Source organism: Malus domestica, chromosome 15 (genome assembly GCF_042453785.1).
Source record: "Malus domestica chromosome 15, GDT2T_hap1".
Lineage (NCBI taxonomy): Eukaryota > Viridiplantae > Streptophyta > Magnoliopsida > Rosales > Rosaceae > Malus > Malus domestica.
Window position 1 is genome coordinate 4,237,464 of NC_091675.1, and position 70,617 is coordinate 4,308,080.

Consider the following 70,617-nt stretch of genomic DNA (forward strand, 5'->3'; position numbering starts at 1 on the left):
ATATTGTTGCTGCAGGACAATATTAGAAGCAGAGAAGGTCGAGTAGGTCTTCTCCAGGAGATCCTCTTCAGTCAAAGTTTCATTGCAAAACTTGAGAAGTGATCGGATTCGACAAACTTCAGAATTATATTCATTCACAGACTTAAAGTCTTGGAAGCGCAAGTGCTGCCAGTCGTGTCTTGCTTCAGGCAAGAATATGTCCTTTTGGTGATCGAAACGATCAGCCAAAGCGACCCATAATGCACGTGGATCCTCCTCAGCAAGGTACTCAGTTTGTAGAGCGTCATGGATATGTCTTCGGATGAAGATCATAGCAGTGGCTTTTTCAGCTTCGCCAACAGGTGCATCCGTTGCTTCTTCAATAGCAGGACGCAAGTTCTTGGCAGTGAGGTGGAGCTTCACATCTTGAACCCACTTGAGGTAGTTCCTTCCAGAAACCTCCAAAGCGGTGAAGTCGAGTTTGTTCAAATTCGACATGGTCCTATCACAAAATAGATGGACAAGATGTGGTTAGTGTAATGGAGAAAAAATCAATCCATTCACATAGGAGTAGAACATACAAGTTCTAATAGACATGTATTGGTTTAATTTTGCATGAAAAACTTCGGGTTTTCATGGGTGATATATTTAAGTGAAAACTTCGGGTTTTCAAACAAGGCATGTGTATAAGAAACTTCGGGTTTCAAAGTAATTATGAACTTCAGGTTCATATATTCCTGCAGGCAAACACAAATATATATGCAAACAAATATGCAAAGAATATATGCAGAAATATTGTATAATGATAAGTGAATTAATTAATTAATTAATTAATTTTTTTTTTTTTTTTTGTATTCAATTATATTATATGCATGTATAATTTTAATGAATCACATATTTACGTTGATGCATATGCAAATAATAGTTTCAATGCATGTACATATGTAGGATTCAATTCATGACAAATATCAAATTCACATAATTGTAGCAATTTTGATTATGAAGCATACACAATTTATGTAGAATCTAAAATACGTAAAACGTAAAGTTGGGTCATGCATCATGGTGAATGTTCATGCTATCAGGGCTTGCAAAATATCGAGTTAAAAGCCGTTGTTTGGAAAGAACCTGATTGCGTGATGATATGGATGAACTGGTTTGATGCAGAAAAAATTTCCAACGTCAGATTCCTAAGCGCAGCGGTAGGAGCGTGCTGATAACGTGTTGTGGTCTATTTTATCTGACAGATGGACTAGGGCCGGCGGCAGAGAGAGAGAGGAGAGAGATGTGTGTTTGTAGAATTGTAGGGGAATGTGTGTGTTGTTATCCCTCCTACATTGTGCCTTTATTTATAGTAGTAAAGGGAGAGAAGATATTCCTTCTTCTCCAAGTAATACAAGTTGTAATAGGAAATGATAACTAGAATCAAATCTTATCTAGGATTTACACAATCATACTTAAACTAGGAATGTTTACAACAAATTCTTAATTATTCATGCATTTTTCAAAGAAAAATATTCATACATTTTAAGTCTTTATACATTGGTGCAATGAATATTTTTGCTCATCACACGTGATGCTCACTATTATATTTTTTTCACTGTTAGATAAATTTAAATTTTGAGATATGTATAGTGGATAAACATAAATTTCAAAATTTAAACTTATCTAACTGTGGTGAGTATTATCACTCCTTGATGGTGATGAGCACTATTAGTGGTGAGCAAAAATGCACTTATTGACGCATTATAATATATCAACAACCATAATTTATTCATACAATGATAACATTTTTTTTTTGTTATTGACATCCAACAATCTATTTATACACTATAAACTTTCTATACTTAGAAAGAAAAAAATTTCTTACGAAGAGTGCACATCTACTTTTGGAGTACAAATAATAGTTCTCCTTTCTTTTATTTTAGTAATTCATTTGCAATTTCTTGGAGAAATCAATAAACAAACACTTTGAGATTGGTTTTAAATTTTAATACGGATCAAATCACATGATCACAATACCCACGCTTTCAATGAATCTGCAAAAAAGGCATGCTTTTTAGTTTTAGACGGTGAATTAGTGGATAATCATTGAGTTCCATGCAAGTTGGTTGCCCTCCCTACAAATACTTAATAGATAATTGTGATTAGTGGGGGCTTATACTAAGACAAATCTCATCGGTCCGTGTTTTAATCCCTCTTGTTTAGTGACTGTCGCCGGAATGGGAAACATGAGATAGGATTAATTCACTTAAAAATGCATATTGGAGCATCACCTTCCTTTTTTTAATCACATTTGTAGAACTTTTTAATCGCTAGAAGAGTTGGAGTCCTTAAACTATTAAGCTAGAGAAGGATTAATTAAAAGGAAAACTTACGAAAAGTTCAAAAAAAGTTTAGTTTTAATGAAAAATGATAAATAAAGATGCAGCGAATAGTATCAGGGAAATGTAAAAATGTGGTTTTTCGTTAAAAGTAAACAGTACCAGAAGTGTTTCGTTAAAACTCCCATAATTAAAATCTAAGGAAGACTAATGAAAATGGCTTGAAAACTTTGAGTTTTAACGATAAGGACAAAATAAAGGGTAAAGTGAATAGTACCATGATTGACTTTTTAATGTAAAAATGTAATTTTTCGTTAAAGTGAACATAGACTTTTCGTTAAAGTGAACATAGGTTTTTCGTTAAAATTTCCTAAAATCTAATCAAAGGATTATCTTATGGCCTTTAGCCAAACATATCGAACGGGCTTCTGAAAATTGGGCTTAACTAGCTGAAAGAACATTGTCGTTTCTGGTTTTAAGTGGCCAGACATGCAGTCCATATCCTGACGACAAGCCCAAACCAGAAGAAAATCCAACAAGTTTGCCAATAAAATGTCTAAATTAGGTCGGATTCCGAGATGAAAGAAACGATAGCTTTATTCGAAAACTTCAAATCCAAGTTACAAGAGTCTTGGATAAGGACATATTGGATCTTGGATGGTCTCAGGAAGATCTTCAAACCAAACTAAGTCAATTGTTAAATGAGAAAATTTAGCTAAGTTGTGAACAACACAACTACAAAGACGAGGCGTGTAACAAAACTGAACCACAGACATACTTGATTCAATGCTTCTTTTGTTTATGGACTTTATGGTAGAGCACGCACTTTAAAATTCTATACGTGCTAGTTAACACAAGGAAAGCCATGACTACCCATGTTTTAGTAAATGTTGGGAAGTCAATACATCAAAATAATTGTAATTCATGCTTACCTAAGTAATCATGATACGTTTTCCCTGATTTATCAAGAATTTAATTCTGAATTGTAATGTAAGGCTCACCTTTTTTTTGTTGGATTAAGTATGTAGTAGTAATTTGTAATCCTAAGAACGCAAAAAGATAAATTGCCATTTAACCCCAAACTATCACTTTAGTTGAAATTGATCCCATAAATTATTTTTTCAATATTACAGACTTCAAGGTTTAAAATTTAGCCGATTCACCCTTTGCCGCTAGACTTCATCTACATTTCTGTCACATTTTAAAGGCAAAATTTGTTTTTTCATCATTCAGGCTTACATGTCACACTATATCTGCCAATAAAAACAGGATACATGGACTAGATTAATTAAATCTTGTGAAATAAAAAGAATTATAAGTATTTTGACAAAAGAAATTTAGTAATTGACTAAAAAAATAAAAGAAATTTAGTAATTAAGTATATCTTTACATTTTTTTTAATACATCGATATTTTTACATTAAGAATAAATGGAATTCGGCTAAGCCACATAATGGACAACCTAATTTGGTATCGAATTGGCCATCAACGAGATTCGAACCTAATACCTTTAATTTCCAAATAAAAAAGAATATCATAAGACCGTAATACTGAATTACAAGTATATCTTTACTTTTTGAAAATTAATTTCAGATTTACCAAAATAATGAAATTTATAAAAAAAATAAAATGAAAACGAAACCCTAAAAACCTGTTTCCCACCCGCAGAAACCCCCCTCCCCTCCTCCTCCTCCCCGTCAAATCTTATTTTGGTAGCAAATGTCTTTGGTTCGAGGAGCCTCCCGACATTCTCATGGATGTTCTACTTTCTGATTGCACTGTCTAGACTTTCTGGTTCTACCAGCCCACTGTACTGATCTGTTACTCATCTTTTATTAATGAATTGATGCCGCAGCTTTCACACAAAAAAAAAAAAAAAGTTCATAGGTGGGTTTCCAAATTCCAATCTTAAAAGTAAGTACTGAAAGTTTGAAACTTTGAAAGCCAAGTCCCACCTAATCAGCAAGCAAGATATGATCCAATAGGCGTGCAGACATTCACATGTCTTGCAATCAAAGACTAAATTAAGGAAAAAGGAATCATATATTAACTTGTTTGGAGCGTCCATTCCAATTCAAGCATTCCAATCTGCAAGCCAAAGCAAAACACGAACAACAACACAGAACCAACAAAGATTAGATTTTTCTTAATTTTCTCGACATTTCGCACAAGTTGATCCAACTTTTGCCTTTAAGGATTGTCTTTGTCGGTCGAACTGTTTTCATCTGGATTAAACCTTAAATCCGGACAAATTATAAACAAATGATCCGTGCTTTTCGTAGACTTTACTTTTCTGCTGGAAAAATTTCAGTTTTTTCAGTTGGGATCGAGGGATTATATATATGAGGAGGCTCATAGCTTGGTGCTTCAGAAACCGAGTCTCCGACAGCAGCAATCATCAGAAGCAGAAGCATCCAGAGGTATGTTGTTTTTAGCTGCCGGAGGAAAATGCAGTATGCCGTAAACTGTTTTTTTTAATGATTAAGTCGAAATGGTGTTTTATTTGGTTTAGGGATCCAACGAAGCTATGGACAAGAAGAACCAACAAACCAACAACAATGCCGCCGACAATGTGGAGGTTTGGTTTCTACTTTGGCCAAATTACACTAATTGCCCTTTAGTTTTCTCGGGTTTTCACTTTGGTCCCTCTAGTTTATTTTCTTACATTTCGTCCTTTTAGCGATTTATTACTTCAGTTAGATCTGTTACACATCTTATTATAGTTTACTTTTACAAGAGAGTTGTTGGCAGCGAAACTCGAACCTAAGCATTGATCTAGGCTACAGTACTTGATAACGTTGATATACAATGACAGTGTTACAACGTTTTGATCATAAACTAAAAGTTTTCAGTATTGGTTAAATGCTTTTTTTTTTTAATTAAATGATTAATCATATCACATGAACTTACTTGCCGATGAAATGTTTATAATTTCGAAAAAGTTCAAGAAATGAGTAACTAAATTTGCACACTAAATTATGTGTCACTAATACAAAATGAGCACGTTTATCAATGTTTAAGTAATAATCTAATTATTAATTTCCATATCATTTAGTTTACAAAATTTGGTCTACAAATTTAGTTTTCCTAGCTTTACTCAACATAAAAATATATATATAAACACACACACACACACATATATATATATACAATTATACATATATTTATATATAAATAAATAAATGTATATATATATATATATATATATATATATATATATATATATATATTTATGCACACTACAACAATCTACCTCCTCCCTATTGCATTGCATTGAAACCCCAAAAACACGTTCATGCGCATTCATTTCAAACCCAAAACGTCTCAGTCTGAAAAGTTTCTAGTTTCTATATAAGCATTCTTACATTACACTGTCCGTGAGTATCTAAGGAGGAAATAAAAAAAGAAAATTAACGAAAAGTTAAAAAAAAATCTTCATTAAAGGTATAATGAATAATACCAAGGAAATATATAAATGTAATTTTTCATTTAAAAATGAACAGTACCGAAAGTGTTTTGTTAAAACTTCCGAATAAAAATTGGTCTTTTAACACCAATGCACCAATATTTTTTCAACCTGTTATTTCCTCGGCAGTTCTTGAGGCAAAATGTTGCTGATTCAAGTAGCAGTCGCGGTCCAAATATCGTACTGAACCACGATTTCTCTGGAGGGCTGCATTCTTGGCACCACAATCACTGTAATGGCTTCGTAGTGGATTCAGCGGGAAGTTATGCGGTTGTCACGAATCGCCAACAATGCTGGCAGGGCTTGGAGCAAGACATTACTGGGAGGATTTCCCCTGGCAACACTTATTCAGTTTCAGCTCGTGTGGGAGTCTCAGGGACTCTTCAAGGATCTGCTGATGTCCTGGCAACTTTGAAGCTGGAAAGTCGAGGTTCAGCGACTAGCTATATGAGAATTGGAAGGTAAATGGATGTGTCTGGTTTCTGTTAGTGCATTGTTGTTTTTGTTTATGGAAAAGGGATTTGTTTTAATGGTAGTAAGCACCTGTAGAAGTTCGGTGTCAAATGGGAAGTGGGAAAGCTTGGATGGAAAATTTTCGCTGTCGACAATGCCTGATCGGGTTGTGTTTTATTTGGAAGGGCCTCCTGCTGGAGTTGACCTTCATATCAAATCAGTTGTGATCTCTTGTTCTGAAGGCCAGGTACTTATGTTTCTAATCCCCTTTGTTGCTACGTCTGAAGTTCATATGGAACTGAGGTTTTACGCGGTAAAAAATTGCTTATTAAGGGTTGTAGTTCAGACTTCCGAGGCAAAGAAACAAGATATGATAAGTTGGTTTTCCTTTCTTTTAATAAGCATTTAGGATATGGCAGAAACGTAAAAGATTATTTAATTTCTTTTCTTATGCCTTCTGCTTTTTCTGGCAGTCTGAGAACCAAAATTTGGCCAATTCAAGTAGCAGTAATGCTACAAATATCATAATGAACCATGATTTCTCTGGAGGACTGCATTCTTGGCACCCGAATTGCTGCAATGGCTTTGTAGCTTCTGCTGATTCTGGTCACCCAGAAGTAAAAGCAGGCAATTATGCCGTTGTTACGAATCGTAAGGAAAGTTGGCAAGGTTTAGAGCAAGATATCACACGGAGAATTTCCCCAGGCTCCACATATTCGGTTTCAGCATGTGTTGGAGTCTGCGGATCTCTTCAGGGCTCCGCTGATGTCCTGGCAACTTTGAAGCTGGAATACAGAGGTTCAGCGACCAACCATTTGCAAGTTGGAAGGTAATGGTGCTTTTATTCCATCAAGTGTTTTTCTTTTCCCTTTATAGGGAAAGGAATCTGTTTTAACAGTAATAACTGCTTGCAGATGTTCTGTATCAAAGGGAAGGTGGGGAAATTTGGATGGGAAGTTTTCTCTGTCGACAATGCCTGATAGGGTTGTATTTTATTTGGAAGGGCCTTCGCCTGGAGTCGACCTTCTAATAAAATCAGTTTTGATCTGTTCCTTGAGTCCAAATGAATGGCAGGTACTTTTTCTTGCTCCCTATATATGGAATCATGTGTAGCAGTAACTAGTTCAAGAAGCTTTCAGCCACAGAAATCTAGTTTTATTTATCTATTGCTGATTGATTTCGGAATGTATATTTTGAAGAGTGGAAGCACTGGGAATTTCAATGATGGAGAAGAGAATATAATCCTCAACCCAAACTTTGAGGATGCTTTGAATAATTGGTCTGGAAGAGGCTGCAAAATTGTTTTGCATGACTCAATGGGAGATGGGAAAATCGTTCCTCAATCTGGAAAGGTTTTTGCAGCTGCAACAGAACGCACACAGAGCTGGAATGGCATCCAGCAGGACATCACTGGAAGAGTGCAGCGAAAGCTAGCTTATGAGGCGACTGCTGTTGTTAGGATATTTGGCAACAATGTCACTACTGCTGTTGTCCGGGCTACCTTATGGGTCCAGTCACCAAACCAGCGCGAACAGTATATCGGCATTGCAAAGTTATTATCTTTCTCCCTGTCTCTTTCCAATGAAATTGTGATTTTTTGTTTCTTCGTTGCTAAGTTACTATCAGATGAGAAATCATTTCCCTTCCTATTATGTTGCCTTAATCTTAATGGACTTTGGTGTGCTATAAAGTGTGCAGGCAACAGACAAGGACTGGACACAGTTGCGGGGGAAGTTCCTTTTAAATGGCTCCCCGTCAAAAGTAGTAGTTTATCTTGAAGGTCCACTAGCGGGAACAGATATTCTTGTCAATAGTTTTGTTGTCAAGCATGCTGAGAAAGTTCCTCCTTCACCTCCACCGGTTATTGAGGTTGGTTGAATGGGTGATTCATTTTCTCTAATACTCTCTGAGCATGTTTTCTTCGAGCTCAATTCGTAGACATACACGCTAAAATATAGGCTTTTGTTTCTGCAGTTTTCAGCATTTGGAGTAAATATAATTGAGAACAGCAATTTAAGTAACGGCACAAACGGGTGGTTTCCGCTTGGTAATTGTACTTTGAGTGTCACAACTGGTTCACCACATATTCTCCCTCCAATGGCAAGAGAAAGCCTTGGACCTCATGAACCTTTAAGCGGTCGCTACATTCTAGTAACCAAGCGCACACAAACTTGGATGGGTCCTGCTCAGATGATTGGTGACAAATTGAAACTCTTTTTGACGTACCAAGTATCTGCTTGGGTTAGGATTGGTGCTGGAGCAACTGGTCCACAGAACGTCAATGTTGCACTCAGCGTGGACAACCAGTGGGTCAATGGAGCTCAAGCTGAGGTGAGTGACACAAGATGGCATGAAATCGGTGGTTCCTTCAGAGTTGAGAAGCAGCCATCGAAAGTAATGGTTTATATCCAAGGTCCTGCTGCAGGTGTAGACTTAATGGTTGCCGGTCTTCAGATATTCCCTGTTGACAGACCGGCGAGATTTAGACATCTGAAGAGGCAGACTGATAAGGTAAATGGTGTGTAGTCCCATTTGTTTCATAAGCATCATTCCTCACCAAGCATTGCTTCAATAAGAGCCTAAAGTATAGACGACTCAGAATGAGCTTTTCTCTAATTTGTTCTGATTGAAGTCTTCCTTTACTGCAATGCAGGTTCGTAAGTGCGATATTGTCCTGAAATTTTCAGGGTTGGACTCGAGCAGCATGCTCGGCACCTTTGTGAAAGTTAAACAAACGCAAAATAGTTTTCCAATTGGGACATGTATAAGCAGAACAAACATTGACAACGAAGATTACGTTGATTTCTTTATTAAAAACTTCAACTGGGCAGTGTTTGGAAATGAATTGAAGTGGTATTGGACTGAACCACAAAAAGGAAACTTCAACTACAAGGATGCTGATGAGATGGTGGACTTGTGCAAGAGTCACAACATAGAAATGCGAGGGCACTGTATTTTCTGGGAAGTCATTGACACAGTGCAGCAATGGATCCGCTCGTTGAGCCAGAGTGACTTGTCAACAGCTGTTCAGAATCGACTAACAGATCTTCTCACGCGCTACAAAGGGAAGTTCAGGCACTACGATGTCAACAATGAGATGCTGCACGGCTCATTCTATCAGGACAAATTGGGAAAAGATATCAGAGCCAACATGTTCAAGAATGCAAACCAGTTGGATCCATCTGCCACTCTATTTGTGAATGATTATCACGTCGAGGATGGATGCGATACTAGATCATCACCAGAAAAATACACTGATCAAATCCTTGATTTGCAGCAACAAGGTGCACCTGTTGGTGGCATTGGCATCCAAGGACATATTGATAGTCCAGTGGGTCCAATTGTTTGTACAGCTCTTGACAAATTAGGCATTCTCGGCCTTCCAATCTGGTTCACGGAGCTTGATGTGTCATCCAGTAACGAATATGTTAGAGCAGATGATTTGGAAGTGATGCTTCGCGAAGCATTTGCCAATCCAACAGTTGAAGGTGTAATGCTCTGGGGATTCTGGGAGCTGTTTATGAGTCGGGAAAATTCGCATTTAGTGAATGCAGAAGGGGATATCAACGAAGCAGGAAAACGTTTCTTGGAGCTCAAGCAAGAGTGGCTGTCTCATGCTCACGGCCACATTGACCAGCAGGGAGAGTTCGGGTTTAGGGGCTTCCCAGGAACATACAGTGTTGAAGTTTTTACTGCCTCGAAGAAGCCTGCAAAAACATTTGTCGTTGACAAGGGCGAGTCCCCAGTGGAGGTCTCCATTGCTCTCTAAAATTGCTGCTTATTCAATAAATGGTGTGATTATTTTCGTTATGTTCATATCTTTATGCATTGTCAAATGAAAAAGTGTTGCTTGTTATGTAAATTGTAAAGGGTTGTGATTCTGAGTGAAAAGAAATGAGATATCGTATTGTTGGTTGTCAATCTTGTGATGCTGTATCCCTTGATTCTTCCGATGGGCCTTTAAACTTTGGATATTGGCTGGGCCAATCTTTGGGTTCAACAAAAACCTATCATGCCCACGAAAGAACTTATAAATGAATAAAATCCAATAGACAATAGCAAGACAAAAGTGACAATTTTTGACATAACACGATTCGATAATACAACTTAAAAACCAAACCAAATAGAGTAGTGCTTTTCATACATTTATTTTTACTTTTAAAACACTCATTTCAATTTTTGATCGTTGGATCGAATGAATTGAAAAAATATTTATATGTACAAAAATTAACAAGGATGTATAAGAAGTAAAATGAAGTGTGTTAATAGTAAATACTATTTCCTGTTTGCTCACATGTTTCTATACAGTAACTTTACTTTTGGGTACAAAATATATAGTAAATAAAATCGAGAACAATAGCAAGATAAAAGTGACAATTTTGGACATAACACACACGACTCTGTAAATTCAGAGTAATATTATTCACACATCTCTTATTGCTTCTCATACTCTTTCAATTTTTATTGAATAAGATCATTGGATAAAAATAATAAGGATGTGGGGACCCTTTTCTATTTACTCGTATATTTCCATACAGTAACGTTACTTTTGGGTTAAAAATAAGTAGTAAAGTGTCGTTTCACTAGAATGAACCTCTGATTGGCTATTCCATATATTGAGAGAGAAAATGGGGCATTAGATCAACATCAAACGGAGCACATTAAACCTACTAAATCTGTAGAAATAGATAGAAAAATCCCCCACCGGGAGGAGCAGTTATAAATCGTGTGGTCTATATCCTAACAATCATTTGGGAGACTCAAATTATAATTTCTTCATCGGAAGGGCCCAAACCCTAAACATCTTTATCAAAGGAATGTCCCACCACGCCCATCACATCGACCTGATAGACTCCCACCATCTACTACTACTTCTAGTATCTACTACCTATATGACTATGACTAGCCATGTATATTTATGCGAAAAATGTCATCAGATTTTCTTAAAAATGAAACTCTTTATATTATCTAATCTTAAATTGTGAGGTTACACCGTAGTAGAACGTTTATAAAAAATTTCACTTTGAAAGATTTTCCTTAGCATTATCCCTTCCTCTGTTTATGTATATGAGATATAGTCTGGACACCTTATTTTAGATACAAGTTTTGAATCAGTAGATTCATGTTTTTGGATTATAATTGGTAAATCACATAATGTAACGGTTTATGGTTGGATACCTTCTTTAATAATTTAAACAATGAATCCGACCATACATACTTCAATACATCATTTATAGATTATTCTTATAAAAATTAGATAAATTTGAAACTATTAAAACATTCATTTGTAGTGAAAAAAAATAGACGAATAAGATTCTATAAAAAAAACACTAAAACATAATTCAATTGTCATATGATCCCGTATTTTAGTAGATATGATCTTTGAGGTAAGACATAAAAGATAAATAATTTGATCATTACGTGAAATTCATAAAAAATATATATATTAAAATATGTGTCAAAAGCTTATGCTCCATACCCTAACTCATATGTATATACATTTGAAAAGCGATATAGTTTTGAGTCGTTTTTTTTTCCTCTCTTCCTCTTACTATATATGGTTATCGAAATAAATGGGACCCCAACACAGTCTCGTCCCTGTCTCTAAATACCTGGTTCCTGTGAACCCCACTTCCCACATGGGTTCATAGTATCATGTTCTGCTACATGGGTACATGGAGAATGGAGGTCACGGTTGGTGTTTAGAATTAGACTGCATAACTGGTTATATTAGTACGTTGAAGTAAGAAAAGAAACAAACACCAACGTTCAAATTCTATTCAAGTTGAAGGAATGAGATTGATGAAACTTATCTCTTTCAATTTCACATAATGGTAGAGTTATATGTAAAGAATAAGTTTCTTTTATAACTAATGCACCTTTTACTGTTAATTTGGAGAAAAATTAGAAGTTAGCCTTCATTGTTTCTTTCAACATGCATTGAAACTAGTCTAATAAAATTCATGTTTCTACGCACCGAACGATACTTAGGTGAAATGAAACCATCAATTATTCAAAGACATGTAACTCTTATTTATTAATATGTGTTAGAATTATAACGAATCAACAATCAATTTATGTCAAGCATGCATTAGCAATTGATGCTAGCAAATCTATTAGCATTATACAATAAATACAATATATTTACTTATTTAAAACGCACTGGAATGAGTTTTAGTAGAAACATTTTGATTCCTAATTTCCATGAGTATACGAATATAGAAGAAAAAAAAATCTATTTAGCTTCTACATTACCATCGATAATCTAATGCATGTAAAACTACAAAATTAGATGCATGCATTAACTACTACTTAGCCTCATTTCATTTGCTTTTTTTTCCTTTCTCATTTTCCCTAACTTATGCAATCGATAACTTCCCTCACTCTCAATATGTAAACATTCATTAATTCAAATCAACATCCTCTATAAATTTGTATACACACTTTGTCACAGCATAAATGTTGATCATTTTGTGACCAAAAAATGCATAACTATTCACTTTTGAATTTGAAATCAAAAGTAAAAAAAATAAATAAATGTGGTTTTTAATGTATTAAACTCTCTACCTTTAATATCGAATTCAAATTTAATGATAAATGAAAATGTATCTTTGGCAATCGGTGACTAAAAAAATCAACACTATTTTTACAAAAAAAATAGAGTAAATTGTAGCTATGGTCCCTGAACTTTACTCAAATTGGAGCAATGGTCCTTCAACTAAAAATCCATTACCATTGGTCCTTCAACTCATTAAAACATGCAGCTATGGTCCCTCAACTAAAAATCCATTACATTTGGTCCCTTAACTTTAATTCAATTGGAGAAATGGTCCCTTAACTTTATCCCAATTGTAGCTATGGTCCTTCAAACATAACTCGTTTTGACAAAAAATTTTAAGTAGTTGACGAAAATGACCATAATTACACACTTTGATGAGTTGAGGGACCCTAATTAAATAAATGGTTATTCCAACATAACATATTTTGACAAAATTTTGAAGAAATTAATGAAAAGGACTATAGCTACATATTTTGATAAGTTGAGGGACCAATGGTAATGGATTTTTAGTTGAGGGACTATTGCTCCAATTTGAGTAAAGTTCAGGGACCATTGCTACAATTTACTCAAAAAAATATATATATTGACACACTTTTATTTAATTTTAACCCTTATAATTTATTCAATTCGATAAGAGAACGAGCTAAAATGATCCGAAATCACCTCCTTTGGCCGAATGGAAGCTATAGTGTTTGAGATATATGGGTGTCAGCATCACAAGAGTTTACGTTTGATATGATGGGGGTATTGGGTGGGTCGCAGACGTATCAGAAAGTTTTAAAGAAAAGTTCATCTTTTAAATAAAATTTAAACAGAAAATTGATCAAAGAAAAAAAGAAAGAATAAATGGTGGAGTGAGAGGGACAGAAGTGGGGACTGGGTCGACTGGCAGCAGCTGCGAAGAGGAGTTAGTGCATTGGGAAACAGCTCCCGCGCTGTTTTCGCGCGCCCTCTCCCAAATGACACCGCCTGTGGAACACCACCCACCCTCTCTGGATTTAGCTCTTGTCTGTCCTTATCCAACACCTCTCCGTCCTTCCCCACCCCACTCACAGAATACTCACAGTCTCACAGATTTCATCAAAATTTTAATTATATTTTTACACAGTTTTTTTACTGTCTGTTAGCCTGCCGTTGTGTTAAGTCTCTAATGAGTGATGGTGACCTAGACGGCTGGACCCTTCCCCCCAACCCTTGATATTTTTGAGCTGGATCCTACTGATAAGCATACAAGCTAATAATGCAGAAATGTAATGTAAATCAAGAAAAGAGTTTCAAAGAAAGAAAGAGAGATGGAATCAAGAAAGAGGAAGCTGTATATTTCAGATTAATGAAGAAGAAGATACAATGGTTCACTTTATACAAACATAGCTCTTAACAGACTTAGGTATTCTAACCATCTTCATAACAACCAATGCTATCTGTTTATACCAGACTAACAGACAATCCTAACGTCTACTGACACTTGTCTCAATCTCAGACATCTACCACCTACCCCATGTTTCTCTGCGCTCTTGCCTTGCACGGGGACTTCATTTTAACCTTGAAAAGAATTAATGGCGAACGATCAATTAAATTTCGAAGGTATAATAAAATAGAAGCTTAATTAAATTGGAGATACCTAGGCTTACGTAAGAGAATATATTATCTAGGACTGTTTGTTTAGGCATTTACTAATTAAGATTGTGCACGGTCAGGTAAAATTTAAACATAATTTCTTTTTTTTTTACTAGAAGTGTCTAAAGATGATGGGACATAGATAATGTTTTGAGAATTTTGATTTATAAATACTAGGTTTAAGCTTGCTTTTATTTTATTAATTAGGCTTTGTGTTAATAGTTCTTTAACTATGTAACCATCTACTTAAAAAATGAATAGTGTTGTTTGTACATTTATTTTTATTTTCTACACACTCTTATTAATTTTAGTCAATAATTTTGTCTAATTTATTCGATTCAACGGTTAAAATTTAAAAAAAAATTATAAACAATAAAAATAAATGTATAAATAGTATTATTTAAAAAAATTATGTAACCGTTTTAGTAATATAAATATATATTACTAAATTAAATAAAGGACAGCAAACTTAGGAAAGACCAGCCAGGCCTTGCATATAGTTTCACCGAGGCGTCAAACAACACTATTTAAAGACTCTTTACACATAATTTTCCAGGAAATTAATATTAGGGTTTTTGGGAGTAATGTTATTCATACCATTTTTTATACCATATTTCTATTCCACTTTAAGTGACATCCGATGTGGACAACTATATCATTTGAAAAATTTGCAAAACCCAATAAAAGGAAAGAGAAAAACTCTTGTATACCACAATCATTATTTAATTAACTATCTTTTTTAATTATTAGTTTACTAAATAATAAACTAAATTTAAAAATCTGATTAATTCAAATGATGTAGTTTTTCACATCAAATGGTATAAAAATATTATACAAAAACATGATTTTTTTTTGTTAAAAAAATTAAATGGTATGAATAGCATCATTGGCTTTTTTTGTGGTTAATTTTCCACGATCCAACCATATCATTTATACAGTACGACGTGGCAGACATGCAAGAAGATTTACTGATAATCATGAACAGATTACAGATGGGTCACCATTGATTGTAATTTAATTATTACTAAGTCCTGCTTACGCGTATTTAAATTTAAGTAATGAAATTAAAGTAAGCTTTTGACTCAGATTCTCTCCTGGTTGTTGGAGTGCGCATAACAATTATGATCTACATTCAAAGCGCAAAAGGAAAGCAGATTCTGTCCTGTGTTCAACTTTTGCTAACTTGGGTAATATTTTATGGTATACATGTGGATAACTATTTGGAAATATATGAGAAAAGTCCACACCATGCACTAAAATTGTTTTGAGGTTACTAGTATTATCATACAGCTGAAAATTTAAACTTGCCGAGAAATATTGAAGTTTTATCTGCATTGTTTGATTACTTTAACACATCTTTGTAAATGACCATAAAATTGCTAATCTTGAAATTTTGATTTGTTTTAATTCTAAAATAGTTTTTATTTTCTTTTCCCTTTCATCTAGTTTGCTTTTCTCTTTGATCAAATGCTCACCCTTAATTAACCTATAACTTAATTCAGGGGCATATACGCCTCAATGGCAAAAATCATATTTATGTATTTTGGTATGAGTTCGACCCCCATCAACTCCTATTAGTCCTAACAATTAACTATATAATCAACTAATGCTACCGTTCTACTAAAAACACTTAATCCAAGAGGTTTTTTTCTTGTTTGTTCAAAATAGAAGATAGGTTGGATGTTTCTTTAAGTCGTCATAACATTGAAGCAAATTAGAGAGTGGAAGGGATTTATCTATTCTGGAACTACCTGCTAACTCGAACCAGTCTTAAAAAAAAAAATTATTTGTTGATGATATTAGTTGAAAAACAAAGGATGTATTGGCATATCAGATCTCGTATAGCATTTTGGATTTTTATCTCCAACATAGGGTATAAGGAATTGCGACAAGTTATTTTATGAATTCAATTTCATCGCTAACGTTTATGCTAAATATTGTTTATATATTCTCATAAAGAAAAGAAATAATTTTCACAGTTTTTTAATTATTATTTTTAACTTTATCCAATACAAATAGTCAAAAACTAAAAAAGGAAAAAATATAGAGCGTGACAATCATTTTTCTTTCTTTTTTTTTACCATAAGATAGTATCACAGTACAAAAATTAAACGTTAAAATCATGAACAAAATCAGAGACTTAATTAAAAGACTCCTTTGCAAATTCATACCGTGCATGGCCACAAAACGAAGAAGATACCTTTCTTTATTCTACTTTTATGTTTACGCTAGTTAAATTACTGTTCACATCAAATCCGACTTTTAAGGATTTAATTAGACATCTAATACCTGAATTATTCCTATTAGTCAATACTTAGTGCTCATCGCTGTACGATTGAAACATCCATCTTTAGTCTTTACCCTATAGATTAAAGAGAGACCTTTTTCTTGATTTAACTTTGCTGGCGACCCTTCAACCTCTTTTCACTTTCGTAATTAGACACAAAAGTGGAATATCTTACCTAGCTAATAATGCAATGATATTTGTCTATAACATCTGCTTTTGTTAATATACAATAATCCTTCCACGTGAAGCTTGGTAATCTGGAATTACAGCCAAACATTCTCTCATTGGATACTTTTGATTAAGTTTGATTGGTTGGTTAAGGAAGTGTTAAGATATAATATCTAGATATTGTATATAATTTGGGATGTATTCGCAGACCTTTGTCCCACTTATAAAACTAATTTATATTTCCCATGAACTTTCTTTCTGCGTCATTCATACCCTTCAAATTTGGTATGTAGGTGTTGTTGAAAAAGATTGACTAGTAGTTAGAGTTTTGCTATACTTGTGGGTGATGGCGAAAATATTTTCATTTATATGCCACATTTGTATTATATTTCTAATTAAAGTATGACCCTCAACACATGCGGTAATATTTCTGAAAAATTCACATACTTTATTTCTCTTTAAGTATGTCTCTATTAATTTCTAACCATTAATTTTTTTTTATTGATTGATATATTTTATTATATTAGATCTTAGATTAGTGACTAACATGATTCGAATCCACACCGTCATGCATGGACTCAACATCATCCCACAATTGTGGTAAATGATCCCTTGCACCTTTAAATTTTCTTTAATTCAACACATATTTTACGAAAATAATTAAGTAAATTATCAGTATTACTTGTATTGAATGCTACCAATCTTCTTAGTCATGCTTTATCCTTTTATTTTCTCAACTCTCCTTTTCATTCTGTAATATTGTGCGCAGAATCCAAGATTCTAATATCAGAGATCCCAATGTAAAAGTTTCAAAATTGGAGGTGATAGTCTTGATGGAGAGAGGTGGTGGAGGTTGGAGTTAAGTTAGGGTCACTACCAAGATTTTAAATACCGATATCACTGGTTGTCCATTGATATGATGAAAATTTGGTTTAAAAGTCAATGAGTGAAACTTTGAGAAATGTTGAATCACTCAATTATACATGTATAAGTGAAATGCATGTTACTATAAGTTTTGTTACTGTTTTTTTAGGAATAAGCTTTGTAATTCGTACAAAAGAAAATTGCTAGGTATTATATTAGGAGTTGTATTTTTTGTTCAGTACTTTATTTTGTACGGTAATTCTCCTTGACCATTATTAAGAATTGTGAATTTTGTTTTTGTTTTTTTTATACTTAATTTTTTTCATCTCACTTTCATACTTAAATTTTAATTTTTTTTTCCACTTTAATACTTTTGTTACTTTATTTGTCAAGTTTTCCGTTAAATGATAATATGACATTGTTGGCCACGTGAAATAACAAATTAAATGAATATAAATTAATAATTTAATGAAAAATTAAATATAAAGTAAAAATAAAATTCTTTTCTTGACAAGTGAAGACAATACCACTATATCACAGTATGACTTGAAAAAAACAATACTACTAGTCATTCTTCAACAATATAAAGTAAAGTTAAAAGTCGATAAGGTCCAAACGAGAATCCTCATATAGTTGAAGGTTATTAATTTTTCTTCTATAATACTTGATATTCCGTGAAATGAACGAAGGAAATATTTTTTTATTTACTAAATGACATCTTTAAAAGATGACTCAAAAACAAATACTTCTAATCATCTTTCAACATTATAAGGAAAAAAAAAAAAGTCCATAAGGTCCAAATGAAAATCCTTGTATGGTTGAAGGTTATCAAATATTGTTCAATAATATGAATACGGTCATAATCAAATTGAGAAAATATTTTTTTATATACTTGTCAACTTCATAAATATAAAGTCGACCCACTCAGACCTACTATAACTCTTAGAATAAAACTTAAATTTTAGGTTCTAAATTTACCACAACTTGCTCAAACTCTTGGGACAAATATGGTTTTTAACCCAAAACTCATTTATGGGGCAAATTTAGGTTAGGATTCCCCTTGGGTTAGTGGACTAGCCCACTATATAGGTGTATTTATCTTTAATTTTATATTTATAAATGTATTGAATCAAATTGTAAAAAAAAAAAGATCTAATGGTCCAAATTTAAATCCAACGGTTAAAATAATTAAAAAAAATTATTTCACGTGTTTTTTATTTTTTATAGTGTTTCACGAGTTTCATGATGTCAGTTTAGTGATTTTTCAATATTTATCAAAATCTAAATATTTTTATGTTAAAATATTTATAAAATTAAATTTGGATAGTCTACATAATTTTAATTTTTTATAAAAAAAATTACTTTAAATAAAATTATTTTAAATAAATTTTTTAATAATTTCGGACAAAAAATATAATCCAAGAATGTTGGAACAGAAAAACGATTTCTGAATAAAAACTTAGATTTATTGAATTAAACATTTTAAATTCTAAGGAAAACTAATGAAAATGGCTTGAAAACTTTGAGTTTTAATGATAAGAACAAAATAAATGGTAAAGTGAATAGTACTATGATTGACTTTTTAGTGTAAAAATATGATTTTTCGTTATAGTAAACAGTACCGGATGCTTTTCGTTAAAATTCCCTAAATTCTAACTCAAATAAAATGTTGGAGATACTCTAATATCTAATATACACAATTGCAAAACTTACGCAAAGGTTAGAAATCGATTTTGAAGTTAATAAATGTTTTTTAATCCCAGGCATCTGTACTACTAACTTATGAGTGAGTTGACAGGAACAGCTCATTCATATGATGATGAGAAGATAGTGATGTGACTGGAAAAAGGTTAGCACCAATAATAGACAGGTGAACTGTGGAGCCAATCTAATCGAAGCCAACTCAACCCGCCCATGGTGTATGTATCGGTGTTGGGATGAGAATTTGCCACGGCATATCTGATTATACAACATTAATACTAAAAATCAAAGAAGATAAGTACCATTAGCAAGTTTAGTTGCATGTTCCACCTGAATTTTATACCAAGTTTAGTAGAATATTCATTTCCGCACTTCTTTTCAATCTTGTCAATCTGCTGTTTATATATTTTAATTATTATTTTAAATCAAATTAATAGTAAGGAGAAAATGGAAAGAAAAAGAAGTGCAAAAAATCTCTTCTTACGTGAAAGAAAAGAGGTTGAAAGTTTCACAACGATGTATGAGAGATAAATTAGAACTCTGTTGCTTCTAGTGAAATAATTATGTCTTTTGAACTAAAGAAAATGTTCTTTACATAATGTTTTTTACTTGTGTGCATCTTTAGTTTAATTTTTTTTTCTCTTGATTTTTTAGTATATTCAAATCAAAAGTTGAAAAATCAAACGTGAGCAAAACAAATAGTGTTTTAAATTAGCTATAAAAGAAACAAAACAAATCGAATTTTCTCTTGAATGAATCATTTATAGACATATCTCTCCGTATCATTTTTTTCTCTGTATTTTTTTGGTCAAAGAAGTACTAATCTTGGCGAGAGAGGGAGTGATAAAAATATATTATAATATCTGCAGAAATAGTAGTGAGTGCATGGGGAATAGGCGAAGAGAGCAGTGCGAGTGAGTGACAAGTGAAGATGGTGCTGCAGCTCATGACAGCGTGGTGGTACTGCAGGTACAACCACCCTGGTGCCTCTCCTTCTTGGACACGTCCAATCTTAATTTTCTCTCACCCAAACGCCACTCAGAATTGAGAGAGAGAAGAACAGGGTTAATAACCTAAAAAGCATGGCAACGAGAGGACATGTTTAAAATTTTGCCATATTTCTGGCCCCCACGGCTTTTGCAGTACCAGTTACTAGTAGCGCGAGACTCCCGGGGGAATTTGCTATGTAAAAGGCCTAGTTCTGTTCTACACTGGCCCACTGATCACTGGCCCCCCTCCCTCCCCTCTCTCTCTCTATCTCTAGGTGCGTGCGGGTGGAGAAGGTGGTCGTCGCCGCCAGCTATATCTCGATACCACACCCACCGCCCATTTGTTCTTCTGTAAAATTTGATATTGCTTGTGTCACGGTTTATTGGCTTTCCCTCTGCGTCATTGACTCATTGTACACACTCACACACGTGTTTTCCTGCAATGCCCAATTGCTCATATAATTATATTCCATTAGCTAGCTAGTCTCATCATTTTCCTTTGATTTACAGAACAATATATATACATATTTGACCAATAAAAAAGAACAATATATGTCTACATACCAAGTTACAGACAATATGCTGAGATAGGGTTAGGTTCCTTTTACTACTATTTACAGTTGAAATGTCGTAGTCCTCCTGTCCTACTGCTTATTATTTATATATAAATATAATGTTATTTTTTTGTTTAAGCTAACAATAGTTTTCTAAATTAAGTTATTTACGATATATTGAGAACCATAAGAACAATATAATTGAAATATGACCTACAAGTATCAAATCTACAACATATTGAATTTTAAAATAGTTATCGGACTTGAGACAAATTATATAAATATATTAACTCCTAAAAGCACATTTTAGAGACTCGCTATATTATCTTTCTCAAGGAATATAATACAACAATTACAAAAATTTCACTCCAAAGTATTGGCTATACCTCAAATTAATATACTTTGTGAATAATTACTAATTAATTTTAGTCAAAAGGAAAAAACATAACAAAATATTTTGCTAAGAACATTCGAGCATACCATGCTTTCCTCTTTCTAATTATACATGCGTACTGACCTACAGAACTTTTCTTTTATTGACCTATTATGTACGTATGAGAGGGAAGTTATTATATACAAATCTAATTATACAGTATTAAATTGCAAAACTTCCTTCTAGTGACCTACTTCGTATGTACGAGAGTGAGGATATTATGTACAAATTATAACTGGACTTTATAGTGAGTTTCATTATTTAATCTCCAATGTAATTTCTTTACTACCCTAAACCTTACTTATTCTCGGAAGTTAGGGAGAACTTTGAAAATTTATCTCTTTTATGCTTGATAGTTGTGGGACATTATGTCAATCAAGTGTCTTCTCATTACAAATTCTTCTAGGCATTTGATGTGAGTTTAATTACTGAGATTTGTCTTTAGATCCTATCGTTTGAGAGAGAAAATGAAAGGAATGCACGGTAAACAGAGTCCGCATACTCATATTTCAATTGTTTTTTAAATGTGTTCTAGGTAAAAAAAATGTAAAATTATGTTAATTAGGAGACTATGAACCATTAAAAACTCAACATTAATATAACAAGGAGAATGCTAACCACTTTCCTTTCTTACTTTTATTTTCTTTCCTTTTTTCGGTTGTTTATGTAATGTGCATTTCACTTACAACTAAATCTAGACAATTAATATGTTTAAAATTTGTTACTTCTCTTTCAACTTATACCCCTAATTATTATTTCAAATGTTAACCACACCATTAGTACTTTTCATTTTCTTCATTAGTAGGTATTAAACATTTCAAATTTTAAGGCCTCCTCTTTCATTAAGAAAAAAATACGAATTTTTGTTTTCAGGCTGCCGTAGGGGTTGTGCTGCATAAACAACTTTGACAGAAAGCCCTATCATTGAAAGACTTAATTAATTACTTGTGCTTCTGTCGACGGTGGCTGACATCAACATGGTTAAAAGATGAACATGAATCTGTTTCGAGGTGAATTCAATAAGGTCCTTCAGATAGGATCTTGTAGATAAATTTGCTGACATATATTGATTCACCCTTCTGGTATGTGAAAGCAATACAATACCGAGCTAGAAAGATAAATTCCAGTCCAGTACAATTTCTTCGAAAATAATATTCCTAATTTCGTGTATATTATCAAATTAATAATGATCTAATCTTTATTTAGTTTTACAAATCAATAATTATCTAATCTTTTACAGTAAAAAACTACATGATAATGAGAAAATCATCATTTCAAGTGATGTTTATCCATTGATTTCGCCTTGCACTAGTGTGCTTTGGTTAAGAGACAAAAAACGAGGAACTGTATAAGATATGTTGTCCATGACTTTATTTTTTGGACCTGAAGAATGATTAATAATTGCAAGTGCAAGTTATAATTGGGGTATGGATGAGGTGTTTTTCTCAATAGAATATTGTATTCCTTCCAAACGAAGTTGAATTTTGTTTTTGTTCTCTTTCTATTGGTAAAGCACTTACCTTTGTTGGGTCATTCACTATCACTTCACCTGACTATATAAGAAAACTCATCTTCAAAATGATTTAAGAAAGAAGAAGAAGAAGAAGAAGAAATAATGATTGTTAGAGGTTTAAGTATCCAAAGTAAAACTATTAAATGGTAAAGAAAGAATAGGCGTCAGTCAGTATTAAACATGGTAAGGTAAGATAAGTTACATTTGGAATGCCGGATTTAATCCCAACAAGTTATAATAAGTTCATAAAATAAAATAAAAATGTCAGGCTCGTTTGAAAGTGTTTTTAAAATAACTGAAAACATTTTTGATAAAATGTTTTTAGAATCAATCGTTAGTAGAAATAGATGTGAATATTGAAAAAGCACTTCAAATGCTTTCTACAAGAAGCACGTGTTTCTTGCAGGAAACACCTCAAGTGCTTTTGAAATCCAAAAAAATTATTTTAAAGCATTTTCGGTCATTTTAAAAACACTTCCAAATGAGTCCATCATCTCCAAAAGACCATAAATGTTGCTCTTCAAATAAATAAAATTTTAAGCATAAACTAAATATAAGCAGAAAACACTACATATACTAAATTTTTTCATTTATGTTATGCATGCAATCTAGCGGTTTGTGTTAAGGGTATGTGGAAAAACCTTTCTTTCAACTGAAAGTTTGTTTACTTCGATGACAGCTTAAAGGCCAAAATTTGTTTCCAATTTTACAATCCAACCGACTCTACAAATTTTATGATTTATTGTTTATCATTATTACAATTGTTTTGATTTTCTTTTCTATATCTATTTGGGAGCATGTTTTGATGACATGGATCTATATTTAGTTGAAAAGTGTATGGAGTTTGTTTGAGATGCACTTAGGGTTCTATAAAAATTGCTCATTTTCTCGAAAGTGTAAATGAAAAATTATTTTCGCACATAACATTTTTTTTTTTTGCACGTTCTAGTTTATTTATATTTTTATTATTCTGTTATTTGCTTAATCTAATGACTTCCTATGCGAAATAGGAGAAAAACAAATAAGAAAAGGGAAGGAACATATAAAATTGAATTAAATAGAAAAATTATAATTATAAAATAATGAAAAAAAGGAAAAAATTCCGTGAAACAAAGGTTAAAATCAAGATTAGGAGGGACAGAGAGATTGATGGAAGAAAAATCTTCAATCTAGTGAGTTACCTGCTCGCTAGGTCTCCCATATAGTCATTGCTTTCGAGCATTTTCAAATATTTCTTTACTTTCTTTCAACAAAGCAAAGTCAGTCTCTTTCACCCTCGCATAACACAGAACCGCGAGTAGCCGGTTCCGGCCACGCCATCTCCTCCCAGTTCCTCAAAGTAATCAATTGTGATATATATTTTTCTGTAACGAAATTATAACATGCTTAATTCCTTGTTTAGCTTCACTTCCTGGCCTCCATAATCCCATGGATTGCCAATAATATTAGTTCGGATCCCATTGGTTTGCATAAAACCCAGGTCGCGTTTTGTGTTCCCGGTACTCATAAATTATTCCTTTCTGTATTGACTAGCTAATAGCTAGGGTTTCGGTCTACTACTGGGGTTTTAGTTGATTTATAAATTAGAAACCCTTGGGGTTTGCTGAGAGAGAAAAAAAAATGGAAGACTACAACAATCAAATGGATCATGAGAGTTCGGGTGGTAGGGGAAACTTCCTCTACGCCTCACCAAACCTTGGAGGAAATTATGGGAGAGCTGCAAGTGATCATCAGATGGGGATCAACACCTTTCATCTTCAGTCAAGCGGCGGTGGAGGCGGCGGCGGCAGTGGTGATCAGTGTAATTTTCAGTCTCCAGGAACACACCCAATTAATGTGAAGACCGAAGCCACCACATCACAACATGGCCACCAAAAATTTCAGTACAACAACAACAATAATAGTCATCTTGTTTCTTCATCAAGAGGGCACCAACCAGTTGTTCATCAGCTACAGAATAATTTTGATCTTCTAAACGACGATCACAGCCTGAGCTCCAACGAAGTTGAAGCCATCAAAGCCAAGATCATCGCCCACCCTCAGTACTCTAACCTCTTGGAAGCTTACATGGATTGCCAAAGGGTAATTGTTTTATTAATTAACACATTTTTCTCTTTCTTAGACCGGGAAGATTAAATAAATGAATATTTTTTTATACAAACATATTTTGTACTAAATTTATCAAATTATGAGATTTTTTGTTTTTAAACTTGAGTGAGAAGGATGGTACAATGCTTTAACAAACTCAGCTAAGCTCATCTCTTCGATTTATGAATCATTCGTGTTATGGATGTAGGTGGGAGCTCCGTCTGATGTTGTGGCTCGGCTCTCAGTTGCTAGGCAAGAGTTTGAGGCACGACAGCGGTCTTCAGGGACTTCAAGAGAGACTTCAAAAGACCCAGAACTGGATCAGTTCATGGTGATCCATATCTTCCATTTTAATTTTTTTTCTTAGTTACTATTCTTTTTAATGGGGATTAATATATTATATGTGCATTGCTTGATGTTTTCTTTTTTATTATTATAAACAATAAAATCTGGGTGGATCACTTACTAAATTAACAGGAAGCTTACTACGATATGCTGGTGAAATATCGTGAAGAACTAACAAGGCCAATACAAGAAGCCATGGATTTCATGAGGAGGATTGAAACTCAGCTTAACATGCTTGGAAATAATAATAATGCTCCTCCTCTTCGAATCTTCTCACCCTCTGGTAAGTGTTACTTACTTTCCCTACAAACGTAAGTGAATTTTGGACTCATATATCCATGTGCTAAGATTTTTCTTATGTTATACTAGACGTTTTCGAATTCTGTACTTAACGTACATCTATCCATCTTTCCATTACCGCTAACCTAAATCCATATACTGTATTTAAATATTATTGTACAAGTAGAGCATGGGGAAGGAGCTTGGAGTTAGAATTCATAAAATGGGAGATATGTGGATTTTTTGGTCTTGAACTGCTGCAAAACTGCTAGTCCAACTGTTTTGTCTCACCTTGAGGAGAGTACCCAAAACTTGTCAGTATCTCTTTCATTTTCTAGGCGTACGTCAAATCCGGTTATTTTTTTGAGGGAGACTAATTTGACCCATCAAATAGTGCCTTCCAATGTCCAAGAACAAAGAGGAAGCTAGAGGAAGAAGAAACCACACCCACAATTTTTTGATTCATGAGTCGCTTCAATAACTGTCGATGAACATACACATTTTAATCACGAGCTTAATAGTGTGATAATGACTTAATTTCTTTGCTTAGTTTATAGATTTGTTTAAAAATATATTCACATTGGAAAGGAAATGACTATTAATTAAGACAAAGACTTAGTGTAAATACCCTATTCTATATGTAAACAGTGATGAGAAGAGAGATCAAACATTTGATTTGGTTAATAATTCGCATTCTTTTTAGGGTTTCCACTTTCCAACCCAAAACCAAGACCTCCCATTTGTTTCATAAATCTGATTTTCTATATATAACATGATTGTCTTCATTCCCTAGTTCCTCACTAGATTTGGTAAAAAAGGTAATTTAACAACAAATCCGTATACACTAAAACCTTATACAAACCAAATAAAGGATAAAAACCTTGCAGAAGCAATAGTAAAAGAACATAGGATGCTATTTAAATCAGCTAGCTACACCATCTGGACGGTACGGACATGGCAGAATTCATTTGAAATAGAATACCACCATTTATTAAGTTCCATGTTGGCTATATACCTACATGCCCCAGATTTGACTTATCTTCAGTTCATGCACATGATCCTTCTTTAACTCTTTTATTTTTTATTTATGTTTTATGTGTGCATGAATCTATCATTGTTGTATTCCTTTATGGTGGTAGATCAGCTTTAGCTAACCTTGACAGTTTGTAAGAGATATTTTCTCACACCACGTGGTAAGTGTTTATTGAGCGAGTGATTTACCTTTTGCACATAAGATAAGCATTTATTGACGGGGTAACGCTAATGTGGTCGTTTCTTAGTTGCGCATAGAATCTCTATGTTTATCACACTCTACAGTCCACATATATTGAAGTGTTCATATATCTTAACCTTGACAGTAACTTATATTGACTGGTTATTTGATTTACTTTATGGAATCTGCATGATCTGTAATAGTTAACAAAGTTTGCTTCTAACAATGTCTGCATAATGCACTCGATCAGTAACAAAATGTATAATAAATCTATCACGAGATCTTGTAGCCAAAGTTGGTCTCTCCCTTTAAAAGTTCATCTTTTATAAGGTCTTTTTGGGTAATTAACTATATAAGAGCACACCACATGCACTTTCTGGGATAGAATTCCGGGATCTCCATTCCTGTTTTCACACACGTGTATATATATATATATATATATATATATTTCTTGAAAGGTTTTCGTTGTTCGTTGTTCTTAGCGTGTTCTCAGGCGAGGGAATTGCTCCTCTCTAACAAAATCTAAATAGGCTAGAATGCTTCTATGGATAGAGTTTGCACGTCTGCGCATAGAATCATTTTTTTTGCCTTTTCATTTTGTTCTTAAATATATATATATATATATATATATGTGTGTGTGTGTGTGTGTGTGTGTGTGTGTGTGGATATGTGTGTGTGTGTGTATTAAGGGAAATGATTTTCACATGCGGCTCTGTCCTTCTGCGCACCCCAACGTCCTTGGTTTCTCAGTTTTTATACTTAAGAGTCACATGCATGTTAATATATGCAGAGGACAAGTGTGAAGGAATTGGTTCATCTGAAGAGGAGCAGGAGAATAGTGGTGGAGAAACAGAAGTGCCTGAGATTGATCCAAGAGCTGAAGACAGAGAGCTCAAGAATCACCTGCTGAGAAAGTATAGTGGTTACTTAAGTAGCCTGAAGCAAGAGCTTTCCAAGAAAAAGAAGAAAGGGAAATTGCCCAAAGATGCCAGGCAGAAGCTCCTTAGTTGGTGGGAGCTACATTACAAGTGGCCATATCCTTCGGTATGTTTTCGATTCATTGAGATTTTGAAATCCGTATTAAGAATGGGTACATGTCATTATGTTCGTCGATCATAGAGGAATTTTCTCGTGTCAAATATTATGTTGTGTTATATTAACTGGATTTCATATCATTGATTAGATGATGCATTAATGACATGTATGGCCCGGGTTTACAATCTAATAAAATGATCATATTACTAAACAGGAATCGGAGAAGGTGGCATTGGCGGAGTCTACGGGTTTGGATCAGAAACAAATAAACAATTGGTTCATAAATCAAAGGAAGAGGCACTGGAAGCCTTCCGAGGACATGCAGTTTATGGTGATGGATGGCCTACACCCACAGAATGCAGCCCTCTATATGGATGGACACTACATAGGTGACGGTCACTACCGTCTCGGTCCATGACCTAAACAACTCCGTGACATTGTGTCCTCTTCTGCTCACGCAAGGCTCACAGTTAAAAGTTGGCTTAATTAGTTTTATATGTATGATCTGAAGATAAAAGCAAACTGCTTATCGTAGTTCGTAATTTTTATGGCTAAGTACGTACGTACTTAATTGGGTAATGTTCTATATTCCACAATCCAAGCTGATGATTTATACGTATATGGATTTTTTTTCTTTTATTTTTATTGCGTGCTGTGTTGCTGCGATTTTACCTAGTGGTCTCTTTGGTATATTTCAGTAATGTGATGCTAGCAGTAAGCTGGATGGTTTCCATTGTTTCCATTATTTTGCGTGATATAAGACGTTCTAGAGTTGATGTTTGCTTCATTGTGCGCCAAAAAGGAGTGAAATATCAGTAGTTTAGAGCATCGTTAGTCTTTTATTTTAATGCATCCATACTGCCATGTTACAAGGCTTCTACTGTAGAAACTGAAAATAGGGATACCTTCACCAGGGACATGGATCCCCTTCGGATCCATTGGTCCTAATCCACCAAATTTCGTAATTCGAGCTATTGAAATTTGATCAAACGGTTACAAATAAGTGCTAACTTTAAAAGTTATAATAATTTTAACCGGTTGAAATTTCAATGGTCCAGATTACAAGATTTGGTGGATTATGACCAATGGATCCGGAGAGGATCCATGGCCCCTCCACCAGTAATCCAAGCTATAATCAATATTCAATTAAATTTTTTAATTTTATAATAGATTACAATTGGGAGCAGTATCTGCATAAATGGGGGTAAGGTTAGCCGACATTCACCTCTTCCAGACCCTGCGTAAAGCGGGAGCCTTGTGCACTGGGTACGACCTTTTTTTTAATTTTTTTTTATAATAGATTACAAACAACTAAACTTAATTGTAGTTGATATTTCATGTTCAAAAGTTAGGATTCCACCATTAAGTTAATTGGCCATATGGAGAATAGTTCGATCTCTTATAAGTCGTCGCAAAGTGTATTCTTTCACCAGTGTAGGACTCTTTTACCTTCACATCGACACATACCCCTCACATGTGAATAATTTTCAAGACAAACACATGGGCAACGAATTGAGGGACGTGTAGCCGTTGACATTCACACGTGAGCTAACTTGCTTTGATATCATAAAAAAGAAGTTGAAGTTCCACTATAAAACAAATTGATAATATGAAAAGTACTTCAATCGCTTATAAATCCTTGTAAGATTTATCATTTAACCACCAATATATGACTCTTATACCTTATTATCCTCACCGCCTTGACCCCTAGGAGAATAAATGTGGCTCCGCCGTTGATTAGAGCTTTTCTCAATAAAAGAAGACATAAACTAAGCTGAATAATCAGTTAGCCCATGGTGGAAGAGCGGCATAACTTATTTCTTATAAAATCACCTTTCAGACAGCCTCTAAAATTCATTAGCAAAACGCCAATGAAGTTTTGGTTGGTTCAGTTCCAATCTGAGATCAAGTTTTAAAATAATTCTCGAAGAATTTTTTTGGATAGATTAATATAGGTTAATGATAAATTAAGGACCCGCACAATTTTTTTAAGAAAAGCTAATGAAAAGTTCAAAAAAACTTTAATTTTAATAAAAAATAACAAATGATGGTGTAATGAATAGTACTAGAAAAAGGTAAAAATATCATTTTTCGTTAAAGGTAAACACTACCGGAAGTGTTTCGTTCAAACTCTTTTTTTATTTTTTATTATTATCTTCAATGGCAGCAGGCATATTCAATTTTTTTTTTTGAGTTTTTAACGAAAAACTTGCGGTACTGTTTACTTTAACAAAAAATCACATTTTTACACTAAAAAGTCAAACTTAGTACTATTCACTTTACCCTTTATTTTATTCTTATCGTTAAAACTCAAAGTTTTCAAATTGTTTTGATTAGTTTTTTTTATTTTTTTTTGAGTGAGGGGTTGCCGATCGAGAGACAAAACAAGAAAGGTTTAATACGTTACATTATGGTTGGTGGACTGACCTATGGATATAGGGTTAGGACTCGGAAATACATATTTTTTTGGCCTAATCGGATAAATGGTCCCCGTGGTCATAGGATATTCGGATGATAGCCCCTGTGGTAAAAAAATTTGGATTTAAACCCCTGTGGTCACAGTCTGTTAGGATTTAAACCCTTGTGGTCTAAGTCTGTTAGGATTTATGCCCTTCTGTCATTCCTCCATTAGGTTTAGGTTGGCAAAATCGGATAAATGGTCCCCGTGGTCATAAGGTATTCGGAAGATAGTCCATGTAGTAAAAAAAAAATCGGATTTAAACCCCTATGGTCTAAGTTTGTTAGAATTTATGTCCGAAACTAGAGGTTCTGTCATTTCTGCGCTAAGCTTCCAGGTGGAGCAGAATTTCTCTGAGGAGACGCGACAGAACGAGGTGGAACTAATAAATCACATAATTCATTAAAATCCAAGATCTAATAAATCAAATAATTCAAAATGCCTTTATAAAATTAAAGAGTTTTTAACTCCCGAATATCCAACCGATTAATTAATTCTTTATAACATATTCTATTTTTCTTTGACAAATAAGACAGTAATCGTTGGCGTTTTCCCAGAATTTTACGTAAACCTCTTTGAGATAAATAGTTTTTTTGTGTAATTGTAAATGTGAAGTAAGTCTTCGTATCCTATTGGTGAAACTAACTATTTGAAATTCAACAGATCCTCTGTTTTCATCTTTTTCTTCTTGTGAAATAACTGAGATGAATGAATTTTTTTACCATAAACTGTAATCTTTTCTCCCCCCTTCTTTTATTGTAAGATATTTTTTATTGATAGATACTCAAAGAAACTCTACTCCACTTGTAAGCTTAACAAATGAATGACATAACCTCTAATTTCAGGCATAAATCATAATAGACTTAGACCATAAGGGTTTAAATCCAAATTTTTTCTACCGCATGGGCTATCTTCCGAATTCTTTATGACCACGTGGACCATTTATCCGATTTGGCCAACCTAAACCTAATGGAGGAATGACAGAAGGGCATAAATCCTAACAGACTGTGACCACATGGGTTTAAATCTGATTTTTTTTACCACAGGGGCTATCATCCGAATACCTTATGACCATAGAGACTATTTATCCGATTAGACCTTTTTTTTTTACACTTAATTGATACTTGATTTGTAAAATTTACTTTGCAATAAATTTATTGATCCGAGTCGTCTATATTTTAGACTTTAGTACATCATTCTTGGATCATCCTTGTAAAAAAATTAGACAAATTCAAAACCATTAAGACATTTATTTGTAATGAAAGAAATGGACGAATATACTTTGAATTTAATCCAACTGTTATATGGTTTCAAATTTAGTTGATTTTTGGTAGACAGTTCGATTGTTGAAATACATTACAGAGTGACCCATAAAAATATATTGTCAAAATGTATGTGAAAAACATATGTCCCTAAATCTTAATCCATATATAATATATGGATAGTACTATTCACACACCCATGTTTACCTCACACACACCTTTGTTAATTTTTAGTTACATTGATCATCTTTAATTCAATCACGATCGAAAATTAATAAAATATTTGTGAAGTAAGAATAATTGTATGAAAGGCTTTAAGAAGTCATGGGATTGGATGGTGACGTGCTCTTGGCATCCAGCTACAGGAAGAGAAAACAGAAAATCATATCATGAATAATAAGGTTGGGTAAATTCCAATAGGAAATAGTTAAAAGAATCTTATCTTTTCACCGTTAGGTCATCTCCAACAGAAGAAAGACCAGATGTCTCGTTTTAGTCATTTAGCCCTCCAAGAATTTTTTTTTTATGAACAGTGCATGACTATATTTCTTACCATCTCCAACCGAGAGGTCAGAGGGTCATAGGCCAAACATAGCCCTGTGACAAAAAACCATCTACAACCGTAGGCCAAAGGGTTATAGTATGGAATGTGAAGAATTGAAATAAAATAAAGTAAGATAGTATGGAATGGTGAAAAATATGTGAAAAATAATGTAGAAAAAAATTAGAAATTAAAAATAAAAATAAAAAAACGTCCAAAAAATAAAAAGTGGGATGAGACAAAAAAAGTCCTAAACCCTAAACCCTAAGGGTGCGTTTGTTTGGCCTCATGAAATGGGACTGGACTGGATTTGACTACAGTCCCATGTTTGGTAGGTGCTGAGACTAAGTTAAGTAGGACTAAAGAGGACTCGTTCCGACTAGAGAGCTCGCTAGAGGGTCTTAGTGAGACCCCCCAAAATGAAGCGGACTGCTAAGACGTTCGCTCTTCGCGTCGTCTGCTCCATGACCTTGCCGTCAAATCCTCACAATCCTTCCCTGCATGGATCTTCCTCTCTCTCCCTTGCTATATCTTTGCACTGACATCCCCGCATGGACCTTGCCGTCAAATCCTGACAGTCCTGCTAGATGCCAAGCCGATCTGCATGACCCAACCTCGATGTCGAGCCGATCTGCAAGACCCAACCCAGATCATGTCCTTTCCCACTCTTTCCTCGTCCTGCTCGAATCAGAGTGTCGTTGTTGGGTATACAAGGAACGCAGCTGCGATTTCGATTTCGATGTCGATTGAAATTCAATTTTTGATTGTTTATGTTTTGGGAGCTTTATCGATTCAAATGGAGGAGAAAGATGTGGTTGCAAGTAGTGGAATTTGGATGGAGAGCTTTATCAATTGAAATGAAAAAAAGTTGTGATTGGAATCTATGGAGTTTGGACGGAAAAAAATAGACAGAACAGAGGTTTCAGGCAGGAAAAAGAAATAGAAAAAGAAAAAAAAAAGAATTAATTTTATTATTTTTATTATCCTACTTCTAATTCGATACTGCACCAAACGCTTCACTAAGTTAGTCCTGCTTAGTCTAGTATAAGCCAGTCCAACTTAGTCCCTAAAGCTAGTCCAGTCCGAGATAGTCCGATGCAACAAACGCACCCTAAAGTGGCTAGCCAGCGGGTTGGCCCTTTGGCCATTTTTTGTCATGTGGGGCCCACGAGCCCTTTGGCCTAACCCTCGGTTGGAGACGGTTTTTGGGTTATTTTCGACCTTCTGGCCCTCTGAACCCTTCAGTTGGAGATGACCTTAGTATAAAGATATTTAACTGAACCACATACAATTGAACTAATTCACGTCTTCATCAATTCCTACATAACATCTTCAACTTTGTTACTCCGATGGGATGTACATTTCCAATCTGAAGCAAAATAGAATGAAAATAAGTTTCTTGATCGTGTTGTCATGAAAATTGCAGGATAAATGAAGACTAAGAGAGAAGCTACAAGTGACCACTAAAAATAAAGCTCACTACCAAATACTGGATATCATCACCGTAATATTGTTCTCAAAGAACATTGAGCCGATGACTCGTCATTCTAAATATCCACCTATGAATAACAATAAAGGTAAGCGACATGGGTTATTGGTAGGGCTGCAACTTGGATACGAATCTCCGATTTCAAGCCGAAATATTCTAAAATATTCCGTCCCATTCATATACTGTAACTAAAATTCTTAAATTTGAAAAATTTGGATAGGAATTGGAATGTATTTAATATTCCGAATTCGATACAAAATTCTGAAACTTTCATAGCTCTGTTATATACACTTAATTATGTACTTACTGACTTTGGATTTGTAATACACTGTACTCCAATATGTAATTATTTTTTCAATTATAACTCCTTCGAATATATTACATACAAAAAATGAGAATTTGAGAACTATGAAACTTTATATTATGTAGGGTGAGCCATGGTGATGACATTTTTTTTTTTTTATCTTGGTATAGATGAAGTCATACAACTCCTATAATTTTGAAACTCTAAAATAATCTGATTCCGGAAATACTGAATTTGGTATGAGTTTATGAAATTTCAAAATTAGAAATAACATGCATTTCCGAAACTTTTTTCTTTCAAATTAAAAACATGTATTTCTGATCCGATTTGGCCAAAAATCAGGCCTAGTTAGTGTTGTGGGCTTTAAACAATCTAACTTTTAATTCCAAGTGTCTGGGCTATTAGGTATGGTTATAAATTTCTATACAGTATATTATGCAGTTATACAAATTTCAAAAGGTTTGCAATATTGTGAAACAAAGTCTAAACCCAACATGTAGTAGTAGTCTCACTATTCCTAGATCACTTGAGTTGAAGCTTTAAATAGCTCAATTGCAAACCATATTCAGCTGAAAAGTGACAGGGTCTATATAACAAGGTGATAGATGAACTTTGAAGCAAGACTTGTGTTAAACAATTTCTAAGCATGAAAATACTTAACTTCTTACATATATACAATGAGATTCTTGTTTGCATACAACTCACACTTACATGTTCTAACAAACCTTTTCTTTTTGTGATTTTAATGCATTAATTTTGCATGTGTGTCAGACTATAGACACAAAAGATAATTTCTACTGTAAAGATACGTTATTTGCTAGTGAAAGAATAAGTTCATTGCTAAAAAGAGAATGCAAGCATTATTCATTTGCAAACAGAAAACAAAGAAGGTAAATAGATTCTTCTTAAAGCAGCTAAGCATCTTCTAAACAAGAATCCCATGATGTTCTTACATAAAAAAGGAATTTCACTCACCGCCCTTCTCATATCATTACAGCAAACAATGAAATAAATATTAAGAGAAATATTATCGGACTAATAGTCAGTTAACACGTTTGAACGTCTTATAGATACAACACGGATTTATATTTTGAGAGATTATATTTACACACCCCAAATTACTTCTCCCATACTTTTTAAATTTTTTTAATATTTTCTACACACCACCAACACTTGATAGAAAAATATTAAAAAATTAAAAAGATGTGGAAGAAGTAATTTGGGATGTGTGAATATAATCCCCTTATATTTTTCTGTTCAAGCAATCAAATAGCGCAGCCATGAACACTATGCAGGCCCTTTTTAATCATTGTCCAAGAGGTTACCACTTGGTGAAGTTATGGATCCATGATATGCACCCACACTCTTTTGGAGTTATATATATTCTTTTGTTTCTGTAGCTAGGCCGAGACAAGAAAAGAACAATATCTTTTTTCCGAGATTACGAATTAGATTTGTCTCCTTCACCCTCGTGAACCAACCTAACACGGAACGATAAGCAAAAGTGCTCATAAATTAATACTGAACAATCATCATCTCAGTCCACATTAGCTTATATATATGATGCTACGCCTAACACTAAATCTAGTGGTATATCAATTCCAGTTTTTCCATTTTGATGATATAATTTAACCATTATCTAAAGTTATCATCGTCGTCATCAAGCACACAACCTAAAGCTATCCCTGTCAATTTCTCCGGCAGATCATTGGAGCAAATGCAGAACTGACTATTATTATTTTTGGATAAAATTAACAAAGCATAAAAGAAGGGGACTGATCATTGATCAAGGCAAGTACTTTTGGTAGTTGATACGAGATTATAGGAACATAAACAACATGATTATGATCCCGATGTTTGTTAGTCGTTTTGATCATAATTGCATCAAAGGGGCAACATGAAGTGAAATAGCTAGATACAATTATTTATAACATCTCGCGTCTCTCATTTTCTAGATATTTAATTCACGAGATTCAAATAAATGATTTTAATATATTAATTAGAAAGACAGTAAACATGAGTTATTGGGCTAGGATTAGCTCAGTAGTGAAGGTGAGAATAAAATTATTAGTAGAAATAGTATACTGGATCCAAAGAATTCGAAACTCTGCAATATCTTTATAAAAAAAAATACACATAATTGTAAGTTAATACTTAAGGTGATACAAATAGTTTTATTCAAAAGGTTTTCTAAAGTCTGGAAATGCATATTGTTGAAGCGCTCTAAATAGCTAAGTAGCTAGTATATTTTTCTGCCTATGTAGGTCTTACTCACGCAATTAGGTTTGTTTTGCTTTTGTTTTGTCACTTTGTTTTTAAGGTACTGTTTTTATTAACAAATTAGGGCAGTGGAGCAGTGGGCACAGCAAACTTTAATATTTCAAAATCATAAGAAATAGTCCTGCAGTACTTCCGAAAATATCATTGTCAGATTACGCAAAATAAATGAATAGTCGGTTTGTAAGAGTTGGAAAGTATCACTTCTCCTTTTATTTCTTGCTTTCTTTAGCATTAAAGATTTGCTTTTCTTTCTCTTTATTTCTTTTTTTTTAATAAAAACGAATGATATTCATTAAAATGGCGAAAAAATACATACAAGAAGATAAAATATAATAAAAAAGTAAACCTTTAAAAAAAAATCTTGCCAAAACTTTTAAATCGGAATCAAGAAAAAAAAAAGGTCATCATTACTGAACATAAAATGAAAACATGTAGTCACTCAATAAAACTATCATCAATCAAAATGTTTGCTATTATGTCCCGTGGTTCCTTAAATCCTTTATTTCTTTCTTTGATGGTAGACTACAACTTATAAAGTTGAATACGTCAAGAGAGCATTGAAATAATTTGAAATGGAAAATTTCTCCATACATCTCAGATCTTTTCAGCCAGGTTTCTTTTGTCATGTCAAATTGTCACAAAGATTGAATTAGGGATGTTAATGGTTATTGACTCAGAATTTTCTAGTATGTTTTCAGATATCTTAATTTCAAAACATCAGATTTTTTACTGTTAAATCTTAAGTTAAAGATGTAATAACCAAATCTAACGATCAATAATCTCAATATGTAGAATACACTATAATAAAATTTTCACATGGACCCATATGCTAATAGAAAAATTCGAATACCAAAACTTCTAGCAGGCCATAAATGAGAACGGAAATAAGATCTTTTCTTTTCCTTTTCATATATTAGCATAACAACATAATACAAATACATGCTAGACATTACGTGTCTATTCTGTTTATAAATTACAAAAGAATCAATAAAAACTTAAATACAAGTTAAGCCAAAAGAATCATGTTTGGTACAAAGATTCATGAACTAATTTAATTAATATAGCAACCATAAGGGTTTATGTTCCTATAATCAAGAACTACTTAGGGCACATTCATTATTGTTATTACTATTAGAAAAAGCAACCGATCGAGAACTAATTAGGGCACATTCACACCAAGAAATATGTCGAATTTGATCATACACCTCAGTTCCAATCACATCCCACTCGACCGGTCTACCAACTTTTCTGAAATTCTTAGTGTGATCAAATAGCATCATACTCACATTAAACCATATTATTAATTATGATCGACAAATTGTCCATACATAACAATGACATTACGTGCAAAGTTAACCTAGCTAGATTTGTCATTGGAAAAGACGCAAAAAAATAACGATCCTTCACATGATGAGATGACTAGCTAAAAACGCAGAATTATATATATGTACAAATTAATATTCGTAAATAAGAGACAGAAATGAATTAACCTCTACAGTTAAATTTCATCCTGTACAAATTAATTCGAACTATGCATGTTGCTTCATAATAAAAAGGCTAGCTAGTGATAATCTGGCCTTAATTAATTTGGCAGCAGACTAGCAAGCTGTAGATGGATGAGTACTGTAGGGGTTGAAGATCAAGTGAGTCTTATTCGATCCGATTAAGAATGGACTCGTCGATGACCCGTTGTTATGATTATGATTATGATGATCGCCGCCGTTGCAGATTTTCTCACAGGAGGGACACATGGTGAGAGTGGCAGTTGGAAACTGCATGTAAAAGGGTGCTGCTGCTGTTGCTGTTTGTTTCATTGATTTGAGCTCTTGCAGCTCCTTGTGTAGCCTTCTGTTCTCTTCTTTCAATGTTTCACAACATTGCTTCAACAACTCGAAATCTGCTTCTGTTTGCTTCAGCTTGGTCCTACAAAATTGTAATAAATTAAGAATATTATATTTTTGGAGACTCTCATATGAGCAAGCATCAAACATGGACATCCTGAAATTTTTGAATACAAATAATAAGAATAATTAAGTCTTGAACTCGATGTTCATGTAAGCTGAACTGAAGATCTCTCACAGAATATAATACTTAGAACATTTTGTAAATTAAATTAAAAATAGTGTACCTGGCCCTCCTGTTTTGGAACCAGACTTCAACTTGTCGCGGGCGTAGATTTAGCTTTCTTGCTAGTTCTTGCTTTTGTTTCTGATTTATCCAAGAAAAAAATAAAAATAAAAAGAAAAACTTTAATTTGTTAATGAACGATAATCTAATTAAACACAAGCTTATAATAACGTGAAGACAAATAAATAAACAAAGATGGCTTATGGAAAAATATAATTACTGGAATGAGAGTAGTGTGTTCTCTGAAGCTGTCTTCTAAAGTGGAAGATTGTTCTTTTGTAAGTCTGAGTTTCTTTCTGGGACTGCCCTCATGATCTTGATCATATAATTCATCGCTTACTCTTGATGAAGTAGTGATATTCACTACTCTCTCTTCTTCTCCCTCTATCTCTTCAACACCCATATCTCTGTCCCTCTTGAAACTAGATGAGTTGGAGAACGACGAAACGGCGCCGCTGCAGGGAGAAGAGACCTGTTCTTGTGCTTGCACATGTACTACTTGGTGCAAATGATCATCTGATTCGGCGGCCTCAATCTTCGAATCCCCGGATGATGGACCTAGGGTTAGAGCCGGCAATAGGTGATCGTATTTCAACTGTATTTTCTTCTTCTTTTGGTGATCGAGATCGAAAGCCTGCAAATTTGTATGATGATCTGGATTAGCTTGACAACCTAGGCTGAGTCCAAGGCCAGTGTTACAAGCTTCATGATCAAAACCCATCTCTCTAAAATTACTAAATTTTGTTATGGAGTAGCAAATTAATCACAAAAATATTTATAAAAAGGTGCGAGTGTGGAGGCAAAAGTAGATGGTAATTTTTTTTAAGGAGGGAGTTGGAGTAGTAGGGATGTGGGGATCGGATTATTTAAACAAAGGAAGGAAGGAAAGTGAATGACGAATATGGTTTTGTGGAATTATAACAATTCGATCGACCCCATGTCTCTTTGTCCTCATAGGTTGACTAATATCACAAACAAATTCTCTACTACTCTAATGTCTATATATATCTCTCTATACAATTGATGTGTGTAGAAGGCATGAAGGCATATGAAGCTAATTAAGCTAGTCTCTGTGTGTGCGTGTATGTGTGTAAGCATGCGTGGAACCACATGGAATGTGGGTGTACACAAGAACGCATAATAAAGAGTGATGAAGAGAATGATGATTCGGCACTTTTTACCTTTTTTCTTTCCACTTTTTGATCTACTGGATTTTCACTTTATATTATACGAAAAACTATTATTGTACAGTTTTTGGAGAGTACTTGAGAGAGAGAGAGAGAGAGAGAGGATTCTTTAGGTACGTATATACTTCCAATCACTTTTACGTTAATACACAATAGATTTAGTGTGAAAAAAAACTGTCCACAATTATTGCGTATGATTCATATATGTATAGTTGACAGTTGTTCACATAACACATGAGATATATATTTATTAGTTTGATGATATATGCCTTTATTTATAAGAAGAAGTTTCAAATTTAATTTATTAATATTATTTTTTATCTCTGTTTTATAATCTTTGTAGTTTCTGTTTTTTTTTTTTTTTTTTTGTGTGTGATGAATTTAATGAAGCAATCTAACGGAGACAACATTTATTAGAGTCTCATGAAGACCAAATCCATTGTGTTAACCTGCATGTAGAGTAGACTTCGCAGGCCACCGAAATACCTTTCTGAATACCACAATCCTATGTCTGCATGTAGATTGTAGAAGGCTAGGATTTCTTCATGAAACTAACTACAATATGAGGAGTAGTTTCACTATAAAATTAATTAGCTATATAAGTAGTCCAACTTACATCTAAACACATGTAAAATCCTTTCTTTCTCGACTTAAGTTTTCACTCTCAACGTATAGACTTTTACATACTAACCAAATCTTTTTAGCTAGGGTTTTTTCTTGGCAACGATGAAAGTTTGGTTGTTTCTTCGAATTTTATTTTGAATACTTATTCGATAATTCAACCACTTACCTTAAACTAATTAACAAAAATGGAAGTTTAACGGAAAAACCAATTATTACATGTTAATTATCACCTTGCCGAGCTATCTGACTTTTTAGGTAGAAACTTTAAGAGCATCTTTAGGGAGTGATGGAAATTAAATGATGCCATTTGTACGATTAATCCACCGACGAATCTACAAATTCATTGCACCTTTTGTGCGAGTTATGATTAAAACTCTCATATAGTCTTTTGATGAGATGTAACCGTCAGGGTGATCGATGCACCTTTTTTTTGTTCTTGTTTCTCTTTTCTTTGGTTTAGCACTAATAAACAGTGACTTTGTTCACGAAAATAGTTCTTCATGACATGGACATAACATGAATAACGAAAGTTAGTTAGATGGCATAAAGATTAGAGATAGGATTATCGTTATCCTGGCTAGGTATCCTTCATTTACAAGTTTCTAGTGCGGTTGAGATGATACAGATACATTGACTTTGAAACAGTGTTGCCAATAAAAAGAATATAATTGGTATAAAAGATGATTGGGAATAATTGGGTAATTAAGATTACACAGATTTATTCCTTAATCCATCATCATTAACTTACACTTCAAGGTTTAAATTTCAAAGTAAAGGAAAAAGAGCAGGGTTACAAACGACAAAGAATCCCTAGATTAGCTAATATTACTCTAATCTAATTGTGAAACGAATCATGTAATGTTATGACGCACAAATTTGCATGTTGTTGTGTTGTATAGTTATTGTCTATTCAGGGACAATTCATGCCGTGTTTTGTAAGAATTAAGTACATAAATAATGTGTGACACGTGGATAAACAATATCCGTTATAATTAAGGATTGTGAACCAAATTATTCTCGTTCCTATTAGCAAGTGTGAACTAGTGGAAAGGCGGCAATGGATAGACAAGGAGACCCCACCAATGATTTTGCATGATGGGGCATTTGAATCGATTCTAATGGAAGAAAATAATTGTGGTTTAATTTTGGAGATGAAGCCAGAACTCAGAAGACCTAAAAAGGACTGTTGAGTAGAAACTAAAAAGAAATTGGCATCGCAATCATGGAATGGATGTGATGAGAGCAATCTGTAAGGGTGGGGGGTGGTGTTGGAGATAAGGTTTCATCAGATGTGTTCCGGGCTTTAAGGCCAGCCGACCAGTGAGCGTGTATGATTGTGCTAGGTGTTTGGCTTTTCCACATCGTCCCTCCTTGCTTTCCCATATCCAACCGTCCATGTCAAATAACAAGAAGCCACCACTTTTGTCTGTATAGATTTCTCAACTACGTAAAATCACAAGCCACATCTACACTTTTAAGCATATTATTAACTAGTAATATTACTAATCATTTTCTTTTCAATATTAGAGAGCAAGAATAAGATTTGCTAGGGCTACGAACTATCCTTTTGTCTATTGATATTTGTCTCAACTTAATTAAATGAGGTATAATTTGATCCATATGGTTGGAAAACAATAATATATTTATGGTGAGCTCGATGTTTAGTTGTGTGATAACGTAACTTGTTTTGTAGCGTTACGAGTACATTGTAAAAGAAAATTTAGTTGACAATGTCAATTTAAAAAGCATAAGTGTTTATGATTGTCAAATCTGTTTGAGATAATTGGGGAATAAATTCGAAATAGGATGGGACAACAAAAGTCTAGTCATAGCAACATTAGCTTCGTTGATTTTTCATGAAAAATCAGAGTGGAAGAGCATCAGCAAGGCACCGACCTTTCCGAAAGCAAAGCCTTTACTTACCCCAATGGGATTGTCTTTCAGTTTGTGGTATATATTGATTTCTATTTGTGTGGGACTAATTAAGTTTTGAGATTGGAGCATCTATCATTTGGCCCCAGAAATAGAGATGGAGACCATGTCATGAGCAGCTCCCACCTCACCTTCCATGAATGCGACTGCTTCTCAATCATGCTTCAAAAACTTTGTAACAGAATATCTCTCAAGTAAAAGTTTTTTATATGAAGTGTTTGCGTTCGCCTCCGGGATGCGTCTTCTTGTTCATTTAATTGTGATTGACATAATTTAATTGTATAAATGTCATTGAATAGTTCTTTACTGATTAAATGAAATGGAATTGTCACTTAGTACTACGATTTAGTGATATTCTTCTACACTTACTACTATGATTTAGTGGTATTCCTCTACACTTGTAAGTGAGAAATTTAGGTTCGATTATCAGCAAATGCAGATTTGAACCACATTATTATAACTTACCCATTATGAACAGTAGCAAAGCTACAGTGGGTGCATTGGATGCACTTGACCCTAATAACTCAATATTTCCGCCTTTGTTTTTTCCTCTTCATCCTATAATTAGTTCAGAAAAGTAATATTGGAGGTGAGCATTAGGTTTTTTTTCCCTAGCCGACTCCACTCCCAACTAGCTCATCTCATGCCGATCTCCCCTTTATAGAAAACAGCTATTTCTTCCTTCTATTTTCTTCTTTGATTCCTCTATCTTTCTTCTTCTTGAGCTCAAAATAAAATCTCAATTAAACACAATATTCGACCTAATTTTTTTTATAATTTATTTGATCCTAGTGTTAATCTCATTTTGAATATTGTAAGAACTAAGTAAGAGTGTACAACTTGCTTACTTTCATTAAGGATTGTTTTCACCTTTGACGAAAGATCTCCCCTGTTCTTCTTTGCCGTGTGTTTAACTCATGATATTGGTGTATAATACGATTTTTTTTGGAATATTTGTACACCTTTTTTAATAAGAGAATATATCGTGCACAATATAAATGAAAGTGTGATCAATTTTTGGAATGCTTACTTATTATGACTCTATTGTTATAAAATTCTAACTCCGTCTTTGATTGTGAAACTTAACCCACTCCAACACTATTTAGTATAAATAATATATCGTTTTTTTATTAAATGGAAAGGAGTTTTCAAATCTTCATATTAAAATGAAGATTGCCTTCTTAATGGGTAGATGGTTGTGACTTATGGGTTCCTTCTGAATGGGTGCTTGGGTTTTGGTGTCGAGGATGGGTTGACTTTGGATTTCTTGCAGCATGATGAACCCCACCTAGGCCCACACCACGTAGCAAGTACATAACCCATATCATATATGTGCAATGTTGTTCCATCTAACAAGACTTGTCGTGTTAAAATTGAAGATATATAGATGTCTTGCGAAATTAGCCAAAAGTTTGGTTAAATTTGACTCCTAATAATACAAAAGTGTTTATAACTAGCTCTACTTCAATAATGCTACTCCAACAAAGGCTCTCTAGTATTAACTAATATTGAATATTAAATTATTTACTCCATGAAACTGAATTATTTAAGGAAAAGTGAGAAAGTAAACCAAAGTTTAGCAAAACTTATTTCTCTCTCTTGACTAGCTAAGAGTGACTAACAAACGTTTAGAAAGACAAAATGACTTGCCGTATAACTAACATCAAGGGTGGATTCACATACATAAAGGCAAATCCAACCGTCACTAGGTTAGGCTATAGCCCAAAAGAGATTTATAAGAAAAATGTATTACCTAGGTTACTAGGTTAGGTATAGTTTTCTTCTCCTTTCACACAACCTTCATTCCTCTTAACTTTTCTAACCCCTTTTCTATTCCCTCAACGCCTAACTTCAATGAGTTTATCCTTGCTCATTTAACATCTAAGGACGTAAACGACCACCCAATTTTAACATCCTGGATTTGTCCCTGCACATAGTCTTAAGTTGGTCGTGGCCCCCCAAGCTTTAGCATACCCATTGAAGTCTACACATAACCTAGAAGACTAAATGAAATTATGCTGAAATTTCTCAGCTATTGGTCCCCGTAGGCCAACTCTGTCGCCAACTAATATGTTGGAGGCTAATTTTGAGACTGTCTTAGCCCAATGACTTGACAAATGGTTTAGCTAGTCTGTTGGAGATGCCTCTTCATCCATATGTAAAATGACTTGCTCTATAGCTAACATCAAGGGCGAATTCGCATACATAAAGGTAAATCCAACCTTCACTAGGTTGGGTTATAGCCCAAAAGAGATTTATAAGAAAATGTATTACCTAGGTTACTAGGTTAGGTATGGTTTTCTTCTCATTTCACACAACCTTCATTCCTCTTAACTTCTCTAGCCCTTTTCTATTCCCGCAACACCTAACTTCAATGAGTTTATCCTTGCTCATTTAACATCTGAGGAAGTAAGCGACCACCTGATTTTAACATCCTGGATTTGTCCCTGCACATACAGTCTTAAGTTGGTCGTGGCCCCCTAAGTTCTAGCATACCCATTGAAGTCTACACATAACCTAGAATACTATATGAAATTATGCTGAAATTTCTTAGCTATTAGTCCCCGTAGGCCAACTATGTCGCCAACTAATATGCTGGAGGCTTATTTTGAGACTATCTTAGCCCAATGACTTGACAAATGGTTTAGCTAGTATGTTGGGGATGCCTCTTCATCCATATGTAAAATGACTTGCCATATAGCTAACATCAAGGGCGGATTCACATACATAAAGGCAAATCCAAGCTTCACTAGGTTGGGTTATAGCCCAAAAGAGATTTATAAGAAAAATGTATTACCTAAGTTACTAGGTTAGGTATAGTTTTCTTCTCATTTCACACAACCTTCATTTTTCTTAACTTCTCTAGCCCTTTTCTATTCCCTCAACGCCTAACTTCAATGAGTTTATCCTTGCTCATTTAACATCTAAGGACATAAGCGACCACCCGATTTTAACATCCTGGATTTGTCCTTGCACATACAGTCTTAAGTTGGTCGTGGCCCCCCAAGCTCTAGCATACCCATTGAAGTCTACACATAACCTAGAAGACTATATGAAATTATGCTGAAATTTCTCAGCTATTAGTCCCCGTAGGCTAACTCTGTTGCCAACTAATCTGCTGGAGGCTTATTTTTAGACTATCTTAGCCCAATGACTTGACAAATGGTTTAGCTAGTATGTTAGGGATGCCTCTTCATCCATATGTAAAATGACTTGCCATATAGCTAACATCAAGGGCGGATTCACATACATAGAGGCAAATCCAACCTTCACTAGGTTGGGTTATAGCCCAAAAGAAATTTATAAGAAAAATGTATTACCTAAGTTACTAGGTTAGGTATAGTTTTCTTCTCATTTCACACAACCTTCATTTCTCTTAACTTCTCTAGCCCTTTTCTATTCCCTCAACGCCTAACTTCATTTCTCTTAACATCTAAGGACGTAAGCGACCACCCGATTTTAACATCCTAGATCTGTCCCTGCACATACAGTCTTAAGTTGGTCGTGACCCCCCAAGCTCTAGCATACCCTTTGAAGTCTACACATAACCTAGAAGACTATATGAAATTATGATGAACTTTCTCAGCTATTGGTCCACGTAGGCCAACTCTGTCGCCAACTAATATGATGGAGGCTCATTTTGAGATTGTCTTAGCCCAATGACTTGACAAATGGTTTAGCTAGTCTATTGGAGATGCCTCTTCATCCATATGTTAATGACTAGATAGTCTAGATTTTACAACTTTGAAATGAAATACTAGATGGATGATGGATCCACATAGTTTGGGCCTTTGGGCTTCAATGCCAAATCCAATTGACCCAAAAACCAAACATTCATGGACTCAAACCCAAACATATCAGCCCCATTCATTGGGTTCTTGGTCCTAAAATCAAAGCCCAGCCCAAAATAATTGATTAATTAATTATATTTTAATCAGCTGAAGCACGTGTCTGGCGGGTATTCGGGATATGGCGGGCATCCCACGCCATAACAGCAAGCAAAAAACAATGTGATCACTAATCCGAAGCCAAAGCCTCGTTCTTGTCACGAAAAGCCAAAAGCCAAAAGCAATTTCCGATCAAAACCTTCAGAAAAAGCTCTGCAATCTGCATGCCCTAGCTGAGAAGAAGAAGAGAGAGAGATCAGAGATGGCAATTTCGAATTCTACCCTCTCAATTGCTCTCCCATTCCCAACAACTCCCAGTTCATCCTCCTCGTCTTTGTCCCTCAAGGCATGCAATTGCAGTAATCGCACTACTTTGTGTAACATCTTGTCTTCATTTTGCCGCATTTTTTTGAATGCTTTTGATGATGCAGCAGCAGCTTCTACTCGCGCCTTCTTCGCTTCGGCCAGCGGCTCCGATCACCACCTCCGCCACAAGCCTCAGAGCCGTCACTCCATCTGGTGTCGCTCATGAGTACGTACGGACCACCTCTCATTCAGTACCAAAATTTGCACTGTTTGATTAATTACACTATGTGGTACATCTACTTATCATAAATTTGCCAAATTTTGTTTCGAAAAAAACAGTCAAACTTCTGAATTGCCTGACACAACATGGGACACGCTCGGATTCAACAAACCCATGTCGACAGATTACATGTTTGTTATGAAAAGTTCCAAAGATGCAAACTTTTTGGATGGTGGGTTACAACGTTTCGAAAAAATTGAGTTCAACCCAGCTGCCTGTGTTTTGATTTGAACTATGGACAGGTTTGTCCTTAGTCCTCTGCTCCGATTATGTAATGCCCCTTATTTTATTAGACCTCGGTTTTCGATTTCTGGGCCTGCTCTGAAATTTGGCTTGTAAATTTGAAAGAACACTTCGAAACCAATAAGTTTTATACAGAAATGGGGATTTTTTTCCCCCCTAAAAGTATTGTGTTTGAAGTGTTTTCCTAGAAAAAGCACTTACGTGAAAAGCCCAAATTTTGGCAGCATTAGCATCTTGATGTTTATGTGTTTTACATTGTCATTGTATTAGGACTATGCATTTACCTTCAAAATCAAAGTTTTTGAAACTTTCTTTTATGTCAAGGGAATAATTGAAGAATTGAAAGCATACAAGAAACATGACGGTTCTATATTACTATTTCACCTAGAGGAACATGGGTTGCGGATGAGGACGGGCGCAGAGCGCCTGTGTATGCCTGCACCAACTGTTGAGCAGTTTGTGGAAGCTGTAAAAGCTACTGTCTTGGCAAATCGACGTTGGGTAATGTCACACCATGTTTGTTCTTAAGAGAAGTCCTTTTTCTGTAGCATGTTCTAATTATGGTGCTCAGTGCATCATTACAGGTTCCCCCACGGAGTCAAGGCTTTCTTCATATTCGACCACTACTTATTGGGAATGGACCTGTTCTTAGTCTTACACCAGCTCCAGAATTCACCTTTCTGATTTATGTTTCTCCAATGGGGAACTATTTTGAGGTAAACGTTTTGTGATTTTGCCCCTTTCGAAGAGGATTTAATTCAATTGTAGTTTCCATTCTCTCTGATGGCAACAGGGGGGCTTGCAACCAATCAATTTGGCGGTAGAAAATGAAATCCATCGCGCAGTCCGTGGTGGAGCTGGAAGTGTGAAAGCCATAAGAAATTATGGTGCTGTAAGTACTAATTACCACATATTCAAATTGTGGTTGATGGCTGTTTACGTTATTAGATATTTTTCTTCATTTTGCTTCATTGTGGTCAATTTGCATTCTCAGTGTTAACAAATCACCAAGAAACTTCACTTGATTCCTTGCTGGTTACCATAAATCTCGCGTATCTGGGTTCATATTATTTTCTGTAGTCATGGTCTCGTAGATGCACTTCAACTTGTCAAAGACTGATATGAAACCTGTGAATTATTTGAATAGATTTTGAAGGCACAGGTGGACGCTAAAGCAAATGGTTTCTCTGATGTTTTGTACCTTGATTCTGTTCACAACAGATACATTGAAGAGACTTCGACTGCGAACATTTTTCTAGTGAAGGTGTTATTGAAGCTCTAGCGTTTGGTTATCAAGAAATGAATGTTGTGTGATTGTGAGGCTATGGAAATGTAACTTACAGGATAATGTAATCTCCACTCCGGCACGGCACGAAGGGACCATTTTGCCTGGCATTACCCGTAACTCTGTAATTGAAATTGCTCGCATCGAAGGGTACCAGGTATGTGTTTGGGCATCCTCCAGTTGCAAACTGGTTTTATACTTGGCAGCAAACCTTTTTAACATGATTTTCTATTCTTATGAGTTTCGAACTCCACTACTTCCCTAGGATTGTCAAATAAATCAGATTACTCGTTGAGATCCTCCCATCGAATATATGACAGGTTGAGGAACGCCTTGTGTCGTTTGAGGAATTGTTTGAAGCCGATGAAGTATTTTGTACTGGAAATGCTGTCTTAACACCGGTGCGCAGCATAACTTACCTCGATAAAAGGTGATTTACTTCTTGTCTTACAAAGTGTAATGTGCTCATAATTTATGTACGATGATTATGCTACTAGAGCTGAGTTAATACTTCTTTTTTCAGGGTGTCTTACCTTGAAACTGGCCCCGGTGGTGTCGTGTCTCAGGAACTGCACCGGGCGCTTTCAAATATACAGATGGGTCTTACAGAATTCGGCGGGACAGTAACCTTGAAGTAGGAAGGATCCATCATCGACGCAAAAACTTGGCAAGTTTGTAGAACATATAGCCGTTGTAGTTTGTCCACCAAATGTACATGTCCAACATAATCCATGAATGATTTGGACTCGGGATCTCTTCCTAACATAATAAACAAATATATTATCAGACCAATAATTACGTTTATGCACGACAATGTTGAAAAGACCGCAGGACAAGGTGAGTTCGTCATGGATGGATGTTCTATCCGCTCAATAATTACGTTTATGTCGTGGTCTGAGCTGGCATCCTCAGCGTTCCAAACTTTTGGTCATGTCCACCTCATTCTACATGATAAACTAGTGACTCAGATATTTAGAGTTCAAAGACATACGGATTAGTAAGTTAAATAACATTTATCAAATTTTCGTTTTAATAAATTTAAAAAAAAATTCATTCAAATTACAAGCAGTTTAGTAAAATTAAATGCAATTGTATGTGGTTCAATATTTTAATGAATAAAATGTTGATTTTACCCATGCGTCTCAGATTCGAAGCTCTCTTATCTCTTAAATTATTGTAATAGTTTCAAATCATTCAAAATGTTACAAATAAGAAAAACAATGTAATTAGTAACCTAATCCGGTGCTAACTTATTATATCCTTTTCACATAATAATTTTATAATCAGACATGTTCATTATTTAAGGGTTTGTTTGGAAGTTCTTTCAAAGCGGCTGAAAGCGTTTTTTGTGAAATTATTTTTTAAACCAATCTTTAGTAAAATGGAAGTGAAGCACATAATCGGTGCATCTTGCAGGAAACACATTAAATTTTTTGGAACTCAAAAATATATTTTCTAAAAACTTTTTCAGTCATTTCAAAAATATTTCCAAATAAGTTCTAAATCATTAATATGACTACATATAAAAATGAGAGTTTTAACGAAACATTTTTGGTATGGTTCACATTTAACGAAAATGACATTTTTACTCTAAAATGTTACTTCTGATACTATTCACTTACAACATCTTTTTGTCATTTTGATTAAAACTCAAAATTTTCAAATATTTTTCATTAGTTTCCGTATATAAAGAGCGTACAAATATAATAAGTACGGGTTGGCTCTTTCCACCCGCTTTTCTCTCATCTCACTTGGCGCGATATAAATGTGACCCATCGCCCATCCTTCTCCCCATGTTTGATACCCTCTCTTCGTATCCCTATCCCACCTCTCTCTCTCTCTCTCTCTCTCTCTCTCTCTCTCTCTCCCTCTAAGTTTTCTATCCTTGCTCAAATTCTAGATTCGCGTTTTGGGTTGTGAGATTTCGAGGCAGACAGAGAGACAACACCAACCATGATTCAAAGGACGATAAGGTTTCATAAGTTGGTTCGATCTCTTGGAGTTGCTTCTTCATTATCTCCGTCGTCCAAGGTTAATCATTCTTTCACTTCCTCTGTTTTCGATTTCCCCTGTTTTAGATTCCATGTTTTATTACGTTGTCGCATAATCTTACTAATTTATCCATTTCATAACACACATATCTGTTAATTAATACCGTACTATAGTTCCATGAATGTCAACTCGTTTTATGAGACGTGAATTGGAACACGACTCATATTACATTGCATGTTTCACGTGTTTAATGCTTTCCTGATATCTGTTTTCTCGTGTTAATTAGAATCTTGGAGTTTACCGTTGCTTCGGAACTGTAGCTTCACCGAATGCAGAACAAGCAAGTGATCCATTTGAATACAGGTATGATTAGGAATGGCTTCAAAATTTGGCAGCTTGAAACTTTCTTGTGTTCCACGTTATCATTCACATATAAATGCTTGAAGTAATTCTGAGATATTATATTATAAAGCAAATAGCTTATTGATTAGTAGCTACTATGAACTAAAAGAATTGAAAATCACATGCTCCAACATTTCGTGTTTTTCTTTCAGAACCTTCGGTTGTCAATTTGATTGATTATCTTAACATTCACTGCTGTGGGAATATGCATATAAGCGTTGGTGGTGGGTTAATTGGCATGTTTTTTTTTATGTTTTCTGCATAATTTGTGCAGCTATGATCTTGATAAGCATGAGTATGCTGATGTGGATTGGGATAATCTAGGGTTTGGTTTAGTGCAAACTGATTACATGTACGTTATGAAATGTTCCAACGACGGGAAATTTGAACAAGGCCAACTTAGGCGTTATGGAAATATTGAACTTAACCCTGCTGCTGGAGTTTTAAATTATGGACAGGTAAGATTTTCAATCGAAATTGGTTATAAAACACGCTCGATATATAGGCTTAAGTAGGATTTTTGTTTTGGGGAAAACATAATTAGAGTTCGAGATGTTGAAAAGGCTGACTTAATGTAAACAGGCAATATATGAAGGCACAAAAGCACACAGGAAGAAAGATGGGAATCTCCTTCTTTTTCGTCCAGACCAGAACGCAATGCGGATGAAGATTGGCGCAGAAAGAATGTGCATGCCCTCACTGTCGGTTGATCAATTCATTGATGCCGTGAAGCAAACTGCTCAAGCAAACAAGCGTTGGGTAATTGCTGTCGGAAACTTGAATTATTTGTTTCGAGTTAAATCTCTTCCTGGAGTATGGAATTTGTGTACAAATTATTTACAAGTTTACATATCTGTGCCATGACGAAAAACAGGTTCCTCCTCCAGGCAAAGGGTCTTTGTATATTAGGCCTCTACTTCTAGGAAGTGGCCCCATATTAGGCTTGGCACCGTCACCTGAGTACACATTCCTTACATATGCTTCCCCGGTCAGAAATTATTTCAAGGTTAGCAATACACTTTTCATGCAGACGCGAGCGTTATGTATGTTAATTATAATAAGATCTATGTACTTATTGTTTTAATAGGAGGGCTCTGCACCCTTGAACGTATATGTGGAGGAGGAGTACGATCGTGCCTCTCGTGGCGGAGCTGGAGGTGTCAAAACCATTACCAATTATGCCCCGGTAAGCAGAGCAATTACGACTGTTTTGAATTAGGGTTTTCATGTGTTACTAACTTTATAACTTATAACCTGTACTGGATATATGTAGGTTTTGAAGGCACTAACCAGAGCAAAAAGCAAGGGATTTTCGGATGTTCTATATCTCGATTCAGTACATAACAAAAATCTGGAGGAGGTCTCTTCTTGCAACATTTTTATTGTGAAAGGCAACGTGATTTCAACTCCTGCCACATCGGGGACTATTCTTTCGGGAGTTACTCGAAGAAGTATTATTGAAATTGCTCGTGATCATGGTTACCAGGTGATTTTCCCTGCCAATAGATTACACCATTTCTTATCTCCCTTATGGACTGATTCTAACACTGCCCTCCAAATGCGTTTAGGTTGAGGAACGAGTTATTCCGGTGGAAGAATTGAGTGAAGCCGATGAAGTGTTCTGCACTGGAACTGCTGTTGGTGTTGCTCCTGTGGGCAGCATTACATATCAAGGCAAAAGGTAGTACTATAGAAGCATTCGAAATTCGATTATTTTATTTAGACAAGGAAGAAAACAATATATACATAGCTAGGCATAATCAAGTCGGCTAGAGCAATGTGCTCCATCTGGATCTAAATTCCGTGTTTAGATTATATTAGCATATCGCTCGAAGAAAAGAATATACTGACTTTCTCTCATGTGCAGGATGGAGTACAAAACGGGAGCTGGGACTGCATGTCCACAACTTTACTCAACCCTAGTAGGAATTCAAACGGGACAGATTGGGGATAAGAAAGGCTGGATTGTGGAAATTGGCTGAGCTCTTTTCAACCCACCACCACATTTCAGATTACAATTTACTGTGGATCAGTTGTAAAAAGATAAAAATTACGGTCATGATCCACACTTGGCCAATTGTACAGACTGCAGAACTCTTTCTTTTTTTGGTTTGCCAGTTTTATCAGTTTTGTGTTCGATTTATCTTGGATTATTAATTAAACGAAACCCCATATGAATCATCAAATTTATATAAAATAAGCATTGGTCCCCATGAAAACAACACCAATATACTTTCCAACTTCTTAAGAAAAATAAATATATATTATATATATTTATATATATATTATATGAAATGGATACATTTTAGACTGGTTAAAATAGTGAATAGTGAAGGCATAAATGGGGATGACCTCTAATGTGTGTTGTTGCGGTTGGTCGAGCGGTAAGAAAAGAGGGAAAAGTAAGTAATAATTGCACGGATAAGATTCAAGAAGTTCATCATCCACTAACTTTTGTACATACAGAATAAGGCACAAACTGTTCAGATACATCCATTCTACAGCACAGAAAACATACGAGGCCAAGCCCCTCTTTCACTGACGTCGTTTCTTGCCGGAAAGCATTGGTGTGGAAGGGCCTACAAGCTCCAACTTCTTGCTTGCACGCTTTCGGTAAACACGAGAAGGTCCTTCTGAAGAGAGGAACGCACTGTCGAGAAACGCCACATCCTCCACTAACAGCTCCAAATTTTGCTTCATCAGCAAAAAATCAACTTCATTCTCATTGAAATGAAACATGAACCCAATTTGGATAATCTTACTCAATGTATCTGCTGCAGTGGGTTTTGCCTGTGCTAACAATCCTTGTGCGAGTTCGTCAGCAAAAGACGTAACAAATTCAAGATCATCTTTCCCGTTTTCATAGCCAGATTTATCCATAAGCAACCGCTGAGAATCCTTCTCCCAAAGAACCAGCTTTAACTTTTCCACTTCCACTGATGTACTTGCAGATGGAACTAGTCTGTAACAGACTTGAATTGGTTTGTCGCTCTTGTACACCGACAGCATAACCACTGATTTAGCAGCGTTGTGTCTCTCTTTCATTGACATGTTTACCTCGGGACCAGCAAGAAAACCGAGAATAATTTTGATTAAGCCCCTTCCTATCAATCCGTTTCTTGCATCAACCTTTTCACAATGATCCACCGATAGCATGCTACTGACATTGCACTCAACTGAGTCAGAAACCTTTCTAACTCCAAGTAATTCATAAATTTGATGCAGCCTTCTAGGAGAAATAAGAAACTCGCTGAAACTGTTGGGAATCCACACAAACAAAGGAGCCTTGTCGAAGCTCGAGAAAATCTTTTTCAGTTGCAAGTCATCAGCAATGAACACTTCCTCTCTACTCATCAGATATATTTCTTCAACTGTGGACATTGTGGCAGGTAATCTGATCAAGTTCAGCTTCAGATTATCTTCTATGTCTTGATTCCAGTTGTCTACAATATATTCGCAAAACAAGCTGCATTCTCTGACAGTTACTTGAGAGTTATCCCTCAAGGCCCAATTGTTCCATAGCTGCACGTAGTTACTGACGGAAGGATTATCGGAAACTCCAAAAGCTGAAGAAAACACGGGGAGGAGCTCTTTCTTGTAAAACTTGTCAAGACAAAACAGGCTGGAGCCGAATAGCTTTTTCCGATCATGAAGTACACAATCTTGAGAATTAACCCACACACCTGGGCCCTCGGGATTAGGTATCCACACCTGAGAGTTGCTTTTATCTTGAACTGTTGGACTCCACTTGAACTTGTTAAGGAAGCTATAAATCCTTCTTATTACAGCCGTTTTTGTCTGGGACAAAAGAAATGCAGAAAGAAAAGAACAAACATCCAAAAGATCTACCTTCACACCAATATCTCTCAACTGATTCTTATATGCGTGAATGTTAGTTCCAAAATAAAATTCATCAATGCTGGGCACATCCGACCTCTTTAGAATACAATCCCATGTTGGATCAAAAAGAACACATTCTTCTGGAGTTTTGTAACCACTCACGGTCTTCAAACACCTGCCTTTTGCGACATTACTGACCAAGTCGTCCACTAAAGCCTCATCAAGAGAACTTGACATCAGATGCTTAATGCACTCTAGAATTGACATCATACCATCTGCACTAAGTAGTTCCCCTTCAATAGGGCTGCGGACACCTTTAGCAACGAATGATGCTCCTTGTTCAAAATCCATGATTACACCCAATATCTGCAGCTCATCCCTGAACTTATATATGTCGATACCATAATACGCGTCATCAATTAGAGGAAGATCAACAAAGAACGAGATTGACCCCCATTTGGAGCTAAAAAGAATTGATTCTCTAGGAGTCTGGTAACCATGTCGTGTTTTTAACCACTTCTCAGATGTCAACCACATCAGTTCAGGGGACGATAAAGACATAGTTTGACTCAGTTCCCGGATGCAACCTAGCAGTGACATCTAGGGAATTAAATTGGACAGCAATCATCTTAGATGCTCCAGAATCATCAACTACAACTTCCAAGGCATTCAACTCCTCAACAAAATGTGTAATTGCATCCCCATAATACTGTGCATCTATGGCAGGAACCTGGAGAGCAGTGAACAAAGAACCCCATTGGGAACCAGGAAGAGCCGTTTCTGAAGGGCTTTTAAAACCCAAATTTGTCTTCATCCAAGGTTGACATTTAATCCTGTTAATTAAGCCTGCAGCCCTAGACCCCAAGCATCTGATACACTTAAGAATCAACAAACCACAACTACCAGTCATGGATGACAGATTTGATGTTAAATTCATATTCTCTGCAATCGATTTCTGCACCTCCTCAAGACCACATGCAACTCCAAGTAGCGTTAACTCAGATATGAAACAACTTAATCTGCTTCCATAGAATGTTTCATCAACAATTGGAAGATTTGTGATTTTCAAACAGGTTTCCACTTCTATCTCAGACGGCAAAAGAATAGTTCCCTTTGGAGCACTATAACCCTGATGAGTCTTCAGCCACTTCTTCTCCTTCATAACAGTCAACCAATCCTTGTCAATCACATTCCTCCCTCTACAGAAACTAATGAAATTCAACAAAGAAAATGCGCAGTCTTTGCTCATTTGAGGAGAAGCAAGAGACTTTAAGCAATTAGTAACCAGCTTCCTCACATCATATGATCCATGCCCGACACCAAGAAATTTCAATTCATCTTGATAAAGATTGATCCGATTCATGTAAAATTCCAGGTCTATAATACAGACATCCTTCAGAACATGCTTCATCATATCAAGAATAGATTTACCTGCTTCATCTGGAAGAATGGCCTTTCTTGGGGAACTATAACCTGAGTATGTCTTCATCCACTTACCACCTCGAATGCTTTCAATGAACTTTGTCGGAAGAGATGAACCCTTAGTCCGGAGTAATCTGATCCAATCAAGCAGCAAAAAGGCCTGCTCACTAGATAGTTCATGAGATGCTTTCTCTAAAACCACATCTGGAGGAGACAACTCGGGTAAGTCCATAGCTTTACAGTGCTTTTCAATAAAATTAAGAAGCTCCTTCTCAAGCACCGAGTCTCCCAAAAACATACTACTTTTTGCGTAAGCATTCCCTATATCAACATAGTTCTGTTCTACAAATGGATTCTGGGAACCAAACAACTTCACCCATTTGCTACCTGATGCAGGGACAAGAGTAACAGTTCTTTGCATTCTGACACGGTCAGCTCCATCAACAAGCGGGAAACTTCTACAAATATAAGAAGTCTCATAATCATTAAGGAAGGATTTCTTGTGCGCATGATAAAGGAAATTAGCAAGGGTAAGTGCAAGACCTGGCTCCTTGTTTACATGATTGCAAAGAAATACAGCATAATCATATGCTGTACAAGATTTCACTCTTGGATAGTTGCAAAGCCAATTGCAGACAGAAGATTTTATCCCGTGCCTTGATTTTTTCTCTCTGGCAACACTTCTCTGATTATCTAAAAGAGCTTTTTGTACATTATCTGGCAAGAAATACATATTATCAGGACATCCAAACTCCATATTGCATTTGTTCAGCCATGTATGAACTTCCGTCTCCTCAGCATACTGAATCTTGGACTCCGCCTTTGCGGTTTGGGTAATTGTACACAATTGCAAATTGCCTTCCCGATTGATGTATTTAATAAGAGGTATGACCGAAATATGCTTTGACGTCATTACCTCATTGTCAGCAATAAAATCAAGCAGATCAATGTAGACATCATCAGATACCATCAGAAGATTGCAGGATCTGATGCATTCTGTGTACCAATGACCACTAGCCCATACCACACCTAGAAAGTACAGAACTGCACTGTATTTTTCAAGGTCCAGAGACGAATGCAAGACCCTCTTCAATAAAGGTGAACCACTTGAAAAAGCCCCTTCACTTTTCATTTGAAGCACTAGGGCCCTAAATTTTGGCAAGATCCGAACTGCATGTTTAGGCTGCAGGAACAAACAATTCCTGCCAGAAAGCATTTGACAAGGCACTATCTGTAAACCTTCCAATTTAATTCTAATAGACTCCCTTAAGTCGTCAAATGTGGGAATCGGAGAAGCTTGAGCAGGTAAGAACTCAAATGCCTGACCAGGTGAAGGAAAGAGGGAGAGCTCTCTCACACATGACTGGAAGGCATTCACAAAGGCGGATGGCACACATTCAAGTATTCCCAAGTTCCAGACATCATCCAACAGAATAGATTCTCGTGAAGAAGCAAGAATGAAATCAGCTTGAATTACAAAGGGGAGGTTGGTGACCATTGCAGTCGGCAGGAAAGAAAATACACCAACAGACGACGTTCCCCTTCTCAGTCTTTCTCCAAATGGGAAAGCAAGGGTGATGACCCATTCCTCCACATCCATCCTTGTATTAACTCTATTGCCCGGTTTTACTGGAAATGACTCTCTCCACAAATAATACTTGCACAACTCATCAGTATCACATTTTTTTTCTTTCGCAGAAAGTTGAACAACAAGTGAATTGGCTCCTTTATCACTCAAGTTCACATGCTCAGTCTCACTGAATATAGAGATTGTGGAGACATCATCAGCTTCTTGTGGATCACATCCACGTACGTATATGCGCTTTATCTTGGATAAGAACAGGAGAAGCTCTGGGTGCAGCTCTGACAGCTGCACTCTCACAGCTTCTACCTTGTCAGGCTTTAGAGGAAGAATAAACGTAGTTGTTGGCAAGATTTTGTTGAAACCATACACCTCCCATATACTTGATAAATTTGGCTTTCCACTAACCCATTCAGGAACTATATAACCAATACCACAATCTTGATTTGGTTCTTCCATAAAACTGACCTGATATCCGTTGCTAAATATATGAGGCCGTGAACTCACAAGGAATACACTTTTAAATCCAATACCTGCAAGCAAAACCAGTATTATGAGTTCAACAGTTCACCTTCAACTTGATGACCAATAGTTCAGAAGGCACTTAATGATAACTCAACTCTTATAACAAATGCATGTAAACAACTCAAACAACTAGTTCTTTTTCAGAAGAATTTAACTCTCTCCGGTTAAAATTAGAACTACATTATGCATTCAGTACATGTCGAAAGTGTGCATGTGAAGGAAACATGGTAGAAGGTCTAAATTCAGAAACTTCCTAACTCGCTGATGCAGAAAACAATATGGAGATTCCTTCATTCTGAATTCTGATATATATTTGTACATATAGACGTCAAATGCGTGAAATTTTTAGTTTGTATTGCATGCACAAATAAAATTAATGAAGAAACAAAAACCCAATAAAACTCAGTTGTTAATAGTTTACCCTTTTCTCCAATAAATCCCTGCCGTCTCTTTCCCTTCTTTGTGGAACGGCCTATGCTGCAAATCGAGTCCATATTCTTCCTGGAAAAGCCAACCTCGTTATTAAAAACAAGCAGAGTAGCTGGTGCTCCACTCCCAGTTATGTCCTTCTTTGTCAGCACAAATTCCAATGTTGGTTCCACCCCTTCTTTGTATTCATTGTCTTCTGCATTCTGCAAATCAAAAAATCAAAAATTAAAATCCACGAAAAAAACAATCCCACAAATTAAAATTCACAAAAAAAAAAAGGAAACCCATAATTTGTTTTCAAGTTCCATTGATGCTAGTATCGAAAAGTTTGAAACTTTTTCACTTTTTTTTGTTAGAAACATAGCAAAATACCCACAAATTGTTTTGATTTTTTTCTATTTTCAAATCAAAACCCCACATATAAAAATCAACGAAAAAACAAACCCACCAATTAAAATTCGCATAAAAAAACCACAAACTGTTTTCAATTTCAAGTTTCACCCACGGTAGTAAGAAAAAAATTGAACTTTTTTACTTTTTCTGAAAAAAAACAAAAAAAAAAGAGGAAAATACCTGTATGAGCTCCATGAGAAAATGGATGTCCTTCTGGTAAAGCTCGGCAGAGAGACTAGTGACGGCATGGTGAAGATCGAGAGTCAAAGGGTTTGCTTCTTTCTTCCCTATTGAGAACTTTTTGGTCCTAATCTCTTCTATGTGAAGTTTAGCGGAACGTAAAGCTTCATTTGCGTCGTTTGCCATGGTGGCCTAGTCAGCATGCAGAGGCAGAGAGAGTTTGTGCCAGACAACCTAGTAAGAAAATACAGTTTTACAAATGTGAGAAATGCAGAAATTTAAGACAATGATCAGCCATAAGCTCAAGAGAGGAAAAGCATACCTTCCTGCTGCTAAGAAATACAAAGTTTTGGCCTTTTTTTGGTGCTCCAGCAGAAAAATGGGGAAGCTTGGTGTTTTTGCTTTGGATTTTTCACTGAAAAACTACTAAATATGTCAAAAACTCAAATCCAGAAGAAAAAAAAAAAACAAAGCTTCAACTTTTGAGCGGATGGGTTTAGAAGCGTTTGTGGGTGTAACTTAGCTGGGGTTGCATCGGAGAAAGTGGTGACAGTAACTAGGAGAAGGTGGTTGTTTGGTGGTATAACTTGGCTGAGGTTGCATCGGAGAAAGTGGTGACAGAGTAATGAAGAGAAAGAAAATCGTGTAAATCTAAATCCTGCATGAAAATCTTTTGACAAGACAAATTGAGTATCATTATTGAAAAAATTAAGGACTTGGATTTTCTGCCCTCCCATTTAGGTGCCCTCTCGTGCCCTTCTGTTTTGTGTGGTCACGGTTAAGCCACGTTAATATTTTATATTATTTTTTATAAAAATAATAAAATAAAAAAAAATAGTAATATAAAATGTTGACGTGGCTTAACCGTGACCACAAAAACAGAAGGGCACAAGAAGGGCACAAAAATTGGAGGGAAGACAATCCAAGTCTAAAAATTAAGCGGGGAGACTTGATAGGTCGTGTCAAAAATACTCGCAGCAGTACATGCACAAACCTTCTCTTCTCTTCATTGATTAACTCATTATGTTCGAGCAAGTTGTCTTATACTTGAATTCTAATAGTTACATGCAGTTTACATTATTTTGTTTATGTTATTTACATATTAAACTTAAAAATTCATCACATATAAGAATATATGATATAAATAAATCTCATATTAATAAAAAAAATCTTACGAAAGCTTATAAGTACATTAACTTATTCTCTATATTTCTTATTAGTTTATAATAAAACTTTAATATATTTTATAATATCAAAACAAATTGGTTTACTTGTGAAGCTCAACAACCACACGTTTTTCATAACTCAATTTGTCATATAAAAAGCTTATAAAAATGTAAAAATAAAAGAGTATCTTATTGTTATCAATTAAAGTAGAAATTTAAAACCAATTAATTTGAGAGTGACATCTCAGTTTTCTTCAGCTTATTTTCAAACAAAGTTTTAAAAGACGTTAAGCGCTAGTCTGAACGCGAGCTGGGGCTTAGCGCTTCAGCTTATTTTCAGACAAAGTTTTAAAAGACGCTAAGCGCTAGTCTGAACTCGAGCTGGGGCTTAGCGCCGAGACGGACTAGGCGGATTTATGTAAATTTATTATATTTCATATAAATAAGTGTTAGTTTATACTTAAAATATAAATAATTTCATCATAAACTACGAAATAGAATGATATATATATATATATATATATATTATAAAGTATTGGAACATAATAAAAATATAGAGAACAAACATATAATGTGTGTTCATTTAAGTCCACAATAAATCTCTTATAATTTATTAAAAAAATTAAAACACAAAATAAAAGTTATTTATTTTTTGTCTCAATGAGTTGCAACCTAAGCAGATGCTTAGATAGATTAGGCGGGCACCTTAGGATAGGGCTGGTTCGGGTCGGGATCCCGAACCGAAACCCCGAACCCGATTCCCAAACCAAAACATTTCGGGATGAGATTTTATATCCCAAAACCGAACCAAAACTATTCATATCCCGAAATTCGGGATTCCCGAAAGTGTTTCGGGATTTTCGGGTAACTTTAGGATTGGGCCTTGAAGCCCAAAATGTTGGGCTTTTATAACTTTTTACAATTTTAAGCTTTTTTCAATTTGAAGCCCAAAATGTTGGGCTTTTAAAGAGTAAGCCCACCCTTTAAAGGGTAAGCCCACCCTTTTTTCATTAAAAAAAAAAAAAAAAAGGGTTACAATTAGCAATTGCAACCAGCCACTGCCCACACAAGCACAGGCTGCACAGCCCACCTGTTTCAATTTCATCACAATATCACAAATTCTCAATATCACACCTGTTTCAATTTTTATACCAAGGAAGCAACAACTAACAAGTTAAGCTTAAGTTCACAATTGTCTAACAAATTAGTTAATTAAAAGTGCATGCAACCAAAATGAAATAAGTTAAGTTTTACAAACCAAACTTCCAAATGAATTTAAATTAAGTTACAAACCAAACTTCCGAATGAATTTAAATAAGTTAGAACCTCCCTGCTAGTTATCTCTGATAGCTGCTTTAAAATCTTACCTGAATACAAAATCAAATTGCCAAAATTAAGTATCACACTAACCAAGTCTTCACAATCGTTGCAGGGCATGCAAAGAGAAAAATATTTGCTGCCAAATAGCAGGGCATGCAAAAATGAAAATATTTGCTGGATTGAAAATGAAAAATGGCAGGGCATGCCAAATGAAAAATGGACCGGAGAAAGCAAAAACAAATTAAAACTTAACATCCACATGAATGAGTAAAACGTGTTTGAAATTGAAGCCCAAGTGCTTTTCAATCCAAACGGTGACAAATTCCAATAGATTTAATGCAAAAAACTAAAGAATCTGAAAAGGGTACACCCAATTACTGGTAAAGTTTCAACATTTACCTTGGACTTGAAGTTGGAAGGAGTTAGCTGAAGAACTGGCGATGATGGTCCGTATAGTGCATCACAGATACTGAAGACGAAGAAAAACAAGAAGATGATTAGGACTGCTCGAAATTGATTCTTTCTCATTCTCTCTCTCTCTCTTACACACTCCCACTCTCTCTCTCTCTCTCTATGATATTTGTTGTGCTAATCAGTGAAGAAATCTCTCGAGGCACAGAGATGAAGAGTTACATGCAACTGGGAAAGCTTCTGGGCCTACTAACCTGGATTTTGGGACTCGATTGGTGTCGGATTCGAGTGTGTGAGTGTGAGTCGATGGAGAAGTGGCGTGAGTCAATGGACGACGAGGACCGACATGGATTCGACGGAGGAGTGGAGTGGTATGAGTCAATGGAGTGATGGACGAGGAGTGGCGTGGATTCGAAAGAGGAGTGGAGCGGGGGGACTGTGAGAGTGACTTTGAGAGTGAGAGTGTGTGTGAGTGAGCCAGTGAAGTGAGAGAGAGAGCGACTGAGAGAGTCTGATAACCTAACAAACAAATGACCTAACTATGGACGGTTGGATTAGATTTTAACAAATCCAACGGTTCAAGTAATTTTTAATTAAAAATTAAAAATAAATAAATATAATATTCGGTTTGGTTCGGGATTCCCGAAAGCTTTCAAAGCTGTGGCCGAATCCCAAACCGAAACTTTTGGGTAGGGATCGGTTTCGGGTACCGAATGTTTTGGGAAATTCGGTTCGGGAATTTTTCGGGCTAATTTCGGGATGGGATCGGGATGGTTCGGGATTTTCGGGAAAAAATTCCACCCCTATCTTAGGAGGTCTAAGTGTTATTTTTTAATTTTCAAATACGTAAGCATTAATCATCAAGAGGAAAACTAATGAAAATGGCTTAAAAACTTTGAGTTTTAATGATAAGGACAAAATGAAGGGTAAAGTGAATAGTACCAGGATTGACTTTTTAGTGTAAAAATGTGATTTTTTGTTAAAATAAACAGTACCGGGTGCTTTTGGTTAAAGTTCTTCAATCGGGAGATTGACTAACCGTCTAACGGGGAATTTTTAGAACAGTGCTCCCGGGCAAATCCGAGCACTGCCATTGCAGCGGCCCTGCATGCTGAATGTTGACTTTTTATTCTTTTTCTCACCCGAAACTCCAGAGCAAGAAAACCAAGCTCCCCCATCATTTTGCTGGAGCGACTTCTCTCTCTATCTCCCTGAGCTTATGACTGATCGTTCATAAATTTTTATGTGAACTGGGTTTCTGCAGAATGGAGCCACAGAGATGAAAAAGCCACAGCTTCAGCTTAAAGTCACATAAAAGAAATTAGGACCAAAAAGTACTTGATAGGGAAGAAAGAAGCAAACCCTTTAACTCTCGACCTTCGCCATGCGGTCACCAGCCTCTCAGCCGAACTTCACTAGAAAGACATCCATTTTCTCGTGGAGCTCATACAGGTTTTTGGTTTTTTTTTTTTTTTGGCTGCGTTTTATAAAAAAAGTAAGAAAAGTTTCAATCTTTTCCTTACCAACGTCAATGAAACCCGAAATTAATATGTGGGTTTTTTATTTGAAAATCAAAACAAATTCTGGGTTTTTTGCTCTGTTTCTAAAAAAATTAAAAAAAAAATCAAACTTTTCAACACTAGCATCAATGGAACTTGAAAACCAGTGGTGGGTTTCTATTTTTGTGAATTTTAATTTGTGGATTTGTTTTTTGGTGGATTTTAATTTGTGGGTTTTTTATTTGCTGAATGCAGAAGACAATGAACACGAAGAAGGCGTAGAACCAACGCGGGAATTTGTGATGACAAAGGAGGACAGAACTGGGAGTGGAGCACCAGCCACTATACGGACTCCATCTGCAGCGTAGGCTGTTCTCCATCGGCACGACGGCGGCGAAGCAACGAGTTTTCCGGTACAAAGAAGGGGAAGGAGGCAGCAGGGCTTTATTGGAGAAAAAAGGTAAATTAAAATTTTATTTCATTTGATTCATTTTATAGTTTTATTTTAGCCGTTTATATGTAAACATTTTGAACTTGGAAATCCTATCCCTAATGGCCTTCCTATTTGGATGTGTTTACGGAGAATGCAACTAAGTAGTTAAGCACTCGGTTGATAACCATTTGATACTACCACCATATCTTAAGCACAAAAAAGCAAAAACAAAAAGCCAAATGGTTATCAAACGAGCATTAAAGGTTTGAGCTTTGCAGTTTTTCCTTTTCATGAACCTGAATGTTGAATATACGTTTTTTGTGATTGACTGTATTTGTTTTTAATCAAATCTGTTGTTATGGAACTGATTTTTTATCCCAAATAAATGTTTTTGCAGAACTTTATTTTTGAGATTCTGTATTTGTGTTCCTTTTCTAGCAAGCTATTTTTGTATGTTCTGCACTAGGATCTGTTGGCATTCCTTAGGCTAATTTGGTCTTGGATTTCGTTTTTCTTTTTCATTTCTGACCGAAAAGTTGGGCTCTATGTGAAATTTCCATCTCTAGGAGATGACTTTTGCAATTCTTTTCATTTTTTCGTCTTTCAAATTTAAATTGTATAGCCCCCGATACACGCTTGTTTTGAATGCATAATAGTAGAGTTCCCAGTCTATTCAACTCATTTTACTTTTTTGGGTAGCATGCATTCTGTATAGGAACCCAGTTATCTATTGAACTTTTGATTATCAAGTTGAACTCACGATATCAATGTTTTCTTGCAGGAATTGGATTTTAATGTGTGATTCTTGTGAGTTCACAGCCATGGATATTTAGCAATGGATATTGTGTCAGATTCATGAAAGAACCTGGAATATGTTGCAGCCAACTGGAATCAACATTTATGAGGTACTTGTAATTATGAATCACAGTGAACAAAACACAAACCCAATTCATAAGCCTGTAGCACATAGAAGAAACTTACCTGCATACGAACTTGAAGAAGCAGCCATTCCAGGTTCTGCAGCAAACAAGCAGTGCACCTTCTCCTCTCTCCAGTAATCAGTTTGCTCTAACTAATAATAGGTCTTAGTTCGATGATAGAGCGTATGCAGGTAAGTTTCTTCTTTGTGCTACAGGCTTATGAATTGGGTTTGTTTTTTGTTCACTGCGATTCATAATTACATGTATATAGGAATATGTTCATGCTAACAGTACTCTCAAGCAGAAATTGACCAAAGTACCTGCCACAATGTCTTGTGGAGAAAATGCATCTAATCCGCAGAGAGGAAGTATTCATTGCTGATGACTTGTGACTCAAGAAAATTTTCTCAGGCTGTGAAAAATTTCCTCTGTTTGTTTGCTTTCCCAAGAGTCACAATTTGTCTTATATTTACCCAGGAAGACTACAATCTACGAATCTCTTGGAGTTACAAAGATTTCTGAGTCAGTTGAGTGCAAAGTGAATGGCATTGAGTCGTAAGAGCAGTGGGAAAAGATTGATGCGAGAAATGGATTGATCGGGAGGGGTTTAGTCAAGACTATTCTGGCTATTCTTGCTGGTCCTGAGGTAAATATGTCACTAAGAGACAGACACAAGGCTGCAAATTCGGTAGTTATGCTGTCAGTGTCCAAGAGTGACAAACCAATTCAAGTCTACTGTCGACTAATGCCATCTGCAGCGACAACCATGGAAGTGAAAAAACAAAAGATGGTTCTTTGAGAGAAGGATTCACAGCGGCTGCTCATTGATAAATCAGGTTCCGAAGGACAAGAATTGATCTAGAGTTTCTTACTTCTTTTGCTATCGAACTCACGCAAGAACTTTTGGCACCAGCAGAACCTACTGGGGCAGATAAATTGAGCAAGCTTATCCAAATGGGATTAATGTTTGATATTAGTGAGGGTGAAGTGGATTGTGTGCTGATGAATGAGAACTTGGGAGTTATTTGTGGAGGATGAGCAGTTTCTTAATGCTGCATTCGTCACTTGTGGAGAACTTGGTCGGGTTTATGAAAAGCATTCTGGTACCAAGTTAGAGCAATTACGCCCTTCCACGCCAATGCCTTTATGCAAGAAACAACGTCAGTGAAAACAAGGGAATCGACTTTCTATTTTTATTCATGGCTTGAATTATGATCAGGTTTCGGAACCATGAAGTTTTATTTGGTTGTATTCTAGTGTAATCCTCGATGTATATATGGACCTGAAGCCAGGGATTTATGACCTTTTAGAATGCTTTGTACTGTAAAATGATTACATCTGAGCAGCTTGGCCTTTGTTTGTGTAGCAGTACCTTGACCAACCCCAGGTCCAATAGAAGCAAGCCCGACAGCCAACCCAGCAGCAATAACGGAAGCGGCGTAGTGCTCCCCTTGTATTTGTGTCTTCTTCCTTCGTTTGTTATCAACTAGGGTAGTAGTTTAAGTACTTAGTCATGATCAAGTATGAAAACATAGTAACCTCAAGAAGTAAAGAATGACTTTTTACCTACGAACACAGCATAAATACCAGGTTTATGAAAGAATGGAGCCTATTAGCTTATGAATTGACGTAGCATCCGTTTGATAATTATTATGGTTTTAGTGTTTGTGTTCGAGTTGGGATGGGAGAAACGATGGAGTAGGAAAAGAAACACAAAATGAAAATATAAAAAAAATTAATCAAAAGTTAAAAATCATTTTAAGTTGTTTTTACTTTCATATTTTTATTTTTATTTTTCTTCTTCATTTCTTCCCTTCCCTCTAACCATCTTTCTTGGGGCTGGAAAAAATTCCCTAAATTCCGAACCAAACTAAAAAAAATCTCAATCCTAAACCAAAAAAGGCTCAAACCAAAATTTCTGAAATTTTTGAGATTAAATACTGAACCAATCCCGAAATTTTGGTACGGAAATCAGTATTGTCTCTTCAATGTTACATTAATCCCATACTGGACCAAAAATAAATAATATATATATATATATATATATATATATATTATTGTAGATTTGAAGTGTTGTTAACTACTAGTAGCAATATAATTTGTGTGGTTTACAAGTAGTAACCATAACCCTTTATCACCACATTGCGGGTACGAACCTCCCACACACACTCACCCTACGCTGCTGCTTCTCAACCAAATGTGTCTATTTCTTAACACAAAATCAAAAAATTGTGTTGTTAGTTTTCAAACATATTAGGTTTGTAACTTATTTTTTTGCTTTTGGATTTGTTACTTATTTTGTTGGTTGCATGTTAATTTGACTTGGTATGAATGATTAGTATTTCAATTTTGTATGAAATTTGGGAAGACCAAACCATCCCTAAATACTGAAAATATTTCGGGAGTCCCAAAAATTGGAAATACCTAAATTTCGGTTCGGAATTGGTCTTTAAATTCCCGTCCTGAAAATTTTCGGCTTTGGATTCGGTATACTATTTTAGGTTTGGGATCCCATACCGAACCACTTCTTTCTTCATCCCTCCTCCCTCATATACTTTTCTTATTTCTCAAGTGCAATAGATAAACTAAAACGAAATGGTTATTAAATTGACCCTTAATTATCAATTTTGTATAATAATATCGTCCATTTTGAAACATTGGTCAGGAAACTGGGAGAGTCGCCAACTTTGAATGTGAAAAATAATCCAGATTATCCTTTAATTGAACCCTTCAGAGTTTCCAAATGGGATCATATATGACTGTAATGTCGTCATTGCCATCTGCTCATGGACACGAACTTTCATCATATGTTTCGTCTAAGGTCATAGTGCAATATGCATGCATCAGCATAGGCAGCCATGCATTTATTAATGGTCATCTAATCGCCTACTCAAACGGGAAAATTATATTCTAATTACACCATGTTCACCCACAAATTAAAGTTTTGCAAAACTCTCCCACATGATGCAAAAATTGGTGGCTTCAAGCCTTCAACCGAAGAGATTTTGCAGTGTGATCATTACATATTATGGACTCATGCGGCATTACTAAACTATCTATATTATAACAACGTATTTACTTATCTATATTATAGTACTATATCTTAGATTTCTAATATATCTACACATCGTTCAATGACGTCCGTTGATAATGTTAATTAGTTAACACTAAAGAATTACTCTTTCTTTCTCATGTGCTATTCACATGACCAATTTATCCCATGACGTATAGTAACTTGATCGAAATTCAAACATGTAATATATGGTGTAAAAGGGGTTGACAACTTTGAAGGTTGGTTTGCTTTTGACAAAACAGAAACGAGAAAGAAGAAATTTGATTCAAGTTGCGTGGGAGATACAGCTATGCTGACTTCGTGACCATGGTGACTGTTTTGCTGTTCACCAAATTAAAATATACATACTTTTTGCTCTTGTCAAAAACAGAGAAAAGATAAGGTAAAGCCTGGAGAAGGAAGATGGGGTGAGCTAGCTGTAAACGAACCTACAAGAAATTGTCAAGAAAATAATATTATTTTAATATATTGTTCAACCTCAAAAACATGTAGGGTCGTTCAAGATTGAAAATATAAAAAGACTTTTAAATGATATACGAAGAGGCAATTATTTTCACACTTTGTTCTTTTCATTCTGCATTTATGTCACTTTTTTATCAGTTCTAAGACCGGAAAAAGCAAGAAGAATGCATGGAAAGAAAGTGGCGAAAATATTTCCCAAAGTAAATAGTTGGTGCAAATTAATATATAGACTTTATAATGTAGAATCCGATGATAGAAAACAGCTTCTTTGCCTTGGTTTTATGCATGGCTGCTGGTCTGTCAAGCACTAACATCATTACATAAGAAAACCGGGAGAGAGAGAGGGAGAGAGAGAGAGAGGTCAAGCAAATGACGCCAGAGATTTGACACTTTCCCCCTATAGCTACCACTACCAACTCTAATTATACATTGAATTTGATGTTCGCTTTGGCCTCCAGTTACACTGGCTAATTAACTAGAGTCGTGTGTTATTCACTCGTTCATATTTATATTTCACATTTTTTTTTATTGTTGGATTAAAATGAATTGAAAAAAATTAATGGCAAAAAATTAATAATGATGTGTGAAAAGTAAAAATAGGTGTATGTATTGCTCTTTTCATTAACTCTTATAGTAGTTGCTTTCTAATACAATTGGGGGAATATGTTTTGGCTTTTCAGTTATATCTTTTGTAGTTTTATGAGGAAGTAAGATCTGGGATATTTTTGTATCCTTGTGAATCTTTAGGTTTGTAATTTGTTTAGTTAAGATTTGTTTATTTCTGCATGTCACGTTAGTTAGAGCGGATGTGCTCATATAATTTTGAATTCTTACCCTTGCAATTTAAATTAGTTTAAAGTAAAATATTATTTGTATAATCCCATTTCCAGTTTTTAGTCAACATTGCATCTTGTTTAATTTCTTATAATTATAATTTTATGGAAAAGAATAAGAGCATTTTGAAATTTACCCTAAAATTTTCATTTTCAACAATTTTTGCCCTGATATTTATTTTACATTTCAACTTACTTTTGAGAAACTATGAATAGCATTTCACAGGTGATTTTTCCATATAAGTTGACTTGGAATTTGTATGTCTAATTACTTTTATTTTTGTTGGAGAGTATGTCATTACTAATCACAGCCTGGAAAAGTTAATCCCCATTTAATTTGACTAGCTTAAAAAGTCTTATCGTTAAAATAAACAACAAATGGAAAATCATTAGCATGTATCTTGTAGTCAAATAATACGTAATTTCACCAAACTTGTGCAAAAGTCTAAACCCTAATAACATTAATTATATTGGCCCTTTGAGAAGGGTAAGTTGGTCCACAAACCCCCTTCTAAGGAGGGAGACTTAATCTAGGGCTTGCAAGAGAAACTACAACTCACAAAGAGCATATTAAAGAAGGGATATGCATGCTCCATGAGCATCAGAGAAAATTAGAAAAGTAATATTATCGTATATAGCTGCATGCATGGCCGCGCGAACATGATTCATCATGCTTTGCTTATATATACATATATCCTCTAGGATATAGGGCTGCCCTAACCTAGGCCGCCCTATGCAATGCGTATTCCTGGGGTTTGAAATAAGCCATCAATGTCATCAAATTGGTTTCTCTTTGTCTTGCATTCTTCTCCTCTTGTTGGTCATTTGGTCACCTACCAAAAAGGATCATGTACCCTAATGTCCACTTAGTTTCAATCTTTGCTAACGGTTTGTCATTTTGCTTCTAGAAATTTTCTAGCTAGCTAAGCTAGTTGGTTCAATATAGTTTTTGTTTATTTACCTTTTTCGGGTAAACGTAACCCTAAAGGCTGACTTTTATTGATGGAAATGGAAGTTGCAATGCCAAAAGAAGAAGAATACCTTTTATCGTAAGAGTATATATCGTAATTTTGACGTCTGATGTTAATATAAGTGTAAGTTTATTTTCATATAACATTGTATTATGACATAGAATGCTACATTGATGGTACACCTGACAATGCAAGTTGTTCCCCCCTCCCCACCCCCAAAAAAAATAAAAAATAAAAAAGAGAAAAAAAACTACCAATTCAAATGGCTACGTGTGCACATATGACTATGTACGGTGATATATTTGGATTTGGCTTCGATAATACGAAAGATGAATGGTAATTGAAAATAAAAGATTTAACAAGTTTTATTTAACAAGTTTTTAAATCAACTTTAACAGTTAAAACGCTCGTATTATTGAATTCACACCCTACTCTCTTTACCGAACACTTGAACCCTAAATTCAAAGGAGGAACTTGATCATATATATGAATACATATGTATATATACACACACAATTACTCTAACCATTGATTCAAACGTATAGTAGTCTAGCTAATTAACCATATATATTTACATTTTTATACATTTTTTTTGGCAAACGATAACATTAATGGGTTAAATAGTTTGTTGTTAAGGGATAGGAGAATTGATGGAGATCAAATCTACACCATGGTCCATAAACATTATTACTT

At 35.1% G+C, this 70,617-nt stretch overlaps 5 protein-coding genes, 1 long non-coding RNA gene and 1 pseudogene across 6 annotated transcripts; 4 read left to right on the plus strand and 3 right to left on the minus strand.

The window, feature by feature from the left end:
- The first annotated feature begins 4,378 nt into the window (after positions 1 to 4,378).
- Positions 4,379 to 10,142, plus strand: LOC103455847 (endo-1,4-beta-xylanase 1-like). The gene is made up of 10 exons (XM_008395451.4): positions 4,379 to 4,722; positions 4,815 to 4,880; positions 5,898 to 6,229; positions 6,318 to 6,468; positions 6,695 to 7,050; positions 7,136 to 7,295; positions 7,421 to 7,773; positions 7,913 to 8,090; positions 8,196 to 8,732; positions 8,875 to 10,142. Exons 1-10 carry the CDS (start codon positions 4,645 to 4,647, stop codon positions 9,988 to 9,990), a joined length of 3,327 nt encoding a protein of 1,108 aa, XP_008393673.2. The 5' UTR covers positions 4,379 to 4,644; the 3' UTR covers positions 9,991 to 10,142.
- A 14,167-nt stretch (positions 10,143 to 24,309) lies between these two features.
- Positions 24,310 to 28,653, plus strand: LOC103455848 (homeobox protein knotted-1-like 2). Its single transcript, NM_001293949.1, has 5 exons — positions 24,310 to 24,988; positions 25,203 to 25,325; positions 25,472 to 25,622; positions 27,622 to 27,875; positions 28,081 to 28,653. The coding sequence occupies exons 1-5, from the start codon at positions 24,527 to 24,529 to the stop codon at positions 28,282 to 28,284; spliced, it is 1,194 nt and encodes a 397-aa protein (NP_001280878.1). The 5' UTR covers positions 24,310 to 24,526; the 3' UTR covers positions 28,285 to 28,653.
- Positions 28,654 to 37,482: 8,829 nt separating this feature from the next.
- On the minus strand, positions 37,483 to 39,469 carry LOC103455849 (homeobox-leucine zipper protein HAT9-like). Its single transcript, XM_070814150.1, has 3 exons — positions 38,548 to 39,469; positions 38,329 to 38,408; positions 37,483 to 38,123 (listed from the first exon to the last, which is right to left on the minus strand). The coding sequence occupies exons 1-3, from the start codon at positions 39,046 to 39,048 to the stop codon at positions 37,799 to 37,801; spliced, it is 906 nt and encodes a 301-aa protein (XP_070670251.1). The 5' UTR covers positions 39,049 to 39,469; the 3' UTR covers positions 37,483 to 37,798.
- Positions 39,470 to 46,075: 6,606 nt separating this feature from the next.
- LOC103455851 (branched-chain-amino-acid aminotransferase 5, chloroplastic-like) lies at positions 46,076 to 48,866 on the plus strand (annotated as a pseudogene).
- Positions 48,867 to 49,785: 919 nt separating this feature from the next.
- LOC103455852 (branched-chain-amino-acid aminotransferase 2, chloroplastic-like) lies at positions 49,786 to 52,665 on the plus strand. The gene is made up of 9 exons (XM_008395454.4): positions 49,786 to 50,102; positions 50,350 to 50,426; positions 50,740 to 50,923; positions 51,048 to 51,224; positions 51,340 to 51,471; positions 51,553 to 51,651; positions 51,739 to 51,951; positions 52,034 to 52,146; positions 52,333 to 52,665. Exons 1-9 carry the CDS (start codon positions 50,025 to 50,027, stop codon positions 52,445 to 52,447), a joined length of 1,188 nt encoding a protein of 395 aa, XP_008393676.2. The 5' UTR covers positions 49,786 to 50,024; the 3' UTR covers positions 52,448 to 52,665.
- Positions 52,666 to 52,868: 203 nt separating this feature from the next.
- On the minus strand, positions 52,869 to 59,054 carry LOC103400117 (uncharacterized). The gene is made up of 3 exons (XM_008338799.4): positions 58,837 to 59,054; positions 58,256 to 58,466; positions 52,869 to 57,842 (listed from the first exon to the last, which is right to left on the minus strand). The coding sequence occupies exons 1-3, from the start codon at positions 59,020 to 59,022 to the stop codon at positions 54,847 to 54,849; spliced, it is 3,393 nt and encodes a 1,130-aa protein (XP_008337021.2). The 5' UTR covers positions 59,023 to 59,054; the 3' UTR covers positions 52,869 to 54,846.
- Positions 59,055 to 61,121: 2,067 nt separating this feature from the next.
- On the minus strand, positions 61,122 to 62,250 carry LOC114824125 (uncharacterized). The gene is made up of 3 exons (XR_003772372.2): positions 61,988 to 62,250; positions 61,722 to 61,791; positions 61,122 to 61,369 (listed from the first exon to the last, which is right to left on the minus strand). It is a non-coding gene; the product is annotated as an uncharacterized lncRNA (long non-coding RNA).
- Positions 62,251 to 70,617: the final 8,367 nt, after the last annotated feature.

Coding starts and splice junctions, on each gene's coding strand:
- LOC103455847 (XM_008395451.4), top strand. CDS start 4,645: ATGAGGAGGCTCATAGCTTGGTGCTTCAGAAACCGAGTCTCCGACAGC. Junction 6,469..6,694: donor TCTCTTGTTCTGAAGGCCAG/GTACTTATGTTT, acceptor TTTTTCTGGCAG/TCTGAGAACCAAAATTTGGC. Junction 8,733..8,874: donor TGAAGAGGCAGACTGATAAG/GTAAATGGTGTG, acceptor ACTGCAATGCAG/GTTCGTAAGTGCGATATTGT.
- LOC103455848 (NM_001293949.1), top strand. CDS start 24,527: ATGGAAGACTACAACAATCAAATGGATCATGAGAGTTCGGGTGGTAGG. Junction 24,989..25,202: donor CTTACATGGATTGCCAAAGG/GTAATTGTTTTA, acceptor TTATGGATGTAG/GTGGGAGCTCCGTCTGATGT. Junction 25,326..25,471: donor CAGAACTGGATCAGTTCATG/GTGATCCATATC, acceptor CTAAATTAACAG/GAAGCTTACTACGATATGCT.
- LOC103455849 (XM_070814150.1), bottom strand. CDS start 39,048: ATGGGTTTTGATCATGAAGCTTGTAACACTGGCCTTGGACTCAGCCTA. Junction 38,409..38,547: donor AACACACTACTCTCATTCCA/GTAATTATATTT, acceptor TGGATAAATCAG/AAACAAAAGCAAGAACTAGC. Junction 38,124..38,328: donor TTCCAAAACAGGAGGGCCAG/GTACACTATTTT, acceptor ACAATTTTGTAG/GACCAAGCTGAAGCAAACAG.
- LOC103455852 (XM_008395454.4), top strand. CDS start 50,025: ATGATTCAAAGGACGATAAGGTTTCATAAGTTGGTTCGATCTCTTGGA. Junction 50,427..50,739: donor AGTGATCCATTTGAATACAG/GTATGATTAGGA, acceptor TAATTTGTGCAG/CTATGATCTTGATAAGCATG. Junction 51,472..51,552: donor CGGTCAGAAATTATTTCAAG/GTTAGCAATACA, acceptor TTGTTTTAATAG/GAGGGCTCTGCACCCTTGAA.
- LOC103400117 (XM_008338799.4), bottom strand. CDS start 59,022: ATGGCAAACGACGCAAATGAAGCTTTACGTTCCGCTAAACTTCACATA. Junction 58,467..58,836: donor TTCTCATGGAGCTCATACAG/GTATTTTCCTCT, acceptor TTTGATTTGCAG/AATGCAGAAGACAATGAATA. Junction 57,843..58,255: donor GGGATTTATTGGAGAAAAGG/GTAAACTATTAA, acceptor TTTTGCTTGCAG/GTATTGGATTTAAAAGTGTA.